General features: G+C 51.6%; 2 protein-coding genes across 2 annotated transcripts; both read left to right on the plus strand.

Annotated features, from left to right (window-relative positions):
• Positions 1 to 5,523: 5,523 nt before the first annotated feature.
• OAF (out at first homolog) lies at positions 5,524 to 15,981 on the plus strand (the record flags this gene model as incomplete). The annotated part of the gene is made up of 4 exons (XM_084301390.1): positions 5,524 to 5,754; positions 13,266 to 13,400; positions 13,922 to 14,102; positions 14,576 to 15,981. 4 exons carry the CDS (start codon positions 5,524 to 5,526, stop codon positions 14,848 to 14,850), a joined length of 822 nt encoding a protein of 273 aa, XP_084157516.1. The 3' UTR covers positions 14,851 to 15,981.
• A 3,979-nt stretch (positions 15,982 to 19,960) lies between these two features.
• POU2F3 (POU class 2 homeobox 3) lies at positions 19,961 to 59,852 on the plus strand (the record flags this gene model as incomplete). The annotated part of the gene is made up of 14 exons (XM_084301452.1): positions 19,961 to 20,168; positions 24,003 to 24,056; positions 24,784 to 24,852; positions 35,849 to 35,883; positions 49,044 to 49,148; positions 50,677 to 50,779; positions 53,659 to 53,741; positions 53,861 to 54,043; positions 54,395 to 54,536; positions 55,366 to 55,502; positions 56,724 to 56,885; positions 58,279 to 58,345; positions 58,832 to 58,964; positions 59,813 to 59,852. The coding sequence occupies 14 exons, from the start codon at positions 19,961 to 19,963 to the stop codon at positions 59,850 to 59,852; spliced, it is 1,521 nt and encodes a 506-aa protein (XP_084157578.1).
• Positions 59,853 to 60,948: the final 1,096 nt, after the last annotated feature.

The following is a 60,948-nucleotide window of genomic DNA, read 5'->3' on the forward strand; positions in this document are numbered from 1 at the left end:
AAAACAGGATAGAAGATGCTGGGTATTGTTTTAAGACAGTAAAGCTGTTTATAAACACCACGGAGAAGCTAGCTTTATGTAATTGCCGAGAAAAGGAGGGCATTAAGGGGGGGCAGCAGGGAACACCCCAAAGGGAGGCTGAGGAGCTCTTAATTAACAAAAAATGACTCGGAGCCTGATTCACCTCTGTAACAGTAAGATCCCCACTGAACACTACCGCTACAAACCCTTTCCCGGAGCTTCAAACCAAGCCATAGGCCTGTAGGAGTAGTCCCAGTTGTAGCTGGGATTTAGTCAAAAATTTGGCTGAATTTAGGGGATTGGGAGGGTAAAAAAAATCCAGCTAACTCTCCCTGAGGTCTGTTAGTGCTGTGGTGCTGGGAACAACAGAATAAAGCTGACTTTTATGTGTTCACATCCCCAAAAAGAGTTGCCCTGATTGAACACTTCAAAAAGCACTGATGATTCTTTCATGTATCTTTAAAAGTAAGAGTTTGGCATGGAAATGAAAACGAAGGATGGAAGATTAAATAGATCAAGGCAGAGCGTTTGGGTCGGATCCCTGACCTCAGTTACACCGCTTTTAGTTGAAATTAACACCAGCACGCGGAGGATGAGAAACTCGGGGACTGAACAGGCAGCAAAAGCTCGTGCTTGGTTGGTTTTCATTTGGAAAGCTGAGATCTCCCAGGCTCTTCTGGAGCACGGCTGGGTGGGTTTTCGGAGCACAACCACGAGCCTGTTCTTCCTCCCTTGCCTTTTTGCTCTCCTGATCCCTGTCTGTGCAAGCAGCCAGCCAGAGCGCTGCAAGAAAAACTCTGCCTGGCTCTCAGTGTGTGCGCAGAGCTCGGTCCAGCAAGGGAAATAAACCTGATGAGGCCAGGGCAGGGGATGGAAAGCCTGGTAAGCCACAGGCAGGCTGCCTGGCGGAGGCTGGGAGAGGCTGGTGGCTGTCGGGATGTGCTCGCAGGGTTAGCAGCCTGCTGAGGGCTGCAGCACCAGGATGTTTCACGGGCTTCTGCTGAGCTTTGCAGGCACACAGATGAGCTAACTCTGCAGTGTTTTCCCTGCTGAAAGCGCTGCAGGGAGGACTGCAGGGCTGGGAGAAGCTCCCAGAGAAGTGCGTGGCCCCAGGACCACGGGGAAGGCTGTGCAGAGGTGTGTGCAGCAGCTTTGATGCCGGCTCCATCCATCTCCTCCACCAGAGCAATGCACAGTTCCTTACACACAGCCAAATAAATCACATCAGTGCTTTGTTTGAGCTCTGGATTGGAAAGGACTCCGGGCAGCATGGCCCCTGAGCACTCCAGCAGGCATTAATTGCCCTAACGAGCTTCCCCCAGGCCTTGCCCCATGCTTCCCACTGCCCCCCCAGCTCCATTTAAGCTCAGACCCAGGTTCCCTGCCCTTTTCTGAGCAGCTGGAGTGGGACAAGGCAGCATCTCCCCCCTGCATGGTGATGTGAGCAGAACAAGCTCAGCAGGGACAGCTGGCACAGCCCCGTGTCACCAGGTGAGGCAGGGAAGATGAGGCAGGGCTAGGGGATGCTGAGGACACTGGTCAATATATCAGATGTAGGAGGGACAGGCGTGGTTGGACCTGCTGTGGAGCTCAGGTAGGGGCTGGGGAATGGGGTCTGAGCTCTAGCAGGGCTCTGGAGGCAGGGCAGAGGTCCCAGCAGCGAGGTATGGCCTGGACCTTCTGTGGGTGCTGCAGCTGGAGCGGTTCCTTCCCCCAGCTGCTTCCTTGCCCATGAGCTTCTGCTCCACACCGTGCATGGTACTAGAGGCAAAGATAACCTTGAAAGGTGAAGAAGAAGCCTTCTGAAGAGGCAGGGAGGTTATGTGGAGGAGGGAAGGCTTCCTGGGAACTGCTGTGGCTGCTGATTCAGCAGGCTGAGGGGAACCCCGCGGGCAGTGACCAGGCTTGTTTCCCAGCAGCAGGGAGCTGGGGGACCTGCAGGAGGCTCAGTGCTGTATCTGCACCAGCCCCTTGCACCCCTCCTGGCACAGGCAGAGCCCCTTTTCCCCTGCCAGCCTGTAGATGAGGACAGGAGGCCACAGCTCTGCCTCTCGCCCCTCTGAAGGTGATGGATGCGGAGGCTGCAGTCCCTGGCGAGCTGTTCTTCCCAGTGCCCAGCTCCCCGCTGCCTTCCCGAGGTTGTTTCTCAGAATAAGTGGCTCATTCACAACAAACATCCCCGCTCTTTGATGTATTGCTGGTGCTGTTGTTGTGGTGCGTTAAGTATCTTGGTTTCGTGCTTGTAATAAGGAAACTGGCCGCAGAGCCTTACTGTAAGCTGATGAGAAAGTAGCAATAATTATTGCTCTCTCCTCCATGGGAGGGTGAACTTCTGATGCTAATGGGCTCTGGAGTACTGGCTGCTTACTCATGTTGGGGTGAAACAGCAAGGACCTTCATTCTCCTTGGTCTTAAATGCTCCTGTTTTGGGGAACAGGGCAAGAAATACCCTGAAGTGTGCAGGAGGTGGTTGCAGCAGCCTGATTTTGGGCTAAGGGAGGGGAAATTGTGTTGTGTGTGGGGCGAGGGACAGGGCAGGTGTATTCCTGGAACGGGAGAGGATGCTGCGGGTGTTTATACCTCATCCAGCTCAGCACCAAGTGGGTGGCAAGTGGTGAAGACAGGGTGGCAGCAAACACTTTCATTCACCTGGTAAATTTGCATGGGGTGCAGGCAGGGCTCTCGCAAGCAGCTTGCCCACAGAGCCCGAGGTGGGATGCTGGAGGACTTCTCACACTTTCTGCTTCTATTTTCCCCCCTGCCTGCTGAGGTTCACAGCTTCTGCAGTCCAGCTCTCAGTGGGCACGACTCCCTCCCTGGTTTTCCACGGTGCTGGCGTGACGCTGGGCTGTAAATGAAGTTTTGAGGTGAGGAAGAGGGAACGAAGATTTGCAGCCTGGCCAGATATTAGTGGTTTTCCACAGGGATGACAAAGGGATGCATCCAAGGCAGTGAGGCGAGCCCCGTGTCGAGCTAATCCCCTGCTCCCACGCACTGCCCTGCTGGAGCTTCACAACAAAGTGCAGCGGAGAACATTTTCTTTTACCAGCATATTTTTCCTTAACCTCGTTCTCAAGCATGGCTGAGGTATTTTAATGGAAATTTCCTCCCAGTAAAAAGGGCGGCAGCACACGCACGCATACCAGCGACGAGATCATTAACATTCAGTAAAACTATATGCAGCTCAGCAACTGCTCCTGCCGTGGGGGCATTGAACCAGCAGGCAGTTTCCTTCCCGATAGCTGGGAGAAGAGATTGAAGAGCTGCTCCATATTAGCAGATGTATAAACAGCAAAAGTAGAAGAAGCTGACACCAGTGAAGAATTGATTTGGTCACTCAGACTTGTCCCAAAGCTGTGCTTCCTCTTCTCCAGCTGCCCTTCATGGCCAGTAATTCTCCAGCCCCCGCTAATGTGCCCAAACATCCCTTCCTGGGATGTGACCCAAGGTGTCTGTCCCTTCAACAGCAGTTTTTAATCCCAGCAGAGCAGTATTTCTCCTCTCCTCTGTTCCTTGGTAAATTTTCTGCTCTCTGCTCTGACTTTCTAATGCCAGTGTTTTGGTTCCCCATCCCCTGGTATTTCTTGTCTCTGCCCATTCATTTTGGGGCTGGGATTGGATCTTCATTCCAAGAGTCAAGGATCAGTTGTGCCTTGGTCAAATTGCGATCTGCAGGGCTAGGGTTTCTGGTGAAGTGCTGAGCCTTGGAAAGAGGCAGTCCCCTTTCTGATTTCTTTCCCTCTGGGAGGTACCAGGAGATAAAAATGATACCCTTCACTCCAATTCAGGCAAGGATGGCCCTAAATTACTTATTGTACCCCAGGGTCCTGGTATGCAGTGGGCACCGCTGATGCCTGCAGCCAGGAGCGTGTTCCTGTGGCTGTGCAGGGAGCAGAGGCTGTAGCCCCACTCACCTCCCTTTGTCCTCCAAAACAGACCCAGGACCACGCTGTGCTCCAGTTCTGGGGGCTCAGTGGTGAGGTGCTGGACCCGGGGTAACCCCATGGCGATGGGGAAGCTGATCCCAGATTTGAGCTGGGCGAGGAGTGCAGCCCTTTGGCTGGAAGCTCTCCAAGGGTTATTTGTGCGCGCTAACCTCGTGGCACTCTTCCTTCCAGCCCCTGCTGGGGTCCTCCTGTCTTTTTGCATAATCTCCTCTGAATAAATAGACCGTGAGTGGGGCCTTCTCGGCGGCTTTTGTCAGGAGGAGCTGGTGGGTGTACGTTTCTACCTTGTGGGCCCTCCCTCTCTTTTTGTGGCAGAGCCGAACCATTTCTTTCCTCCTGTTTGCACCTCTTAACTTTCTCTCCTTGCCTGCTCTGATTTCTTGGCCCTGCTATTGTCCTGAAAAGCATTTGGAGGATAGAGTTTGTGAGACAGCCCTTCCATTTTTCTTACATTTTCAGTCTAAAACTTAACTTGTGCGAGGTCCCACAAAATACATTACTTGGACAAAAGTGATCTCTTCTCCTGGAAGCGTGGATTTAAATGGTTGCTCCTAGACATTTCCGTGCTTCTCCTTGCAAAGCTTTTTCTCTGAGGCCCTAATCCTGCTGCCACAGTGACCTTTGTGTTTGCAGGGAGACCTTTTGAAATCAAAGGGGCCCTTCACGAGCATCTGCCCATCTGGAAGCGATTGCAGGAGTGGGCGGGTGAAGGGCAAATCTGGAGCCTTGTGGCTGGGCTGCGGAGTCTGAAGTGCCCCAGGTCTGCGTGGCTGGGAGAGAGGGGCCAGGGAGAGCCCGAAGTGGCTTGCACGACATCCTCGGGGGCAGGAATACCTCTGGTGTGCCTGAGAGCAGCCCTGTGAGTCTCCTGTGTGCAGCGTGAGCCCGAGCAATCATGTAAATGTTGTTTGATTCCCAACAACCACATGTTTAGAGGACTCTGATTTGTGTGTGTTTGTGCAAACAGGAGCGCTGGGCTTTGTTATTAACGCTGACCTCTCCTTTCCAACTGCACTTTGGGGATAATTATTTATCCCATGGAGTAGAAAACAATAATAAAAAAAAAAAGTGCAGGAGAGCCCAAAAGCTGCCCGGCTCCTGCTGGAGCAGCCCCCCCTCCATCCTCCTGCCACCCAGAGCAGCGGGGCTCAACGCAGGGCGGCTGCTTGGGCCAGCTTATTTTTTTTCTCGCCCTCGGGCGAGCTCTGCCTCTCTCCTTTTTTTTTTTTTTTTTTTTTCCCATTATTATTCCTCGCTCCCCTCCTCCCCTCCGCAGCTGGGGAGCAGCTGCGGGCCCGGCCTGGCCCTTTAAAGGCGGGGCGGCGCGCCGCTGCCTCTTTAGGGCCGGTCCCTGCCTTTGGGGGAAGGAAGTGTGGGCCGGGGGGGGGCCCGAAAAGCGGCGGCCGAGGGCTCTGCATGGCCGGGGGGGGCGCGGCGGGGCGCTTTTCCCACGCTGCGCTCCGCGCCCCCCGCCCCATGCGGGCCGGGGGCTGCCCCGAGCCGTGCGCGCCCCGCCGGGGGTAACGGTGCGGGGCTCCGGGGAGCAAAGGGGGGGATGCTCGCCCCCCGGCTACCTGCGCTGCCAGCCCTGCTGTGGCTAGCGTTAGCCCCGCTGCCCGGCTCTCCCGGCCCCGCGGCTAAGGCTGAGCTGCGGGTGCGGGTGCGGCTGCCCGGCGGGCAGGTGGCGGAGGAGAGCCTGCAAGCCGACAGCGGCTCCGACTGCATCAGCCTGGAGCTCCGCAAGGCCGACGGCGCCCTCATCACCCTCACGGCCGATTTCAGACAGGTGAGGCTCCGGGGGAAAGCCGGAGGGCGGCCCCGGGATGCTGCGCTCGCCCCGCGGTGGAGCGGAGCGCCCCGAGCATCCCCTGGGTCCCGGGGAGCCCCCGCTGGGGTTTGGTGCTGGGGGGGTCTCCGGTGGGTCCCGGCTGGGCCCTTCGAGCCTTGGAGTGGTCAGGAAGAGGCTTGGGGCAGGACCCTGGTGCTCGCTTGGGGGGGTGATGCTGTGCGGGAGGGTTTTGGGGAGCTGAGATCTGCCTGGAGCCTGGGGAAACCCTGCTGGGGGGTTTGGGAGCCCGAGCTGTGGCTGAGGATGGGGTCCTTCAGAAGTCCTTCCACCGATGAGCAGTGTTGGGGTCTTTGTGGTGCACCCCGCAGGCAGCTCCCGGGCATTTGGGCAGATTCCTGGCCCCCTGTGGCACTGCTGCAAGCTGGGCTGCCCAGCGGTGAGCGTGGTGGGGAAGGATTTTGGCAGGATGGGTGGCAAAGCCTTCTCCGTGCCCAGCTGAGCACAGCAGGTCTGTGTGTCCTCACTGAGCCGAGAGGAGACACGGGTTTGGGTGGCAGACAGCAACGGGGCCAGGGCAGGAGTCCCCACGAGCTGAGGCTCAGGGTCATAGGGCTCTGCTGTGTCTCCAGGACATCTCGCTCCAAGTGATGGCTTTGGGGAGCACGTGCATTTGGGGTGTGGGCACTGTTTGAGTGGCAGCTCGCTCTGGGACTGGCAGATACCCAGGGGTCCTCCTGGCCCCCTCCCAGGCCCCTCTGCAGGGAGGTGATGCTGAGACCCCATGCTTCTCAGCAGGAGATGGGAGCTTTTGGGGCCAGCGTGGCGTCCTTCAGAGCACCCCCAGCCTGGCTGGATGTGATGAGTTTTCATTTCTCTTGCTTGGGGATGAGCTGTGAGCTGCTGCGTGGGTGGCACGGCCACGTTATCTCGTTCCAGCCCTCTGCTCAGGCTGTTTGCTGGGTGGACTTTGGTTCATGGCAGGAGGAAGCTCAGCCCCATGAGGAAGGACCGTGGTGTGCCCCGTCCTGCTGTGAACCTTGGAGCCCTCTCCCAGGCGTGTTCTGCTGGCTCTTCCCCTTCCCGCTGCGAGTTTTGGTCCTGGTTTCCTCGTGAGGCTCTCGGATCGCCCTTGGCCACCTGGAGGGAGCAGGGCCTGAGATGCTTTGAGATGCTCGCAGAAGCCGTGGCATTTTGGGGTGTGATGGTGTGCTCTGTGCCAGCACGCACGCAGGGAACCGGTGCCACGGCTCCTGAGGGAGAACGGGGCTCCGAGGAAGACACCGCACACCAGGAGGCTTTTAAACCTCAGGAGTGCAAAGCTGCACGGTGTGTTCCCGAGCAAGGGAAATCCCAGCTCTGTGCAGACCTTCTGGGTGAGCCCTTTGGGATGTGACGTGGGGAATTTAGGTGTCCTGTTCATCCCTCCAACTTTTTTTCCCCGCTAATTTCAGCTCTCACGCGGGGTTGCTCTCAAATCTCCTCCCCAAACCCAACAGCGTGTGGTAGCTCTTGTCCTGCTCTCATCCTGCTTTCAGCTGAGCTGCTTCTGGGCAGGTTCTCTGAAGGTTTCTGTCTCATATTTTGAATGCTGAGCTCCATGCAAGCCCTCAGCTCCTGGGAGCACACAGGAGACAGTCCCTGGAAGGCTTGCAAGCATCAGCCTCCCAAAATCTGCTCCTAACCTTCGGTTTTCCAGCAGTTGGGTGCTGCCTGTCTGCTCATGGCTTTGCTGGAGCAGAGCTGAAGAAAGCCAGAGACAGAAGGGACCGAGGAGATGGATTTGTGGTGCAGTGAGTAATGATGTGAGCAAGCAGCTGCCTGGCCAGGCTTCCCCCTCTGACCTGTTCTCCTGGCTGCACGCAGGCATTTCCCTGCCCTGCTGCTCGGCTCCCCAACGTTACACAACTTCTCCCCTCCAGAGAGAAGGTCTGGAGGCTCTTAGCCTTTGTGAAAGCAGCTGGGGTTGTTGATCTGGGTTTCCCAAGCAAGATTGTGTGGTCATGCTGTGGCCAGGATGCTGGCTTTCTGCACAAATGATTTTTCCACTCCTCTGGCTTAAACTGCAGGGGGTTAGTCCAAAGGCAGATCTTTTTTTTTTTTTTTAATTCTTTGCTGACAAAGAGTTGCTGTTAGACCGTGGGGCTGGAGAGGAGAGGAGTTACAGTGAGCTCATGGCTCAGTTCTCCCTTTTGACCCTGGTGGAAGCTGAGCAGTGCTCCAGGGGCGCAGTTCTCCTTTCTCCTCCATCCCTGCCTCCCATCCAGAGCTGAACCCGGAGGAGCAGTGTCCTCAGAGCACCCCAGCCTTTATTTCATTCCCTAGAGCACCGCAGACTGGCCTTTGGGACTCCAAACTGGGCCTTGCTGTTTTCTGGGGTTTTGAACTATTTCTTCCCAGGCGATCCGAATGGGCGCAATGAAAACCCTTCTTTGTCGACGTGGCACCGTCGGGGACAAAACTTACTGTAAAAAGGATCGAGGGGGTGGATCGACCCTAAACGTTGAGTCTGATTCCAATAACGTGATCTCGCCAGTTGTTAAACAGCGGCCTGAGAACAAAGTGGGCGGTTCTAGCCCAAGGTCAGCACACAGATAGAGAAAAGTTTCTTTTTTCCTTCTGGTTGCTGGAAAAAAAAAAAAGTGTTGGAAGTGGCTGATGGTGTTGTAATGCTTGCATCGCCAGTCCTTTTGGGGTCCTTTGTTAATAAAGCTGGAGTTCTGTGATAGTCAGGGGGTGTGGAGGCTTTCCTCGTGCCAGGGATTAATTGTGTTAAGTGCTAAATGACCGGGGGGCATAGGGAAGCACGTGGAGGAGATGGTGGCTGTAAAATACAGGAGGCTGAGCTCTGCCTGCTGCCAGGGCTGCCCCGTGCTCATGCCATGGCTTTGGGCAGGTCGCTCATGGGGCAGGACCCGGTTTGGGAAGCAGCTCTGGGATTTACTCGTTGGCATCCCTCAATTTATAGGTGCTGGGCGTGAGGATGCTTCACGAAGGGATGTTCTTCCAGGCGCTGGTAGGAATGAGGCTTTCTGGTAGGAGAGGGGTTAAAAAGCATAATCCCCTCCGAGTGCGGGTAAGTCAGCCGGCTGGCCCCCCAGCGAGGATGCAATAACACATGCTCTGTGCTGTACAAGCAAAACAACTTCCCAGCCAGCTCCAGCTGCTCCCCGGGGGAGTGCAGGCAGGGCCACGGCCACAGCAGAGGCTGCTGGCACGGCTGGGACCTGGCTCTGGGGGTCCCCAATGTCCCCAGCTTCCCTTTCCTTGTACCCCCCCATCCTGCTCAGACATGGACAGCAAAGACAAAAGCAGGTCCCACGGCAGCGCTGAGCTCCTCGGGGGGAGAGAAGTTTGGCAGGAATGCTGCCTGGGTCGGAGGGAGGGAGGCACCGAAATAATTTATTTCCCTGGGAACGGGTTCGCTCCACGCCGCATGAAGCCGAGGCGCCGGGCTCAGCTCTGGACCACACAGGCTTGTAGGGCTGCATGGGATCCAGCCCCGAGATGGAGGCTGGGTTGTTTCTGCACCCCAGACGGCAGCCCCCGGGGGGCTGGCTGAGAATGGGGAGAGAAAACTGATTTCTCCATGCCTCCACGCAGCCTGGTTCTGTGCTGGAGTTTCATACAGGCAACCCGGGCTGGTGGGAGCTGGCTGCACGGATTTCCTTTCTCCTCATGCCCCAGGAGCCAAGGCTGTGGTTCCCTCCCATGGCACGGCAAGGATACGGCCCCAGAACTGCCTGTTCCCTGCCCCGCCAGCGCCGTGGCCAGCCCCAGACCTGAGCTGTAACCGTACCCGGCACAGCAGCGCGGGTCAGGGCCAAGGATTCTCACCGCCCCCGGGATGAGTTCATCCGGAGAGTCCCCGCGTTGCAAGGCGATGCTCTGTCAGGGCTTGTTCCCTGCTGGGAAATTTTGCAGAAACCCAGAATTGGAGGTGCGTTTCGCTGCCTTGGCACCGGCTGATCCCGCTCTTCCTGGTGGGAACCGGTGAGGTGCCTGGGGAGGGCAGGGCGGTCTCCAAGCACAAAAAAACTTCGGTGGCTCTTTCCAGGTGAGAAGCGTGGCATGTTTTTGGTGTGATGAGCTTCGATTCTTGCTCCAACTGGTGTTGTGTAGCCAGGGAAGAGAGAGCAGGGACGCTGGGCACGGGTTTGAGAGAGGGAGGTGAGGCAGGACCTGGGGAGAAGTTGGGGCTGACCTCTTGGTCAGGAGAAAGTGGCCCCTGCAGGGCACGAGACTCCCAGAATATGGTTAGCTTTGCTCAGGGATCCACAGGGAGGATCAGTTTGGGTTTGCTTGGAGCCGGGTAAAGGTGGGATTTCTCTCATCAGAACAACACGTGCCTTAGGAGCCGGCTCCTTGAATAAAGCAGCCTGATTAAAGCTGGTTGGTGGCTTGCTGACCACTGGAAAAGCACACCAAAGTGGCATCAACAAAGATACCTGCAGTCCCTGACCCTACAGCACCCCACACCCTGAGTTAAGGCAGCACCGCAGCCCTCTGTGTGCCAGAGCTGCCTCCTTTGGATGCTGTGGGGTGAGACCCACATCTCCATGTGGCTCCAGCTCCTTTGCAGGGGAGCTCAGATTTGCTGTTCAGATGCAGTGATGCGCTTTCGAGGTACGTTGCATCCCTTCCTGACTTTATAGAGACCCCAAAAATGACGGGAATAAAGGGACTGAAGGTGTCCAGCGAGCTCAGCTCAACCCCAGGAGCCCTCGCAGGGTTGCTGTGTTCCTAGGGAGCCCTTTGAACAGAGCTGCTGGAGGACAGAGGTGGCCAAAAGCCCTGGGGACATGGGGAGGAGAAGAAATGCCCCCTCCCTGGGGTCCTGAGCCTGGCGTGCGTGGGGTTGCAGCTTTGATGGTGGCGGCTCGGGGCAGCAGGGTTCGTGTAGATAAGGATCTGGCCTTGCTGTTTGACCTAGGGGCAGCCAGGCGCAGAGCCGCCCTGTTTTTGGCACCAAGGGGCGAGCCTGCTGCCTGGGGGGAGGAAAGGATGGGTCAGGGGCACCGCTCCCCCTCCGGTTCCTGTTGATCTTTGACATTTTACACCCTGCTCCCTTCTCCTCCAGCTGTACCCCACCGCAGGACCACCTTTCCCTTTCTCTCCCTCCTCCCCTCCCTTACCAAGGGGCTCTTTCAGGGCAGTTTTTGCAGGGATCTTTACCCGAGGTTCCGTGGACCCGCTGGCCCATAAATCAGTAAGCACACACAGACAGGCAGATAAATATTTAGAATAGCTGAGCGGCAGCCCTGGGCTGCTCGCTGGCTGGGGCTGGAGGCACTGTGGTGCTGTGCGGGTGCTTGTGCTGCTTCCACCCTGCTCCTGCTGCCTGCCTGGGGCTGGAGAAGGGAGCAGAGGCTTGTATTGATGCCTGAGAGCTCCTCGTTTGCTCCACGGGTGGGCTGTTGTGGTCCTGAGCTTGGTCCTGCCTCCCTCGTGAGCTCGGGATCCTGAAAACAAAGCACCACTCTCCAAATTCAGCGCTTAGTAAAGCTGCTGAATTAGGAGCTGCTAAGCTGGGAAGCGCTGCGCTGTTGTTAATCTCCTGCATCTCCTTGAGGTTTGCCGTCCCAGCGCAGAGCATGGCTGTCCCCGTTTGCTTTTTCCAGACGGGTTTCTGGGTGTTCAGAGTGAATTGAGATGAAATCCACATGTGGAGGAGGTGCCAGGGTGAGCTGCTGGTTTCGGTCTTCTTGGCCCAGGCAGGAGCTCGCAGCAGAGCTCAGCTGGGAGGCAGCTGGACTGAGCACAGATGGGAACGTGGCTTCTTCAGTGGTGCCAGGGGCTCAGTGGGAACTGTCCCCATTAAAGCAGGCAAGAATCACGATTGAGTCATAACATCACATGCGTTTCTGTGGAAACATCGTCCTGGATTTTTCTTGGTTGGTGGGAAGTTTGGGAAATGTTGCTTTCTTCTCTGTCCCCCTGCTGTTGTACTGCTCCAGCCGTAACCCTAGCCATTTGAAAAAGCTTAGCTTCTCTTTTCTCATATTATTTTTGTTTTCCTTTGTGTTTTTTATAAATGCCTTCAGATGCTCTTTTAAGACCCTGGAGAACGCAGCAGCTTTGAGCTGCTGGTGATGCCTCCCAGGCGATGCTGCACTTTCGGATGTTTCCCATGTCTACACAGAGGTGCCAGTCAAACCAGAGCACTAAAGGCAGTGATTAAGAAACCCTCAAGTTTGAGGGCAAAAGCAACTGGTAGCCCTTTTTCCAAATCCCCTTCATGTCCTGTTTTTGTGCTTGAGTTTTCGGTGCATACAACAAAGGCACCCAGCAAAATCCTTTCCCCTGTCCTGCGACCATCCCAGATCGCAACTATCCAGATGTGCACCGAGTTGTGCATCCTTTTCTTGTGTGGACAGGGAGTAATTCCTCCTCCAGGACACCAAATTGCTCAGAAGCAGGTGAGGGAAGGCAGCAGAGGCAGGTTGGGACTGCTCGCCCCCAGTAATGCATGGAGATAACAGCTATGTGATATTCATTTAACCAAAAGAGGTGTAGGTTTGGGCTGTGCGCAATCTCAGCTTGTTATTAGCTCGTCGGTGAAAGGAGGACCTTTGCTGTAATGAAGACTCGGGATATTTTTAGTTGGTGGCAGCAGATGGAAGCTGTGACCAGCTGCCCCCAGGGGGCTTCAGTTACAGCTCGAAAAGATTGCGACCTGGGGGGAAAAAATGGGCCTCCCTCGGTGCGTGGCGTGATGGGGATATGGTTACGGAGATTCGGGTCCCTGTCACGCTGCTGTAGGAGAAAATCCTCCAGCCACCCAGTCCCAGTAGTCCTGGCGCTGTTGTTCAGTGGGATTTTTGGACTGTTTCTTGTCCTTTCACCCATTTCATGCTCACCCCCGTGCCTTCCTGCCCACGCTTGTGCTTCCTCTCGCCCTTTCCCCTTTGCCTTCTGCTCGCACACCAGTGGCCCCTAGCAGGAGAGGCCACGTTGCAGAAACTGGAAGCAGCAATCAGCTTGTTTAACTCCAGCAGTAGCCCTGCCTAGGGGGTTGGGGAGAGCCTTCAGGGCTTTTCCAGGCTGAAGGGCAAAAGAAATAGCCTTGAGCGGAGTGTGGCTATGTGGTATCCTCTCTTGATAGCGGGAGAACCCCAAGCAGTCAGTCTGAAGGTGAGCATCTCCTCCTGGGAGAGGACAAGACTCCTGGGAGGCTCACCTCTCCTTGTGTTCAAGGACAAAAGCCTTGAAAAAGCCTCAGCCTGCTGGCTGAAGGAGGCAGGGATGTGGGATGGGAGCTGGCAGCGACCTGTCCCTGCCCCGGTGGGATTGCGAAAACCCTTAAAGCAGTTGTTGTGCTGCAGGCTGGGGTGGGATGGGACCTGGGAGAAGCCACCTGTGCTCAGAGAGCAGAAATATGAGACCTTTGACTTTGTTCTTTTGGCTGGAGCCTTTCTGCAAGACCCTGACTTCTCAATTCTCCAAATGATGCCAAAGGCCTGGGACTAATGGCGATTTTTTTTTTTTTTTTTTAATTCTCTCTCTGCCAGGAGGTGAAGATCTTCCGTGCCTTAATCCTAGGGGAGCTGGAGAGGGGCCAGAGCCAGTTCCAAGCACTTTGCTTTGTCACCCGACTTCACCGCAACGAGATCATCCCCAGCGAGTCCATGGCGAAGCTGCGGCAGGTAGGAGGCAGCCCTGTACCCCAAACCCACCGGGGTTTTTTTGGAGCTGCCTGGAAAACCTTCCCATGCAGCTGCCTCACGGCTTGCCTGGCTATTAGACCTGCCTTTGACCTCCCCTCCTGCTTGAGGAGCTCGGCATTAAACTAATTTCAGTAATAGTATTGATCCTGATCTGCTAATAAACATGAAGGGAGCATGATTGAGTTCAGCCTGAATCAAAGGGCAAGCAGATGCTTAGAGTAATCACCAGGCAAGCTCCTGCCCGACATTGTCCAGTGAATTAATTGCTGGCACCATCCATCACGACAGAGCATTGATAAATGATCCCAGGCAAATGGGAGCAGCAATAAACCATCACGTCCAACATCACCCAGAGGTTTTGTACACCTCCCATCCAGATGGGATGCGGGTACACTCAGAGGGAGCATCCACTTGCACATCTGATGTCGGTGTGAAATCCTGACGTGCTCCAAGGGCTGATTTGTGATTTTTTTTTTTTTTATTATTATTTTCCTTTGCAGAAAAACCCCAGGACGGTGAGGCAGGCTGAGGAGGTGCGGGGCCTGGAGCACCTCAGCATGGATGTAGCCGTCAACTTCAGCAAAGGGGCGCAGCTCAGCTCCCACATCCACAACGTCTGCGCAGAGGCCAAAGAAGCGATTTACACGCGAGAGGACGACGTCAAATTTTGGCTGGAGAAAGGTAAAAGTTTCCTGTGGTTCGGGTAGAATTGCTTGGGTCAGCAAGCTGGGGTGCTGCTGTGCTCTCCCTGCTGGCCCCTGGTGACCTGCAGGGAACATTTCAGCTTTTTGTTTGCTGTCTGTGCCGTGGGCAAGGCGTGGGCACTGCTTGCTGGCGTGCCATGCCGTGGTCATCGGTTCTTCAGCTTATATCTGACCTCATCGGTGTCACCCTCCTCCTGAACCTACCTAGGCAGTATTTCCAAGGCAACCTTTCACCCGGTCCCTCACCCAAAAGAATGAATTCTTTGCATTCTTGATACCTCCTGGCCTGTTTCCCCTAATGCCCTTTCCTCTCCCAGCGTCCCTACCCAGCCGCGTGCCCCACCACCCCCTGCAAACATTTTTGGGCTGGTTGCACCAAGCACGGCGCTGGCTCTGCACCTCCCCTCTCCTTCCAGCACCTCCCTGAGCAGGATTTGCTTCTTCCCACAGGGGTGGACGGCTCCATGTTCGAGGTCCTGCCGCAGACATCCGACCTGCCGGACCTGCAGCGCTGCAGGCTGTGCACGGACCGCTGGAAACCCTGCATCTGCAGCTACTCGCTGAGCATCGAGTGGTACCCCTGCATGCTCAAGTACTGCAGGAGCCGCGACGCCACGGGCAAGGTCTCTTCCTACAAATGCGGCATCCGCAGCTGCCAGAAGGGCTACACCTTCGATTACTACGTGCCGCAGAAGCAGCTCTGCCTCTGGGACGAGGAGACCTAGCAGAGCCAGGCTCAGCTGCCTCCTGCCACCGCTCGCGATGCTGAGGGCCTCCCGCAGCATCCTGCTGCGAAGAAGGAACGTGGTTCACAGCGGTGCCTTGTGCCAGGATTGCTCTGTGTGTGTGCCTTTCCTTCTGCCCCCCCCCCCGTGGCTCCCTCCTGACCCCATACCTTGTACTGGGATAAGCGGGCTCGGCTTGCTGCGTGGTGAAGCCGCAAGCAGGAGCCGCGGGTTTTGGGGCTGAAGCACCAGAAGGGCTCTGTTCTTCCCTGCTCTGGGGGTGGGGGGTGTGAAGGGGGGCACTTCTGGCCAGTTTTCAGCCTCCAGCATCCTGAAGGGTGGCCAGGGCAGGGAGAGGAGCAGTCCTTGGGGTGTCAGACATCACCACGGACTTCACCACCTCCTGGTGACACGACAGCATTTCCCGATGGGAATGTGGCTGAGTTATGGGACCACATCCCCTGAACAAGGAAGGTACGAATCCCACCCAAAACCAGAGCCTGCCTGTAGCTTTTTTTTTTAGTGTCCGCCTAGCTGGTGTATCCTTCCCGTGGCTACGAGATGCTCTGGGGGGATATAGCCCAGCAATTACTTCTGCCCCAAAGGGCTGCTAATTAGGGCTCGAACTTATCCCTATTTAGACTAGTGAAGGCCAACTTTTTGTGTTGGTTCTGGGACTCTCCTGCTAGGAAAGAGACATCTGGAGATTTGTGACTGCCATCGTAACCTTGTGGTTGCAAGGGGGGGTGATCCCAGATGGGCATTGCAACCGTCGTTTGGAGGAAGATAACGTCCTGCACCTACATCCACTTTTACGTCCTACTCTGCCAGCTATTCACAAGAAGCTCTTAGTTAACTGGACTGCTTTGCTGTGCCTTGGTTTCCCCTAAATGTAAAGCAGGGACGACCTTGAAGCTGACCCCGGCCCTGGTGTGTACCTGGAGGACATCAGACAAAAAGTGCTGTAGGAGTGCTGCCTGCTTCCCGAGCCGTCTTCCACTCAAGTTTAGAATAAGCAGAGAGGGGAAAGAGGCTGTTGGGGTCATTGCGAGCCCCCGTTCCTCCTGATGAAAAGCCTTCACAATGTGCCTTTTTGCCTAGAATCCAGGAATTTTTGACAAAAATGAATTTGGTCACGATTATTTTTGTATTGATCAGTTAAGGGGGGGGGGGGAGAAGGGAAAGGTATTTTAATATTGCAACATGAAGTAAAACACACTTGAATGATTTTTTTAAAAAAAAACAAATTATTTATCATTTGTAAGGTAAAAATAAACTTTTTTTTTTTTTTTCTTTCTTAAAAGCATGCCTGGTCTAAAAGCCTCTCTCATAATCTCTGGGATTGGGAATTGCTCTCTGCTGGGTGCCAAGCTTGTGCCTTGGGTGGTGGAGACCTTGGGGCTGGAGGGGGCGCATCCTGCATGAGCACTGCTCAGCATGGTCCTGGATTGCAAGGGTACCAGCCATCCAGTCCCTCATGTAACTGGGAGCTCTGGGGAAGCAAAAGAGCAGTGATGGGGACAGAAACTGCTGCAAGGGTCAGGCAGGCTGGGGTCAGTGGGGTCCCAGGGGTGTGTGTTGTATGGCTGGGGAGTTTTCTGGGACCAGCAGCATCAAATAATCTCTGTTTATTCCTCTGCAGCTGAGGGGAGATGAGGGTGGCAGAGCCTGGGGCTGGTTCAGAGCTCCCAGCTCAGTGGCGGATCGCAGGAGAAGCGTGGAGTGCTGATTCCCCCTAGTGTGGTGAATGTGGACACAGGATGAGGGCGTCTGCAACCTCGGCCCTTCTGCACTGGAGCAGCTTACTGGGATTGCTGCTGCTTTGATTACGTGGTCAACATTTATAGGGGTTTGGTGCTGGCAGGCTGTCCCTGCTTGCTGGAGTTAAATCCAGTTGTGGGGAAAAAATGGAGAGGATAGCAGGAGGGAGAGGATTGCAACCTGCTCAAGCCCCGTTACCACCTGTACCTCCTGCACAGGGCTGCTAGGAGTGGGCATGAGCTCTGTCTGGGAGCCTCTTGGTCACATCCCGGAGAGCTGACTGATTATTTCGTAACAGTGAGGCTCTGGGGTGCTGGGATCATGCACAGGGTGGCTGCTGGATACTCAGAATGGAGGAGGAAAGGCAGAGACATCTCAGCTATTCTCCACCTCTTTTGGCCAGGGCACCTCAGGAAGGCACTGCCAGCCCAGATCCTCTGTCTGTAGGGTGACTGAGGAGCCTGATATGAGCCAGACCCGTGCTCAGCAGTGCAGGTTGTTGGGCGTTTCTGGGGCCAGTGCTGTGTCATGGGAGCTCTTACCCAGGCCAAGTAAGTGAAGGACGTGAACTCTACAACAACAGACAGTACGTGCAGAGCAAAACTCGCTTGCTGCTGCTGGATTTGTGCTCTGGGTCTGAGGGGAGCTGAGAAACCAGGGCACTTCCCTAAAACCTGGGGGCTTCACACCCCAAATTGCAGTCTTGGTCCCTGTGAGAGCTTGCTATCTCCCCGTCCTGCAAGAAGAGAACTGCAGTGCAGTGCAATTGCCTTTCCAAAGAAAAATTCTTCTTCTTGATATAAATAACACCCCTGAAGAGCAGCTGCTGCAGGTGGAGACAGGAGAAGTGCCTGGCACAGAGAAGTCGCAGTTGGCCAGGAGCACTGCTATAAATCCTCGCTATTAGGAAAAGCAGGAGAGGATTTTGTAACATCTTTCTGCAGTCTGTGCTTTCAGAGCCATCCACGCTGCAGAAATCAATTGCTATCTGCAGACCCTGCCTTCCTCCAAGAGAGGAATGAACACTGGCAGCACGAGTGGAGGAGCACATACACGTGCTTAGGGTGAGAGCAGATGGGTCAGTCATTGATGACCATGGGGAAAATAATCAAAAGAGCAGTTGATTTCTAGCAGCAGCATATCTGCTGGCTTCCAGGAATAATAATTTCAGGACAAAGTTAAAATAAAGCTGCCTTTGCCTGGGGAAGGTGGTCTTATTCCCTCAGCAGACAGGCCTGATGGCGCTGTGGTCCTGCCTCTCTTTTGCCCCTCTGCTCACTGCAGAGCTGTCTCAGGTAGTTTAATGAGAAAAGCATTTTTTTATTATATATATTTTTAATTTTTCTTTTTCTCTGACCGCAGAATAAAAGCCAGAAGCAGCTGGAGGGTTCCTGGCTGCAGCCGGCGGTGTCTGTAGGGCCAGGAGAGGGCACTGCGGGCCTGCCTATGGCCGGGATAGCATCTTAGGATGCACAGTGACACCTGCCAGCACCCCAAAGGGGACACCCTGGGGCTCGGGGACGTGTTGCTGGGGTCTGGGGAAAATAATAATACGGATAATAATACAATAAAGCAACAGGGAGCAGAGGGAAAAGAGCTGCAGCAAGGGGAGCCGCCAGCTGGTGTGCGAGATGTGCTTTATTGGGGGTGGAAGGAGCATGCTCATGGCCCCCCAGAAGCCCTTACAGAGCCTTTCTCCTACCCCTTGGAGGCCCTTCAAGCTGGCGAGGTGCCACCAGTAAATCCACGTCTGACGCAGTGCGGCCACCCGAGCGCGTCAGCCCTCGCCGCGGGGAAAACCCAGCCATGGGGGTCAGGCTGGCAGCAGGGGAAAAAGGAGCAGCAGCGGCCCAGGAACGCCCTGGGGAGCGGGTCTGAATGGCTGGGGCTCTGCCACGGAGCGGTGGCAGCAGTCCAGCCCCTCCAGCAGCTGGGGACAGGACGAGGTGTCTTGCGCCAGCCACCCCGTGTCACCTCCCTGCTTCCTGGAGCCGCTCTGAGCGCAGCCCGTAGCGCTCCCCCTTTAGTTCCTCCATCCTCAGACCCGGGAGCCTCCTTTTTGCTTCCTCCTTTCCCCAAATTTCCCTTTTTTTTTTTTTTTTTTCTTTTTTTAACACATCCTTGCTGCCTGCTCCCCTCTCCCGAGGGCTCCCGTGGGCTCCTCTCCGGCCCTGCAGCACCAGGCTGGGTTGGAGCTGAAGCCCGGGGAGCCTGCCTGCCCGCCCACCCATCTCCTCAGAGAAACCTGTCTTTCCAGGGAGGGAGAGCAGCATGTGGGAAAGCCGAGAGCCCTGGAACGTGAATTAGCCAGGGAGAGATGAATGTGCGATAGCTTGTACCTGGCAGCTACCAATTGAGTGTGTTAACACTTTCAGGAGGGGGTTGAGCAGGGCTGCAGGAGCTTCGCGCAATGCTCCCCACCACCCTGGGCATGGTGGAGGGGCACCTAGGCGGCAAATATGGCACCCAGACCCGTCAGGGTGACCGCTGGTCCCTGTCACAGCACGGGGAGCAGGCCGAGGGCCTGGCCTGCCCGCAGCACGAGGCAGCTGTAGGGGATTTTGCTCCCTGCTTTCCCTGGAAGTGGGCTGGATCCTGCAGCTTCAACCAAGATGGCGGAGGAGGAGGAGGAGGAGGAGGAGGAGGAGGAGGAGGAGGAGGAGGAGGAGGAGGAGGAGGCTGTTTGCCCCTCCATTACTTTTCTGAGGTGCTGTCTTGGCACAGCTCAGGCAAAAGGAGTCCCTGGGTGCTGACCCTGTGCCTTCAGCAGCAGCAGGGCACCTCTCTGCCCCGTGCTGAGCGCTTCATATGGCATCCCTCATGTTCAGCCCAGCCCCACAGCAGCCAAAGACCACACCGTGCAGGCCACACTCATGAGCTCAACCCAAGCAGAGCCCAAAATTTATCAGAAAAAAACATGAAGGGGCTGCCTCGCGGGGGGCTGCTCTGCCACCTTCCCCGCTGGGTGCTGCCCAGCGTGGCTTCATGCCTCTCCCAGCTGCAAAAGACGGAGCCAGCAGCCTCCTTCCCCTCACCAGACGGCTTTGGGGCTGGTGTCAGAGCCCCTACAAAGCCCCACGAAGCCCCCACGAAGCCCCCACGAAGCCCCTCTCCGCCAGCCCGGCGGGCAGGTGCTGCGGGGCGCATCCGAGGCAGTGCGGGCGGGCGAAGCGCCTCCTTCCTCCCTCCTTCCCACCCCACCCCACACCCTGGTAGCGCTGCAGGGACTCATCCATTCCCGAGTTACTAATATGCAAATGGGTGCTTTTGCATGGGCCGGGCGCCAGGCTGCTGGGTGTCAGGGCACCCGAGGGAGCCGGAGGTGGGGCGAGGCGTGGCGCGGCGCCGCATGCTCACCTGGCCCTGCATGGCAACAGGCAATGGAGCTCTAGGTCCCTTGGGGAGCGGACCCACGGCCGGTTTGAGAGGCAGCGGGTGGCAGAGGAGGGAGGGCAAACTGGCAGCCCCTGGCAACCTGGGGCTGACGGCAGGAGGCTGGGCGCACCGTGGATTTCCCTCCACCAGCAGGATGGTGAACCTGGAGTCTGTGCACGCAGGTAAAGGGCGCTGGAGGAAGGATCGGGCTGGGGCTCACCACGCAGATGAAACGTGGGCTCGGGCAGGAAATGGGGTTGCTCCGGTTCCCGTGACCTTTCCTCCCTCCTTTCCCTCCTCTTCTCTCCTGCTGGAGTCGGTGACGGCAGCCAGTGCCCGGTTAAGAGCCAGCTGGGGGATGGATGCTGCCCTGGCCCTATTTAGGGGGCTGCCGAGCTGTGCCCACAGCCTGAGAGCGCTGCTCAGGCTGCCAGCCCCAACGTGGGTTGTGGGGCAGAGCACAAATATCTCTTGGGCAGCTGGAAAATGGGCAGGTAGTGCCTGACCGGTGTCCTGAGTCACTGGGATAAAGCCAGGAGGAGTGAGAGGGGGGTAAAGTCCCCGAGGGATGCAGAATGGGTGGCAGAGGGTGGGTGAGTGTGAGCGAGGGATGGGACTGGGCTGGAAGGAGGAAGGTTAATGACAAAGAGGGAAAAATGAGCCAGGGAAGAGCTGTGGGAGGGTGAGGTGAGCGAGGAATGAATGAATGGGGACACTGAGGAGGAGTATCCACGCCTTGCAGGGCTTTGACACGGAGGCACAGCCTCACGTCTCTGCAAGCAGCAGGGGAAGCAGAGCCACGGCTGCCAAACGCCTCGGCGCTGCATGGAGCTGGGGCTCATCCTACAGAGCCACTTCAGCTCCTGCCCTCTTCTTGAGCCCCCGTGCTGGAGGAGAGGGAACATCCCGAGCACGTGGGGCTGAGGGCAGTGCTGGCACGAGAGCTGAGCAGGGCTACGGCACGGGATGGATCCCGACAGCCCCTTCTGTGGCATGGGGGGTGCTGTGGGCAGGGGGCCACGTGCAGGCCGAGCAGGGTGGCAGGAGGCTGGTGGTGCCGGCACGGCGTGCGAGCCCGACTCGTCCGAGCACCTGCAATGGGCGTGCGTGCGTGAGCGGTGCCTCTCGGGGCCGCATCCCCCGCAGGCTCCCCTCCGCCCATCTGCTTTGCTTGTGGGCGACTCTTTCTTCATGAGAAGATTCCCCAAATCGATACTGTGCCCCCTGTCGGCACCGCTCCCAGGGTGGATTTGGCCGGGACCTGCGCACGCTGGGTGCGCGCTGAGCCCACCTGCCCCCACAGCATCCCACCCCGCTGCCCTCCGAAGGGTCCGAGCTTCACGCCGTGGTTTTGCAGGGAGGGAGATGAACCTGGGCCCAGCTGCTTTCACGTGCCAGAGCCCAGGGAGCTTGTTCCCACTGCTGCAAAGGTGCTGGCGTGCTCAAGCTGGGGGTGCCGAGCCCTTTTTCATCCCCACTGCACAAAGGGACTGGGGGCTCTGCTCGCCCCCTTCCCACGCAGAGGCTCCCCCCAGCAGAACCTCCTCCTATCCTCCTTTCCTCCTCCTCCTCCCCAGGTGTTTGGGTGTTTTCAGCTTCCTGCAGCCTCCGCGGGGGCTCGGGCACAGAAAATGCAGCAAAATTCACCAGGCTCCAGGTGCTGGCCCCAGCCAACCCAACTTCTCCCCGCTACCACCACTGGCTTTCGTTTTTTCCTCCTAAAGCCACCAGGCTGGTTTATTCTGGTGCCCATGTCAGGACAACTACTAGGAATAAGGGCTTGGGAAAGCTTTATTTGCTGACACCATTTGTTTCAGCCAAAATATAGATGCAGATATATCCCCAGAGAACTGTCTGCACTGGTAGAGTTTCTTTGGTCTGGGTAAACAGACCAGACTGCCTCTTCTCCAGGGATGTTTGCTAACTGAGGTAGAGCAGCACATTTTTAATATGGCCCAGGCCACAGTGGCGGCTCCTAATAGGTCTGTGGTTAAGTGTTAGGCAGTCCCAAGTTGCATTATTTTTCCCAGAGTTTTTTTTTTTTTTTTTTTTTTTTTTTACTAGCCTGCCTGTATATTTTTACTAGCCTGGGTGTATTGCAAAGCGGTGTGGTAGGAGCCTACATATTTTTTTAGCCTCAAAGCCTCGCAGCCCGTTTAGTCTTTAGAAATTTTGCCATACGTGGGGGTTCAAATCCAGCTGAGCTGTGTCTCTCTCTCCCTGGTTTAATGCGGAGGACAAAGAGGAGGAGTTTCCATCATCCTGGCTGCACTTGTGTGGGTCACCCCTCTGCGTCTGCTCCCTGTTCTCAAGGAGCCCTTGGAGGATGGCTGCTGCAGCAAGGTTATCATAGGTGTTTGAAAGGTGGGCAGCCCCAAACGACTCCTATCAAGCAGGATTTGATCAAAAGGATCAAATTTTCTTCCTTTTTCTTCCTGTTTTGTTGTTGGCTTATTTTTTTCCCCCACAATGTATTTAAACTATAATAACTTTTGCAGGTTTATGAGTGGAAATTGACTCTTTGTGACACTAAAACTCTTCTGCTCTGCGTGAGAGCATCACGGGTACCTCGTTATCTCCTGACTGCAGGAGGAGGGGATTTCTCTGATGGCCTACAGCTGGTGTGTAAGCACTGGCAGCTGCAGGGTTATTGCTGCTGGGGGCTGAGGGTGGCTGCTGGCAGCCTAGGGCCTCACCTGGCGTGAAAAGAGACAGGGCTCCGAGCACCAGCCAGCTTATTTTACTGCCCATGCACAGTACAAAGTGCATGGGCTGTGGGAATTGGCTCCCTTGGGTCACTGAGGCTCCTGCAAAGCACCAGGAGGGTGCTTAGGTCCATGCAGAGGGGCAAGGCACAACTGCTGCTCATCCCTCCCTCTGCCCCCGTGGTCCTGGGGATGAGATAATTTTCTTCTACTAAGGCACGTTTGTAAATTGTGTGCCCACAAGGAAGCTTGCAGTAGGGTTTTTTTGTTGTTATTTCTGTTTTTTTTTTTTTTTTTCAAACGTGCAGCCGTTCTTGCCAAACTTCTATACGGGTAAAGGTTTTCCCTATTTTCTGAAAACTTGGCTTTTCTTAAAGCTTCTTCTTGGCAGCAAGCAAAACTTTGTGCTTTGTAGACTGCCTAAGTTAGGGTCCCTTGGCAGTGTTACAAGACAAGAAGATGTTTATAACTGAAGATAATTACTCTTCCCGCAGTAGCAATGCTTAGAAGCCCCACTAAATGTTCACGTCTTAATTGCAGAGGGATTGTTTGAAAAGCAACGCTTTTCTCTCTCCTTTTCCTCCCTTGCTGCTTAGACAATTTCAGGGAAGGAACTTTCTGAAGTGTGTGGATGTTGCTACACTCCTGTGGCGTAAAATCTTACCTTTTTTTGCTTCTTTTAGTCATTTACTGAGGGAAAAAGTTCCAAGCTTTAGCCTAAATAAAGTTATTCCGTTTGGGCCAAAAAGCAGAGAGTTTGCCATTTGCACATGGGAAGTTTCAATAGAGGGGGAATAAATAAATGAAAACTCTGCCCGCTTCATCGTGAGTAGTAGAGGGAAAGTGGAATAAAAACTTATGGGTCTCTCTTCACCCTTTTGGCCACTTGGAAATAACGCAAGGCACACATAGGAAAGAGGAAAAGGTTTGCATGATGCCTTTAAGAAGGCTTCCACCTGCCTTTTCTACCCCAGCAAAACCACAGCAAACACTCGCCCCGCTTCCACGCTGTTGTTATTCCCCGATGCAAATCGGATGCCTCCTGTGGCCGGGATTGGCTGCAGGAAGCACATGCAAATCACTCGGTCGGCTCTTTATAAAAATGTATTCTTATCTTTTTCTCCCCCCCCCCCAACCAACCAGCCTGGAAAGAGTTAAAATTCCCATGCAAAGGGGAGAAGAGGGTGAGGGGGTGTCCGACTGAATTTGAATAGATATTCTTCCTTCTCTCACCCAGTGTGTACTTTGCCTCTTTTAAGGAGGCAGGAGCAGTCCAGTGCAAAGTTGACTATTCCCACCCTTTTCTTTCAGCTGTCCCCGAAGGAGAACGTGGCCCCGGGTGTGGTGGCAGCCATCACTTCAAGGGTAAATGACAAATTTATTGGCCTTGGAAAGGATGGAGGGAAGCGTGGTGGCAGTGTTCTCCTTGGGGACATTGCTTTGTGGTCTGAGAGGGCTGTGAGCACGTGCGTGCGGGGCAGCACTTTGCCAAGAGGTGTTCTGGGGAGAGCAAGCCGAGTTTGAGAGGAGGTGAGAGAAGAGAAGAGAGCTTGCTTCCCTCCCTGAGCATCCTGCTCTGCTTCTGCATCTCCAAAGCCGGCCCTGGCCGATTGCGCCCTGCACAGCACCAAGCTCTGGCCCGGCTGCACCATCCCCAAATAAAAAAAAAAAAAAAAAAAAAAAAAAGGAAGGGATGTGGGAGAGGGGGAGAAAGCTGGGAGGGATCCCCTGCAGGTGTGGCAGTGTCACTGGCTGCTCTGGGAAGCTTGCATAAAGCTCAGGGGAGAGGCCAGCGGGGCAGGGAGGGCTCCCGGTGCTTCCCGAGCCCCTTGCAGAGCAGGAGGTGAGAGGCACAGCAGCGAATTGAGGAGGGGGGAAAGGAGCGAGGGGGGATGCAAAGAGCAACAGGAGGGAAAGTGCATCCTCAGAGCTGATGAATATTCTAGTGCCTGTATGTTGAGGAATCAGAAATTTGAAAGTCTGATGGTTTATTATAATTACACATTCATTTGTGCTGTTTAGTGGAAGCCACATGTGCCTGTTGCCTGGGACTGTGACCTGTTATTAAAATCAGTTGTGCCATCTTTTCCAGAGATCAAGATGAGCGGCGATGCGGCGGATTCCACAGACACTCGGCACGAGCCCGACCAGGTGGAGCCAGGTAAGGAGGGTCTGGGACACGGGGGGGGGGCACCGAGGGAGGGAAAGGGATCGGGAGGGCTCAGGTGCTGGAACTTTCTGCCGGTGCTTTGCTCCTGTTGCTGCTGCCTTGCGTCCTTCCAGCCAGTCGGGGAGTTGATCAAGAATGCACTCTGGGCTAGGATTGCATCGGTATCTCGATCAGCATGCAAGATCCTTCTGGGAGAGCACTGAATCGGTGCGTGGCCCTGAGGTTTGAGCATGGAAACACGCTCCCTTCTCTCACCAAATGAATAATGGCACCGAAATGGTCCCGGTCCGCTCAGCTCAGCACAAACAGCTCTCCGTTGTGCGCAGGGTTCGTGTCAGGAACGTTTCCCCAGACAAAACTCCCAGGGACGAAGCCTGTTTTGGCCACGTATATGTAGAAGAATGGGAGGGACTTCTGGTATAGTCAAATCCAGCTTGGTAGCTCCAGCCAAAATGTATTGGTCTTCTTCTTGAGGCGTGATTGGGTTTCTCATCCCCACTACTCCCACCTGATGCTCAGCCTCTCCCTGCTCTGTGGCTAGAAGCCTCAGCTCTCCTTGCAGATGGAAAGCTGAAGAACTGGGCGATCCCATGAAGATAACAGCACTGGCACTACTGCTGATTTCTGCCAGTTTGCCTACCAATTCCTGCACCGTCACAGGGTGTGAGAAACCCCCCAAAAAAATCCGTGTCATGTTTTCCAGCATCGCTTCTGACTGCCACTGCCCGCAGTGGGTTGAGTGCAGGATCTTGAGGATGTGGCTTATGGTCAGCCTCCTTTCTAGGCAAATAAATAGCAATAAGAAAGGCATTAAGCACCCACTGGTTATAGTTGTAATATAAGGAAGGTTATTAGAAACAGTGAGACTCATCTATAGACTTGGAAATAAACACTCTTCAAAACCAAAACTCATAGAGGCAATGCAGAATTGTTCTCTGAGTCATGAAGAGCCCTAAGCTTGGGGTGGGGGCATGTGTAACAATAGCTTAAAACTTCACATGGGATGATTTTGCTTCTCCTTTTATTGATTAAGAGGATTTAGGAAAAAAAAAAATATATGAGAGAGAGAGATATCTTGGTAAAGACAGAGAAGCCTAGGCATGTTTTAATAGGACTAAAACTGCCCCTTTATTTACACCGTACATTGAGGTCTAGAAATCCTCCGAGCCCTTAAGTTGGGTTATTTGACATAATCTAAGGCAGAGATAAAATCTGGTTCTATTCATGTCCGTGAACTCCACTTGACTTTGGTCAGGTCAGCCTCTGCTCATGGCTTTCAGCTGCCCCCGAGCTGGTTTTCTGAGATAAATCATCCAACGCCGCCCGGCAGCAAGCGTGTCCCGAGCCCTTCCAAAACTCCCCGCTCACATTTTGGGGGCATTTCCAAGGGGGAGGCAGTGGCTCCCCAAGCACCCTGTGCCCCAGCAGGGGCTGCTGGCCGGGTGCAATGCGGTTTTTGGTGTAAGCTTCCCAGACAGCCATTAGTGTGAGCTGTAGCACCTCTTTCTAGTGGTAATTGAGAGGAGAATGCGGAGAAGTGGAGGCAATTTGTTTTAAAATAACAAAAATGTTCAGCACTGCTCCGGGAGCCTTCAAATCAGGCAGGGAAATCAGAACAAGTAAATCTCCCTCATTTACAAAAGAGTGACACTTCCCTGCGGACTGATGCAAGCAACTTGTCTCAATCAGGCTCTCCTCCAAGGCTTTCCTCCACCAGGACTGGTGGAGACCTTACAAGAACACACGTTGGGGCTCTGGGATGAGAGGCTGCAGGTGGTGGGACCCTACAGGAGATTTGGGGCCAGAGCAGCCCCATGCCCTGCTGCCACCGGTGTCTTTCAGGGCCTCATCCAGCCCTACCAGGACTCAAAACCAGCCAAGCCCACCGAGGGCTGCCTCGATGCTGCCCCAAAGCTTTTCTGCCCCTTTGTTGGGTTTTTCCCCTCTTCCCGAGCATCCCGTTTACAAACAACAGAGGGCTTTGTGCCGAACTTCCCTGAACGTTTTTATTTTCCCCGATACACGTTGTTAGAGGGATATTTACTGCAAGAGTGTTTTGTTTACCAGTTTCATGTGGGAAAACCTATTTTCCAATTTCTGATTAACTGAAGACCCATTTCCCAGTGAATTGCACCAATGCACTGCTCCCCAGGAAATTTGTTCCCCCCTGGAAGGAGAGGGCAGTTACCACAACTACCAATATTACAGTTTATAAGGGCTGGAAATCTTTCTAGGTGCAGATCTACAAAGGCCTTTTATCACCAAAAGATGTAGACTGGCTCCAAAAAGAATTTAAAATAATAATAATATTAAAGAAAAAAAAAAAAAAAGGAGAGTTGGGTGCCAAAATGCTTTTGTAAACCAAGCCCTTGATCTAAAACTGATGCCTAAAGATCTGATGGGAAGTGGCAGTAGCAGAAGCATAATCTCATCCTTTCATATCTCCGCCAGTTCTAGGCTCAGAGGGGAAAAAAAAGGGTAATTTGGGGCATTATTTTACTTTGGAAGTGTTTAAAATAATTGTGGGACTTTTTTTGAGAAAAAATTTCAAAATTTTTCCTTTTTCATAGGAGGCTAGGAAAGCTTTCTCTTTCCTTTCTTTTCTTTCTTCTTCTTTTCTTTCTTTCTTTCTTTCTTTCTTTCTTTCTTTCTTTCTTTTTCTTTCTTTCTTTTTCTTTCTTTCTTTTTCTTTCTTTCTTTCTTTTCTTTCTTTCTTCTTCCTTCTTCTTCCTTCCTTCCTTCCTTCCTTCCTTCCTTCCTTCCTTCCTTCCTTCCTTCCTTCCTTCCTTCCTTCCTTCTTCCTTCCTTCCTTCCTTCCTTCCGTTCCTTCCTTCCTTCCTTCCTTCCTTCCTTTTCTTTCTTTCTTTCTTTCTTTCTTTTCTTTCTTTCTTTCTTTCTTTCTTTCTTTCTTTCTTTCTTCTTCTTTCTTCCTTCTTTCTCTTTCTTTTTTCTTCCTTTCTTTCTTCCTTTCTTTCTTCCTTTCTTTCTTCCTTTCTTTCTTCCTTTCTTTCTTCCTTTCTTTCTTCCTTTCTTTCTTCTTCTTTCTTTCTTTCTTTCTTTCTTTCTTTCCTTTCTTTCTTTCTTTCTTTCTTTCTTTCTTTCTTTCTTTCTTTCTTTCTTTCTTTCTTTCTTTCTTATCTTCTTTCTTTCTTTCTTTCTTTTTCTTTCTTCCTTTCTTTCTTTCTCTTTCCTTTCTTTTTTATTTTTCCTTATCCACATCCAATTTCATAAAAAAACAAAACAAAAAAAAAAAACACTTCAAGCTTTTAGTAAGTGTCTCACCAAAATTCTACATTTCTTTGTATTCCTTTTATCCCCCTGTCTGCTGGTCGCAGCGAGGTTCTGCCATGGTAGAAAAAGCCACGACCTCAATAATAATTAAAAAAAATAGATAAAATAGGATATCCCCTACCCACTCCTGCAAATCCTAAGCCCTCCCTTGCTTCACCCCTGCGTTTCCTATCGCGGCACGTGTGTGAGATGCTAAGGTTATGCCCGTGGAGCCGTGCCATGCCGTGCCATGCCGTGCCATGCCATCCTCTCTGCCCTTTCCTGCATGCTGCCAGCTCAGGCTGTGGCTGGGCTCGCCGGCAGCCCCGCGGACTCCATGGGGGGTAATGACAAGCGCGAGTTTTGCGCTTGGCTGCGAGCTCTTTTCATCTTTTTAAACTGATGAAAGCCATGCCAGCAAGTTCTGGGTTGAGTTTTTTTTATGGGAACTGTGGGGGCTTGGCACTGCCGAGTGTCGCCCCTGGTCTTCCAGCCGAGAGGCAGAGATCTCCCCCTTCTTGTGGTTTATCTAAGCCCTCTGTATCTGATGCAACAAAATGCTGAGGTGGGACTTGCCTCTGTCTGTCTGTTTGTTTGTGTCAGACACTTGTTCCCCGTTTATCTGCTTGATCAAAACAGGTTACACCAAGCAAAGCTACTTCCCTTTGATTTCATCTGTTGAGGCTATGGGGGGGAAGCCAAAGCCTTAACAAAAGGGCGATAGGGAAGCTCTTCAAACACAACCATCGGTAACTGAATAGCTGCGGGCGCTCCGAACATCTTCCCTCCCCACCCTGCAACACGGGGAGCTGGACAGGCTGCCAGGAGCCCAGGGCAGGGTGCGCGATGGGCATCCCGGTGCACGGGGAAGGGAGCGGGGCTGCAGGCAGCATGGGATGGCCCTACAGTGGTCCCACGGCCCTAAAACAGCTGGTGTCGCTGCCTGGGATGGTGGCGTGGCAGTGTGCACAGACGAGTTGAGGAGTGGGGTTGTGTGGGGAGGGCACGTGGAGGTGGACAAGGGGCAACAGCACTGTGGTTGTCTCGGCCTTGCAGCCTGGGAAGCGTTTCTTGGTGGGTTAGGAAGCTGTAGAGCAGATATCCTTCCTTCTGAAGGTCAGGAGGAGCCTTTCCTCTGAACCCCAAGGCAGGCCAAGTGGTAAGGAGCTATGATGCATCTGCTCTTGCAGGGGGGATGCTCCTTTGGGTGTCGTTCCTCTCCCCCAGCTCAACTCCAGCCAGCTTGTGGCAGTGGAAGGGTGGCAGCAAGAGGTAAAAGCCCACCTCCAAACGCTGCCACCAGGCCCCAGGCCCCTCCAGGCACCCCATCTCTTGATGTCTGTCCATGCTTTCTGCATCAAACCCACACGGTAGAAGACCAGAGCCCTCGTTTCAGTCTCTCTGCCACCTGTTCCCTGTGCAAATGGGATTTTCAGCCCCAAAGTGGGGGTCCCCAGCTCGTCCCCCCCCTTTTGGCCGGGTGTAAGCTCCCTGCTGCAGGCACAGCTGTCCCAGGGGCTGGGGTCACCGGTGTTTGTCGTATGGCTGTGGTAGGGCTCTGGGCTTGCTGGGAAGGCTTTCTTTTAAACTTCACGGCTTATGCTCAAATAGGATACGGAGGCTTTCACCTCGGCATCTGCTTCCAGCTCAGGTGGAAGGAAACATGCCCAAACCACGCCAGCAGTGTGAAATGGGTCGGGGGGTGCTCAGGCTTTGCTCTGCTCACAGATACCCACCAGAAAGGGGAGCCCAGGGATGCCCAGGCTGAGCCTTCCCCTTTCTTCTGCTGTTACCTTCACAGACAGGGCTGGAAATGGGCAAAGACTTTTGAGGAAACTTGGCCTTCCCCAGCCCCACGCCGAGCCCTGTCCTTGGCCGTGCCTCTGCTCGCCAAGGCCAGCTCTCCCCGGTGAACCTTCCCTCCGAGCCTCCAGGATTTCTCTCCTCTCTTTCCCCTGCAGCCACGAACAGCCCCAGGACAAGTCCCAAATAAATAAAAGCAGCAGCAGCAGCAGCCGGGCTGGAAACAGCTGGTTGCTATGGCAATTGGGCCTGCTCGGGATTTGCATAAGGCTGATGATTTTCATAGCACAGCCACATTTAAGGCAAGCAGGAGAAATTTCCATATTCCCAGCTCCGAGTCAGTTGGGGCGTGGGGGAGGCCAGGAGGGGGATATTTGAAATTCAAATGAAGGTGATTAGGGTTTGAGGTTGGGTTATTTTATTTTTTTTTTCTTAAACATCCCATTATGGAAGAGGATAAAAAAGGATGGGGAGGGGAAAGGGGAACAAAAGGCTGGTTTGACTTGAATTAGAGGGGCAAAGGAAGAGCTGGTCTGATCTGCCTCTTGCCTCTGGTCTAAGAGAAGAGACTTGCCCTCTCCCAACACCTGCAGGTGAAATGTTTTCCGTGGGAACAACTGCTGCCCTCGGGTTTCCTTCTGGAAGCTGCCCGAGTCTCCCACACTCGCTGTCCTGCGTTCCCCCCGCGCCCTGCCCCACACGAAGGGTACATCGCGCCCGGAGCTGCGGTGGCACCAGGAGGTGGGAGTTGCGTGAGGCTCACAAAGGAAAGGCAATTTCATGTCCCAGAGGGTTTCCACCCAAATGAAACGCTCGAGCCTTCGGCGAAAGCTTCCCCTGCAGCCGTGCAGCCCTCTCTCTGAGTCAGCCAGCACACATTCACTTTTCCTGCTAACCAGCCCTGACTTTCCCATGGAGATGCCCCGATGCCCCGGTTTGGTCTGTTTGTGTTGTTAGTGCAAACAGCAGGAAAGCTGCAGCCCGATTTGGCTGCCTTGAGAACTTCCCATCCCGCTCAGACTTTCCCTTGCTCCTTTTAAGTAAAACTTCTGGAGCAAACCTTGGGAACAGGGAGCATCCCAGCAGGGCAGGTAAGGGTGCAGGGAACCAAGTGGTGTCTGCTCAGCTGCGCTTTCTGCTCCCCATTACCACTGGGCACAGGTGGGGGAATCAGGGCCAGCCACTCGAGTGATGACAAGGTGATTTAAGAGAGCTTGTCCCAGCCAGGGCTTGTGCTGCTAGTTCTGCAGAAGTGGCTGGTCTGGCTGCTGGGAATGGCAGAGAGGTTGCTGATGGTGTTTGCTCGAGTATCCAAAGCGAGTTAAATTACTGAGGAGCTGAATATTTTTGGCTTAATAGAACCCCATCCATCTCAGTGCAGGTGAATGTTTTGCTTCATTTACGGTGTGTGGTTCGAGTGTTGTTCATAGCTATAATGAGTGTCGCTGCTCTTCTCTTTAACTGCTCTTGGATGTTGTTTTAACTTTACGCTGTGTTTTTGGTGAGGGACTGGATTCTTGCACCAGTCAACGTGAACGAGTTAATTCCTTAGCCTCTAGAAAACGTGTACTGAAAGGTGCTCTGCGTCTGGCCTGCTTTGTCAATCTCTAACGGCATTGTGCTTTATCAGCTGGGGTGCCAGAATACTTCAGGATAGGTGAGATTAATCTTAATTTGAGATATTCAGCACTCTGAGGCTGAAGCCTGACCTCCTCACCCCGGGCGCCTTGTGGAGTCAGCGATGAAAATAGGCATCAGCAGAAGGTGATTCATCTCTCTGCCCTCTGTCTTGGGGGCGAGGTGAGTTGCCCTCTGGAAGCGCCGGCTTCCTCTCCGTGGCTGTAAAGGCAGCCTAGAGCAATTGGCTGGGAATTAGACACCTAAAAGTTAGACATCTGAGCCTGAATCCCCTGCCCGGTGTCTGCCTGGCACTGTTCCCCCATCGCCGTTCAGCTGTTCTGAATTTCCCTCCCAAATGCACGGGCAGAAAACTGATTCCCTGTGGGAATTCCCCAACACCTGCTGCAGATTGAAATCGCCTCCTCATTCCCTGTCCCTTCTGCGAGATCAAACTGCGGGGCACATCAAGCGTGTGGCTGGGTGGGAAGGGGAATGAAGCCTTCTGCTTGCAGCCCTGCTTTGTCGCCAGGCAAAAAGCCACGGGCGGCTGTCACAGCCTGCGGGTGACATCTGCATGTTCCTGCATGTGTTGGCCTCACCAAGGCGAAGCCGAGCTGCGATCTTGATTTTTTTTTTCCTTTCTGCCATGGTTGGGGCTTTTATCCTCAAGAGCCGGACTGGCTGGGCAGCTTCCAGTGGGAATCGGGGCGGCTGCGACGGGGCGCGGGGGCTCGGTTTTCACAGCACGCGAAGCCTTCCAGACAGGGGGGGAACAACAGGGGTGGGGGGAAAAGCCGTCCGGAACTGAGTTGCTGCTCCCATCCCCAGAGAAACCTCCCCAGGCAAACTCGCACCAGATCTGATGCCAGTGTTATGCAAAACAGCTGCCAGGTGAACCAAGGAGAGCAGCGCGGCCCTCGGCTGCCGTGCTGTGGGGAGCCGGTGGAGCTTATCGCTGCCTCTCCCCCTCCGTCCAGGACACCCACGGAGAGGGCAATGGATGGGGAAGCTCCTGGGAAAGGTAGAGCGAGGAGCTCAAAGCAGCCCTGCTCCCTTTAAATCCCAGAGCTTCCCAAATTTGCTGCAGCCGAAGGAAAGGAGGGCCGTGGTGCCTGGCTGGCGTAGCTGGAGCACGTTGTTGGCTGGTGCGGAGCTCCACCAAAACGAGCGGCGTTCTGGCAGTTTGCAGCAGTTGAGAATCTGCCGCCACTTACACTTTTCTTTCTTTTTATCTCCTGGAGCTAGGAGAGATTAAATCTTAAGTGCAGATCCGTGCTGTTTGAACAGCCCGTTCCTTTAAGGAGAGGAATGACTCCTTCAGCGTGGGTCCTGATGTTGATAGAAACGGGGAGGAAAGCAGCCTGTTTTTTAAAATATTTGTAGGAAAGTCAGCGATTTAGCTGGAACAAGAGAGTTGTTATCCCTATCACACCCAAACCTTGGCTTGCAGATGAAGTCATTTTAATTTCACTCGCCACACAAGCTTTTGCTGAAACAGAAAAAGATGAGATTTGTTTGCAAATAAATCTGCGCGCAAACACTCACTGATCCTGCTGAAAAGCTGCAGAGATTTGTGTATCCAGCCCCCATTTACATAACCACTGGGAGCAGAAATCACCTCGCCCAGTTTTAAATATCACACTATTGGACATCTAAGCCTGAACTAGTTGCCCCTGGGTCCCTTTGTAGTCAATAAAAAGAAATTGTCATCTCCAGAGGGCCATTCATCTCGACTTAGATAGGCGTCTAAGATAGGTCAGATGAATGGCCTCTGGAGGTGCCTATTTCTCCTCGTTGTCTACCAAGACAGCCTGGGGCACTTATCTCAGACTTAAGACACCCAAGCTACAAATGGGTTCCTGTTGATCTCCATGCATATTTCCAGCATGTTCCACTGTCACGGAAAATGAGGTATTCCCGAGCACCTGCCCTCATCTGGGGCGGGATGTGTAGGGTGCTGAGGCTGGAAGGAGGAGAGGAAGGGAAAAAGAAGTCTGAGGGCTGAGCTTGCTGGTGCAGGGAGGGAAAAGGGAAAGGTGGGAGGCTTGGAAGAGGAGGAAGGGATGTGCTGGAGAGCTTGAGCTTGGGCGCTTTGAACCTGCTGTGTGTTTTGGCAGCCTCGTTTGGAGAGTTTGGCTCGTGGTGGTAGGGATGCAGCACGAAGCTGTGCTCCAGCTGCGCATCCTGGGTTCCAGGAGGGATGTACGGTGGTGACTCAGAGCCCTCAGCACTGGGACCCAGGGATTTCCCTCCAGGTCTTTGAATCTTGCCTCATCAACATGCTGCACTTGAACGTGAGCGAAAGCCTCGCATCCAAGAAAGCAGAAGATTACCTTTTCCTTCCTGTTCTATTTTAGCAACTGGGAACTGCGTTTCCTTCTCTCCTTCTTGCCTTTCTCCCCTTCAGCTACTGCCCTCAGATTGCATCAACCCCCCGTGGGTTGCAAAGGTAGAAACTGCAGGCCTTGAAGATCATCACGCAGCCCCGCTCAGGTGTGTGGATGCTGATTGCGATCATCTATTAGCGCTATCAGCATTCCCATCGCTTAGTTGAGCAGTCGTTGGCTCTCGGGGCTTGGAGCTGGAGCGCGATGAATGAACAAATTCCTGGGGCGGGAGCAGCCGGGGAGAGGTGGTCAGGGGGCAAGTGGCCACGGCCGGGGGGCTCACGAGTGCCTGGTGGGTCAGGGGTGGCAGCAAGAGCAGGGAACTGCGGGGAAGAAGAGAAAGACCTGAGATTGGGAAGAGAAAGAAAGCTTTGAAAAGCAGGTCGGGAGGAAGCCAGGAGGGGAGGGCAGGTTGCAGCACAGCAGAAATGCAGACAGGCTGGCGGAAAAAGGAGCAGACCTGGATTGGGGTTGAGTTGCAGGTGGTGAGAGGATAGAGATTTTGGAGTGGGGGGCAACGGCGTGCTCTGGTTGTGTCTGATAACGAAGACCTGCAGCTCAGCCTAACGAGAGCAACAAAGGCAGCTCAGTTTCCAACGCTGCTGCTGTTAACGTGCTGCAGATAAAATCTGCAGAGCAGTTTCTAGATAGCAGAGAACAGGGTGCCATGAAATGGTTCGAGTCGGCTCTAAAAGCATTCTGCCATCCGTGAGTAATTGTACCAAGAACACTCCCCCTGAGGATCTCAGAGCCCTGGTGATTCACCTGGGAATAGTACGAGCATGGCACGAGCTGAAGGACTGCCTGCTAGCTCGGGGTAGAGGCTTGCTTGGTTGAAAGCAAGCAAGTCAACGGGAGAGCTGGGTTTGCACTCCTGGGTTTGCACTCCTGCCTGCACAGCCTCCCCAAACTGCTTTCCAACTTCTTGCAAGAGCCACGAACTCCCGAAAAACACGATGTGTTGAAGCTTGATCAGATCACAGGGCATGGGCTACGCTTCATGGGGAACGTTATACTGGAAAAAAAATAAAATAAAATAAAAAAACAGGAGCAAAAGGCCCCCAGGGGCTTGTGGTGGTGGGATGTGAACAATTTCAGAGTATTTATCACAAATTCAATTGGGCTGGAAGAGAATGACTTAGGGGATGGGTTGCAAAGGGAAAGGGAAGGGGTTTCTTGGGGTTGCCTTTGCAACTAAAGAGGCTTCGTGGAATCCCTTAAAGCATTCATATCTGTGGAGCGCACAGCCTTTCCTCTGTGATGTTCTTGATGAATTTGGCAGGTGTGATGGGGGGGGGGGGGATGTTTATCATCAAAGGGGAATGAGTGAGGGCCTGTGCGGTACCTTCAGGCTGAAACCTGTCTGATTTTCCCCCTGTGCCTGCCAATCTCTTTTGGAATCAAGGAGACGCCTCTTGCGCACAACCCCACGGCACCCTCTGTTCCTTTAGATATCCCGTAATTACTTGGTACCACACAGGTTCCTAAAGATCCCTGGTTAACAGCCTCGGCCACCTGTTTGCTAGCCTCTCCCACAGTTAGCTCTTGCTTTATGCACGCTCCTGGCTCCCGGATTTCCCTGGAGATTTGCAATATCCTCCAGTTCACCCCCGCTGGAAGCTCCCTTTGTCGGTGAGCTCTCCCCCACTGGTGCTGCCTGCCCGGGTGTCTCCCAAGCAGAAAAACTCCAGCAAAGGCTGGTACCACCAAATGCTGCAAAAGCTGCCCTCATGTTTCCCTGGCTGCTTTCGCATCGACTCCACCTCCCCGCTCCTCTCCTTGCTCTGATACTAAAGTGTGCTGGGCAAGCAGTGCGTCTTTGGTTACGTGGTCATGAGTTGTGGGAGGTTTAGATGGATGCTCTCTGCCATTAATACTGAGACCTTTTTCTGTTTGTTTCGTTGTAGGAAGTGAGCAGAATGGGCTGGACTTTAACAGGCAGGTAAGATGCTCCCCGGATTCTCCGGCTTTCTTGAATTACAGTTCATTAACTGCTCATCTTGCTGAGTCCCAGGCAGCTACTGCTAGGAGATACAAACTCTTAGGTCACAAGCTGCTATTAAACAGGCCACAAAAGTCCTTCCTGATTCCCCTTGTGGGACAGCGTGGCAGATAAAACTTCTGGTTTCCAGGCCTTGCCATTTCATAGAAGTTCAGTTAATTATAGAGTTTCTTAAAGTCACCCTTTGCTTGAGGCTTTTGCTGGCTTTTTAATTTTTTTCTGATGCCATTTAGAAACAAAAGAGACCTCGGTTACACTGGCGAACGTGCAAATCCCGCCCCAAAGCTCCATGCATTTGCACCGTGTGTGACACTGGTGCTGAAAGCACTGCGGTATGCAAGTCTAGGAGCATGGGCTGACTCACAGGAGTATCAGCAAGGACTGCAGATGAGGTGGTTTGAGGTCTTGGAGTGCCTGGGTCAAGACCAGGCCTGCCTACAACGGCAGATTCCTCTTTGCAAGACGGTGGGGAAAGGGACAGCAGATAAATGCAAGCGTGTCTGATAGCAGCAGCCCTGGCTGCAGCACGTGAGGCTCTGGCGAGCTGTTGTCTTTGCTGTTAGATGTTATCTTCTGGCTTCATGCAGCTGAAAACAACCCCTGTCTCATGGAGTGCCTGAGACTTCCACACCTGGCTCTCTGAAATCCCTGAACCTCAAAGCAGAACTGCAAGGGGAGGCAGGTGACAGCCCTCCCCAGATCCCAAATCTGTGCAGAGACGTGAGAAAACGTGCCGAGTCCAGAGCCAAGGACTGCTGTGGCCGTCAGTGGGGCTGGGCTCAGAGCTCGCAAACAAAAAGAGGAGGTCTGGAGAGCAAAGGCACCCACCTGCTGCAGCGCCCTGGGGAGCTGGAGCGAGGAAAGCCAGCAGGGCTGCAGCTCCGCGGACAATTACTAGCGTTTGAAGCAGATGTTGGCACTCCTAGCAATCCAGCAGCCTGCCTGCTTCCAGCTTTGCCTTCCCCGAGTTCAAGGGTTGCGATCCTTTGCAAAGGCTTCCTGCTAGCAGCAGGTGGGCAGCTGATGCCTCTCCCGTGACTTCTCTGTCCTCCGAGCTTGTTTCGGTGGCTCTGGTCCGACAGATGTCAGCAAGCTGCTGTTTGTTTGTTTGGTTTGGCTGCTCCGGCTCTGGGTGGGTTGTAACTTCCTATCAAAGGTGTCTTAACACGTTCAGCCATCTTCCAGGTTTTTGGAAAACCCAGCTGAAAACAAAAAGTCTTGTGTCTCCAGCTCTGTGGATTGCAGAGCCCAAAGCACAGGCTTTCTACAAGCCAAGAGAAGAATCCAATCTGCTTATAACGAGTGATAAAAGAAAATTCCCTCAAGATAGAAATAAGCTCTGAAAGTACAAGATCGTTACATGTTGCAAACTTTTCCTATGGCAACACCACAAAGATGTTAGAACTGGATCCTGGGCTGAGGTTAATCGAGGAGACGTTAGTGATGGTGGTAAAGCAGCGCTGGTTCACACCCGCTGGTGATTGGACTCATTATCTTCAAGGTCCCTGTCCCTTGCATGCCACTGAATGAGAGCTGCTGGTAAAGGAGGCAGGTAGCCTCATAGTCACTAGGATTTGGGCCAGAGTCTGCTCGATTTGAACGTCCTGCCCCCAAAATGAGGTTGTGGTTGCATGGCACCACAAAGTCCCGTTCATTCGTGCCAGCACACCTGTGTCACCAAGCAGCAAACCAGATGGGGAACTGATGAAGGCTAAAAAAGCAAAAAGCTCCGAATAAGCTCATTTTGGTGGCGTTTTTTAGCTGCTTTATAAATCCAGGCTGTAGCAGTGTGGGTGAGTGGACGCAGCGGGTGCAGGACCTGCAGGCAGTGTGGCTCTCTGTCTCCCTCTCTTGGCCCTCTCCAGGGCGAGTTGAGCCATTCTTGGTATTATTTTAAACCAGACTGAGCCCAAACGCACACCGGTTGTACACTCACGTTTCGGGTTGACCTCAGCTATTGGTGAATTTATCTTCAATTCAGCAAATAGATGCCGAGCGATGAGAAAAAGGAAGAGGGGAGATACGGGAATATCAAAGTGTTTTCATGTAAAACCAGATGCCGAGCTCTTTCATTACGGGTGGAGGTTGGTGGGTTTTTAATTTTGGTTTGGGGTTTGGGTGTATTTTTTTTTTTTTTTTTTTTGTTACCTTGCAATTCAGGTTTTCAAACCGAAGCCAGAGCAGCATGGTTTGAAACCCAACTCCAAGCTGAACGCGAGAGCTGCCGAGCTCTCTTTGACTTTATTTGGAGTGCTGGGCGCTAATCACTTTGAAGATCATAAATCTCACATCGTTTAAGCCTCTCCCCCAGTCTTTGTAGATGGCCTACATTTCAGGTCTGTTTCCCTCCCCTGTTATGCTCCAGGCAGGAAGGGAAGGGTGGAGTGACCTGGTTAGACCCCTTACTTGCCTACCCGTTCCCTGCTGCGGCTGCTCTCACCCAGCGAACGGGGAGGAGGGAAACTCTTGCGGAGTTTGAGGTTTTCTCGCAGTTTGTGGGTCAGCCCTGTGCCTTATGAGAAAGCTGCCTTCTGATCCCTCAACCTATTTGGCAAATGTTCACTCCCCCCCCTCCCCGCTTAAACTCTCCTCCCACCTGGATGCAACAGTAATTTGTATGTGAATGAGAGGGGAAAGGGTGTGTATGGAAAAAAGAAGCATCTTCTGCCTTGCCTATCTGGTTTGGCTTTTTATTTAGGGAGTCTAATGCTTGTTGTTTCCTGTTTATATCAAGGGAAATGCAAAGAGAGCGTAATAAACTTTCACCTTCAGTGCTGGCAACCTGGATAGGGACATCTGCTTCTTAATGGGTTGGGATCGTGTCCAGAGTGTGTCAAGGAGAGGAGCGAGGAACTTGGCGGTGGTGGCTTCAGAGTCTTCAGACCGGGAAAGGTCCGGCTGAAAGTGTTGGAGTCAGAGCTTTTCTTCTGTCTTGTGGTGATCCTCACCAGGTGGTGACGGTCTGGTTTGTTTTATTTCCCCCCTTGCTAAACGCAGTGGTCACACTTTGGGGAAATACTGCACTGTTTGTTTTCTCTGTTGTTCTGCAGGGAGCTGTTCTGGAGAGCCGTGTAACTTGACCTTTCCCTGGAGTTATAACTCCATTGCCTTCTGCAATCTGCACAAGGAGTCAGGGCTGATGGTTTGGGGAAAAAACAGGTCTTGTGTGTATGGTGTGCGCGTTGGCACCCAGTGCCGTGCATCAACCCATAGCTAGGGAAGAACAGATTTAGGATCACTGGTTTCTTTTCCACCAGGGAAGTGATGTGTAGGATTGTGGCACTTGCTGGCCCTTGCGGCAACATGAGGACTGAAGGCTCACATCTCCTTCCAGAGGAGGGAACGAGATGTCCCCTCCAAGCCCCTCATGCTCTCAAGCACAGCGCTGAGCTACAGAGTGAAATAAAGCTGAAAGGTTGTGCCTCACCAGGGCAGGAAAGGATCTGCGTGTGCTCTGCGTCCAAATACGTCTTGCAGTTTCGTTCCAGCAGAAGGCTAACCCTCGCAGACAGGCTGTCATTTCATTAACGATAATGACAGGTTTGATATTTGCACCAATACAGAGGTGATCCTGCCGTGAGACTTCCCAATATTGCAGGCACTCATGTGCCTGAGTAGCCCAGGGCTCAGCATAGCTTGAATTTTCCTCTTGGTTCTTTATTACTTTATTTTCTTTGTTTGACACCCATTAGGGGATGTAATGTGGATACAGTCCTTTCCTACAGGCCTCCTAGAAATAGGATTTTGGGAAGGATTTACCTGAGAAAAGGAGGGAACTGGGAGATGTAGTGGTGGTGCAGGAGAGATCTTCAGAGCACAAAGGGAAGCGTCCAGAGTAAATTCAGGAGGCACGATACACGACTGAAGTGGGCTGGTATTTCACGTGCACATTAGCTCTATGCTTAAATTCCCACATCGGGTTGTACTCGGTGCCAGTTTGACTGTTCCTTATGATGGTAAGGGACAGATTTCACACCCCTTCTCTTCCAGTGACCAGTCAGCATCAAACAACTGAGCTGCTTAAGATTCCCAGTCAGAGGTACTCAAGCAGATTTTGGGGGGGGTCAGCTGAATGTGCCTGCTGGTATACCCCAAAAGAGCAGTGAGGAACTGGGCTGTTGGAAAAATTCTTCCCTTCCAAAAGGATCTTCCTCCCAGCCCAGGATCTGCTTCTCTAACCTCACCTCCCTGCCCTGTCCGTATCTGGCTGGGTCATTTTCTGATGGACCTTGAATTTCTGAGGTTTGGGGGGTTTCCAACAGGTTTTTAGAGGTAAGAGACTGAGTTGTCTCAGGCCTTCGCAGCTGATGACCTGTAGATTCGTGATGTGAGAAAGGAAAGCGGGCAAACTGCATCTGCGATGTGGAATCACAGGTGGCCCTTCCTCAGAGCCATTAACGCCCTGACCTTGCTGGGTATTTTCCGCCCACACGTCTGAAGGTTCTTTGCTAATGAATTTAGCATCCTCCAGAAGGTAGGGAGGTGTTTAACCCTGTCCTGCAGATGAGGCAGACAGAGGCTGACTCCCTGGCTTTTCCCAAAGATGCTGAGCACTGTGATTGCTGCCGAAATCAGTGGATGCTTTACGGGAGAGTTGCCTGTGGACATTGAGGCTTATTGTAATCCAGGGCCTTGCTCCCTGGCGGAGCTGGGATACGGACTCCGATTCTCTGATTCATAGTCTTGTGCTCAACCACAGACAAGTTCTTCCTCCCCTCCATCCTTTTGAAGGTGGAAAGAAGGGCCCAACTTGCTAGGTAGTTTGTTATTAATATCTGGGATGCAAAACTCCCTGCAGATTTAATTTTGCTCAATCAGGGCTTCCCTCCCCCCGGCGATCTCTCTCATAGTTTTTCATTCCACTTTGAGTTCCCACCTCCCCCCTAATCTCGTGTGTTCCCTATATGTCATTTCTGTTCCTGCTTGGCTCTTCCCTGTGGGTAGTTCAGGTTTCAGTCTGCCCTCCAGATTTCCATCCCAGTCCTGTTTTGCCCTCCTCTCAAGGGGAGGTTCACATCCTGCTTCCTTCTCCCCTCTGGGGATCAATTCAGATTTCACTCTCTCTTCTTCTCCGCATTGCCCCAGGGTGTCAGCCTAAGTCTTGCATCTGCTTTTCATCTCTTGAGCCTTCCCGAGTTGGAAGTGGGCCCAGCTGTCCATATCTGCCTTGACTGACACTGGATCTAAGCTGAGCGCTGCCTTGGCCTTTCCCTTTTGAAGTTCCCTTGCTCCGTCCTAGGGATAGACTGATTGCATAAATTTGTATGTGTGCTGGTTCTTCATTGAAATGCAGCCCTTTGGGAAAGCATCAGAGAAAGCCCTGGCTGGAGGGAAAGTCCTCTGTTTCTATATATGGCCCTGTTTTGCTTAGGACAGATATGTAGAGGAACCTCTTCTGCAGGCTAGTTTTGTTTTGGAGCCTTGCAGATGAGATTGCTGGGAACAAACTCCAAAACGTGCCGGTGACTCTCTTGCAAAGTTTGTAGGGGAGAAAAGAGAGAGAAGTAGGAGGAAAGGTTCTGAACCCCACACCCTCCGCTCCCAAGGGATGGATTGAAGTCACCAGATTTGTTTGCTTAGCCAATAACTGCTGACAACAGCCCAGCATCACTCCTGAGTTGGCAGGATTGTGCCTGGTTCTCAGATCCAGCCACAGCCCGTTCACAAACTCCTGCTTTCCTGCTCCAGGCTCCCAAAGAGCAACCTGTATTTAGAAGGTATTGCCCACACTTGTTGCCTTGGTCCACTGGCAATATATCTTGTGCTGCTGTTTCCAAGCTCTCTTAGAGTTGAAGCAGAGACACACTGGTCTTCTCTTTGTCCAAATTCCCTGCTCAGCTGGGCTATCGTCTTTTAGTGAATATTTTCTAAGCTTGCAGGCAACAAGCCCTGGTTTCATGGACTCAAAGGACCTATTGATTGTTTCCACAATAGAAACTGAGCTCAGGGCATGGATGTCACTGTCAAGGCGCTTTTTAGGTTGCTTGGCACCTTTTTAAGTGGTGAGCTGCATGAACTACCGTGCATGGTTATGACTCTCCTGCCTGCTGGAGAATGGCTCATCGGTAATAAGGAGAAGACTCCAAATTCTTGAAGGCCTTTCATCTGGTGAGCTCCAAGAATTCAATCAAAAGCCTGCACCACCCAGCAAGGGTGGGGCCCTGCACCCATTTTGCAGAAGGGCAAGTCATAGCATAAAAAGGTGAAGGTGATGGGGTTTCAAGCAAGGCCTCTAATTTTGGAAGCCTGACATCAGAGTGCACTTTCTCCTGGCCCAGAGGTGCTGATGTGCCAGCACTCCATGTGAAATCAGTGGGTGAGCCGGAGCTGCTCGGCCCCTTGGGAGGCAGATGCTGGGTTTTCTCTTGCAGGACACCCTCTCGCCTGCTTCCCCGGCACGTGGAGGATGCCAGAGCCCCCGAGCTGGGAGCAGAGAACCGGCTCCCTCTTCCCTCAACCTCCAGCCTCCTTCCTTCCACCCCAACCGAAAAATTATGCGATACTCTCCAGCGAAGTTGATCTTTCTCACTCTCCCTTTCTTTTTTAATTATATGACTTGTGTGCGCTTAATGCAATTCCTCTAGCTGCTCTCCTTGTGTCCCAGTTCCCCGGGGCGCAGCGGCGGGTGCCAAAACTCCCCCGAACCAATCAGAGAAACCTGCGGAGCTGGGATGGAGCCAGCCCCAGTCACGGGAGCCGGCTGGTTCCAAGTTCATTCCTTTTCCAATGTGGGATGGGGCGGAAAGCGAAGGCTCCCTGCGCCACGACTCCCGCGTCTCGCCCTGCCCTGCGCGCGGATGACTGAGCCGGGGACATCGGTGCTGTGCAGCAGGGAGGCAGTGCCAGGTATTTAGGTGGTTTCTGACTGGTTGGCAGCCAGAGGGCACAGAGAGTACAGGATCAGCACGGTCTGCTCCCCCCTAGGCAAGGGATTCACGGGAAAGGGGAAATTTTTCACGTAGGGAATTGGTTAAAGGTCTGGTTCTGGCCCCCGTAAAAGACCAAGAAGGCAATTTTGCTGCTGACTTCAACAGGAACATGACGAGGCTCCAGGGAACCTGTGTAAGCATGCAGGAGGGCATGGGAGAAGCAACGAAGCCTGGCATGTGTGAAATCGGATTGATAAGGAAAGGGGCAGGGATGCAGCCCAGGGTGGGAGCGGGGAAGATAAGCGCAAAGGTGTAGGCAGAGGTGGAGTTCTGGAGAGCTTTGGAAGTTGGGCAAGTGGAATCGGGAGATGCAGGAGCAGTGCTGCAATGCTCGGCGAGGCTGGGGCAGCAGCGATGGCAGCACCTCCGGGCTCAGGGCTGGGGAGGAGAGTCCTGGAGCGGAGCCGTAGGAGAAATCGCAGCCTTTATGGATAAAACAGTTTTCCATGTTCTGTTTGGAGGTTCTCACCATTCTGACCAAGAAAATGGCATCTTCCCCTCCCCCCCTTTTTTTTAAAATACTTCCAATTTGGCACATCCACAGGCCTTGGCAGGGAAGGCACCACATGCCTGAGTACCAACAGCAAGAGCGAAGATGCTCCAAGCTGTTGCTTTCCAGCATCCTTTTGCCAGCTCGGTGCTCTCCGGCCACAGGTCACCACTCCAAGCCCTCGCTGTGCTCCTGGGGCTCGTGCAGAGGCAGCACAGATGTGAGCACAGCCTCTTGGGTCAGGTGCTCACCCCACCTCTGCCTTCAGTTCTCCTTTCCCGTGCCTGGTGGCTGCTCTGGAAGCCTGCTGTGCTGCACGTGATCGTTTGGAGGCTTATCGCCTGGCGTGGAGCGGAGGGATGGCTTCTTTCTTTTTCCTCTTCTCTGCTTCAAAGCAGAAACGCTTGGGAAATGCTGCATCAGAAGGCTTGTGAACGCAAAGCCGAGCGTGGTTCTGTTTGTTTCCCTTTGTGAAGCGTGTAGCTCAGTTACACTTAGTTTTGATTTCCCACCCCCACTTTTACTACGGCTCTGGCACAGCCATTCACGTCCTGAGCTGCAGCTCAGAGGGTGAAGCGTATCAGATCAGACCTCAATTAACAGACTCAAACGCCTCAAAGCTCTGATGCAGGTGTGTTGAGGTTAGGGATTACATTCTAATTTTTCAGTGTGTTGCCATTACTGAGTTTTAGGATATTGTCTGCTAAGCATTCAGCGTGGGATTAATTCTGCTTTTGTCATGCTGACAGCTTCTGAAAATCCCACTCTTCAACGTGAAAGGATACCGAATTTTATAGGGCGAATATTGTCCTATTAACAGGAGGGCTTTCTGCTTTCTTCCTGAGTGTCTGTTAAGCCTCAGTGCATGTGCAGGATAGTACATGTGGAAATAGTAATTGCAAGCCCATTATTATTATTATTGCTATAATTCATTATTAGTGTGTGTTTTATTTTATGGTGCCCACGTGTGCAGGTAATTCACAGAAGTACACTTACGCCATTGGAAGGTGGGAAGGCTTAGCTGCAATAGCCTTGGATCCAGTTTTGATACCTGTTTCCATCGTAAGACTTCCTCCCTTCACTTCAGGCAACCCAGTTGTGTGAAATAATGCTTTGGGAGTGATTCAGCCCAGGAAGAAACGTGCTGCTCTCCTTCACTGAGGGGCAATCGGCTCCAAAGCCTCTGCGCAGCCGATCCTCTTCCCAACAGCCGGAGCCCTTTGCAGCTGCAGGGGGAGGGATGTGAGCAAGTCCAAGTCTTAAACAGTTGTGAATTGCTGACTCTCAGATAAGCCAGATACGAGGGCAGATAAATACCTGTTTCAAAGAGGTTGCCGTCTAAATAGAAACTGCACAACAAATCCGATTGTCTCCGGTTTTACAATGACGACCGCAGCTGCTGCTGGAGGAGGCTGGCGTGGCTTTCACTGCCTCTCTCGGGCAGGGTAGGGGCACCCCTTATCTGGGTTTGGGGAGAGCATCCCAGACGGGTGCAGAATCAGCCTGTCCCACCTTAGCACTGCTCTGCCATCCTCTTCACTAATGTCACCCGTGAAGTGCTCCCAGCCAGCAGCAGATGCTTGCTGGCCTGGGGACCACGGCTGGTTGCTTGGTGCTCGTTAGCTGAATTGCTAATTGATCCTGTAAGCACAGGAATGCCGTGAAGCATCCCAAGCCACCTTGGCAGCGGCGCTGGGTTACCCCAGGAGGCTGCAGCCTGAGCCCTGTGCAACGGATGGCATCCTGCTGTTGCCTCATCGGATCAGGTGTGGGTCAGTCCGTCCGCCTGTCTGTCTGTCTGTCGGAGGGGTACGGCCTTCCACACACTGAGATTGGAGCTGCTAACGTGAATCTTTCCAACTTCCTCGTGTAAGGCTGGCTTTTTACAGCTTTGCAATATGTCTGCAGGATGTTTTCATGAGCCGAACGTTTGCCAAAAGTTCACAGATCAGTTACAAAACAGATGTACTCTTTTTTTTCTTTTTTTTTTCCTCCCCTTCTTCCTACTGGTAAGGAAGAGTTTGTGCAGTAATTGCAGGCAGGTTGGGAGATGTTTTCTTCATAATTCTCCTTCTTATGAAATGTTTATGAAACACCTTCCACAAATCAGTTGCGCAAGCAAGCTGAAGAGCTTTGATCATTTTCCATCGCCCTCAATATGTTTCTTAGTTTGTTTTGCTTTTTGTTTTTGTTTTCAGGCTAGAGATAGGTAAGAACCAATCCATCATTGGCCGTGCCCAGCAGACGCGCTAGCCAACTAAGGAAGGGACTCCTTCCATCCAGTCACCCTTCCTGTGTTTTTCACAGGGATTGCTTGGGGGCAGCTGACCCTATTTTAAGGCTGTGAAAACATCCACTGGAGATTTGCAAGTGTGATTTCTCTCCCCAGCCCTCAGGAGCTCGGCGTGCGGGTGCCGCCACCTGCCGTTACCTGCTGCCCAGGGGCCCCAGCCCTGAGACTGCCCAGGTGCCTCCGAGCACTGCCTTTTTTCCCCCTCCTCTCTTCCAAGTTCGTTTTTTTTTCCTTCATAGCATTATTTTCCCAAACCCCATAGGATAGGAAGAAACTGAGGTTTATTCTCAATGCCTTCTTGTTCTTGCCCTGACCATGATGTAAAAGCAAAGGACTGGGGAGCCACAGCAAAACCTGTCCCTGATTTTAACCCAATCACTCTTTTTTTTCGTGCACAGTCATCTAGCACGGATCTCAGCAAACACCTACACGAGCTGATTTTGTTTCAACCTTCTTTGGTTCCTTAAGGAAAACTCTCACATTTGCAGAAAACAACAGCAAACGTGTGTCAGACGCACTGGGAAAGGAGAAAGGCAACTCCTCCCCTTGTTTTATTAGTTTGAAATTTACATTATTTTAAGGGAGTCTCATGATATTGAGTGGCCTCGCCCACAATGTGTGTGGTTTTTTGGGGTTTTTGGTTTGGTTTCTTTCTAACGTACGGTTGGTAACAGTGCCGGTTTAGCTGGGGAAAAAATGAAGGTGCAGGATTTGCATAAACCATCCCCAAAGTTTTGGATATGCCCCGAACTCTTGCTAATGAACAATTAGCCAGCTGCAGGCCTGGTGGGGAGAGGAAGAGGAGGGAGAAGTAAAATTGAGCCTAAAACCAATGAAAAAAGGTGCAGGGGAGAAGGATTTGTCAAGAACACCCAGGTTCCCGCCCACTGCGCAGGAGAGAGCCAGAGAATTCCAGGGCCGGGGGAAGGAGCAGTGGGAGATGTTGTTGTTTTTAAATGGGGAACCGGTCCTTTGCCAAACCCACCTCCCGTTCTCATATTGTGCGATGCCGGGATGCAGCTACACACCCCTTTCGGCCTGGAACGCTTCCAGATCATTCCGCTTGGCAGCTGTAAAAATTGATTTCAGTTTGGAAATGGCTTGCGCTTCTTCAACACTCCGCTGCTATCGGGATCGTAACCCAGGCGGGATCAAGTGCCTCGTCCTCTAACACGCGGATATCTTTTCTTTTTGGGACTGTTCAGCCTTGGATGACTGCATTGTACGAGGCAGACACGCATGAATTGCAAGCAGGAGTAGCATTTATTTATTTATTTTCACTTTTTGGCTCGGATTATATATACCTGTATTTTTTTTTTTTAATTTTTTTTTAAATGCACCTTCAGGAAAAGAAAGTGCATAAAACCATTTCCCTGCGGTGACTGGATGGCTCAAGGGTAACGGTGCATTCTCCCGAGCCCTTTGCCTAACATTTAGTAACTTAAACCCTATCCGCGTTGATAGTGATCAAGAAGCTCTTTCCATCTGATTTTTTCGCCAGGCTAAGCGGGATGATCATGCCGACCTGAAAGGTAGGAAAGAACTGGAATTCACAGCATGTATAAGCCTTGTTGCAAGGAGCTGGTCTTATTGCAAAACTAGTTTCGGCAGGATCCAGAGCTATAGTTTAATTGAAGGAGATGTTGTAACTCTCTTCCCTCTGCACAGCACCTTCCAAAACGCAGAGGTTAATGTTTATCGGGTCGGCTCCCTGTGATCGCACTTTCTCTTTCTCTTTGGGGCACGGAGGGGTTGTGTAGTTGTTTGCTTTACTCAAACTGAAATAAAAGATCCTTCAGCCAAGAAAACCCACATGGACCATTGTTTTTAACGGGGCATTTCTTGTCCCCCTCTGCTGGTAGAAGGCTGCACAAAACGCCGGCAAACACAACCCCGCTCAAATTCTGGGCGATGTTGGGCTTGGGGGTTAATTTATGAGAGATTGCAATGTTCAGTCCTAGCAGTAAGAGTGAATCTGAGATGCTGAGTCTGTGGACAAGGTTTTCAAGACCTTTCCTATCTGTTTTCATCCTGTTCTTTCCAGTTTGTGGGAACTGGAGCTTCTTCTTGCACTGGAAAGGCTTAAATTAGGAGGGGACTGCCGATGTGAGCCTTCTTGTAGGCATGTTCATGCTGGGGGAAAAACTTGAGCCTGTCTGGGAACTCTTTGAGTGCATCTTTTACTAGAGAAAATGTGTTATAAGAGATCTCTATGACTTTTCTCATGCGTCTGCACAGCATCTGCACACAGACGCTCCTCAACTTTCAGGAATTATTCTAAAAACTTCTAAGATCTCCCCAGCCAGGTTGCTTCCTCTGAAGCTTTGTCTGCCGAAAAAAATAATAAAATAAATAAAAAATTTAAAAAATATCAGCTAGTACAAAATGATGTAATTTTATTATTACTTTTAAATGTAGTAGCAATGTTAAAAATTAATACTGTGACTACCGTGTAAACCAAATGTAAGGATTCAGTTCTGGTCCCTGGGTAAATTCTTAAAAACCCATATAAGAATGTGGACTCAGAAATAATGGTTTCTGTAGACTGGAATCTTTCTTGAACATTAAAATAGGCAAAAATGACCACCGGACAAAGGGCTGACACCTGTGAAGTTTTTCATTTTTTTTCCTCAAAAAAAACTTCCTTTGTGGAAGCAAATTTTTTCCTTGCCAGATTTTTTTCCTCACCAGTACAGCAGGACTTCCCCATTTCTTGTTGCTTTCTCATAGTTCGCTGCATGTGGTGCCCAGGGTGGTGTATTTTCAAGTCTGGAAGGGTATACTGCTTTTTAAGGTCTTTTACTTCATGATCTTTCCTCTTCTTTTCCCTGGTATCACTCTCTGCTACCTGCACAACAATGTGTGAGGCCATCTACAGACACTCACTATCAGGTTATGAGTGGTGATCTATGAAGGGGAATTTCATCGTGTCTTCCTAACAACACCACAAAACATCTTAGGGTTTTGTCCGAGGAAAGCACTCGCATGTTTTAAAGCCTGTGAAGTGACTGGAAACTTTCTCAAGTGTTTTAATTAATGGAATTTAATTGAGCAAACTGCAAGCTTCCCCTTGGTTTAGCAGAGCAGGAAGATTATTCTCCTGTTATAATCGTAGAATCATTCGGGTTGGAAATGATCTCTAAGACCATCTAGTCCAACCTTTAACCTAGTACTGACATAAGAACACATAAACTGGAGAGCAGGAGTGGGGAACAACCCCTACCTTTCTGCAAAGCCAGAAAGGAGCAATAGGTCCTGATTTCTCCCCCTAATCTGAAAGCAATCCCTTCCCCGTCCCTTCCAGCCTCTCTAACTTCTAACCATCCCAGGCATCCCGTGGCCCATGTCTGTTCCCCAAGGCTACATCTGCTTTGCTCTTTTTTTTCAGATTAAAACCGAAGACCTCAGTGATTCCTTGCAGTCTACGATCCCCCCCAGGTCAGGACACCTTGTTCAGGGATCATCAATGATGCCTGGAAGTCAAATCGCAGGGGTAAGTGCCTTTGGGGCATCAGGGGCTGAGTTAACGAATCTCCAGGGGAAAGGCTGGTTTCAAGAGACACTTGCCAAATTAGATGCACCTTTTGGCAGTGACAAATGAAGACTTGAGGACATGATGGACAGTAAATTGGCAAAGTCTCCTCCCCAGCCTCTTTTTGCAGCAGCCAGGAGACCTGTGTAATGCCTTGCCAAAGGATGCAGAAAGTTTACATGGGTTCAAAGGCAGACTGGACACGTACTTGGAAGAGATTTCCTTTGAGGGTTTTCTAAGCAGGCAAAACCACACCATGCTCAGGAAATCCCTTTGAGCTGAAAATAATTGGAGACTGAGACAATACCAAGGGGAAGTGTTGGATATGCTTGTCCTGGTCTTCCTCTTTCCTGAATGCCTGGTTAATGTCGTTGCTGGAGATACAATCCCAGGTTAGATTAACTCCTAATCTTAGCCATCCTTGAATATGTTGGCTCCAACTGATTTACATCAGAGAATAAATTGATTACTTGAGTTTGTTTTTTTTTTTTTTTCCACTAAGGTAGAAAAATTGGAGTTTAACACTTAACAATTGTTAAATTCTAATAAAGTTAGATGCTGGAAGGCCACATGGCTGCTCAGTAATCTCTTCCCCCATTCTTTCATGGGGTAATCAGACCTCTTACATGACACAGCCTTGTTGAAGTTCCCCAAGACTTCATAAGAGTTCTTGGGAAGCTTAAAGAGCTCATCTTATAGAGCAATGAACTCCTTCAAGAACACACCTCTCAGGAAAGTTGGTTTTATTGCAGCATTTTTCTCTCTACCCCAAACAAATGCAAACTCTTATCCCTAATCCCTACAAAAGATGTGGGACCCCAGGGATGTGAAGGAGCTCTGGGATGCACTCCCTGCCTCTCAGTACCTGTTGCCTCCTCTGCTCGGTGCAGGGTGGGGAGTCCCCATGGCAAAGATCAGAAAATATTTTGGATCAGGTGGCTGTGTCCTTGCAGTGCATTTTCTGGTGGTGCAGAGAATTGGGCACTTGCTGGGCTTTGCTTCTTTCCCATCCCAGCACACGGCTGGTGGGGAAGTCAGCCTTCTGTGCCCAGCAGGCTCAGAGCTGGGAGATGGGACAGCCCACTGCACCTTTTCTGTATTATTTTAGGGAGTTCATTCTCTGAAAAGAAAATATCTGTAAGAAACTGAGATCCAAGGGCTTTTGTTGTTGCTTCTTAATAAGGAGATTTTGATTTCCAGTCCCTCAAAAATGTTGTTTTTCAAGCATTAACTTTTTCAGTTAAAAGTAGACATTCTCCCCGTGGATGTCTGTGTGCACAGCATTTTTCTTATAAAGCTGAAAAACTTCATATCCTTGAGTAGCTCTGGATCTGCAGCTCTCCTGTGCATGCATGTGATGTGTTGGCAGCTAAATGAAAAACGAGAAAGGGGTCAGGGACAGTGCAAAAGACCAGGGACGGGGGGAGATGATGCTGTGTGAAGAGCAGACGTCTCTGAGCGTTGCTGTTCCCTTTTCTTTTTCCCATAGGATATGAGCTCTCTTCATACCCTGCAGCAGCTGGTATTGCTCCCTGGTCACATGCAGTCAGTTCCCCAGTTTCTTCTCTCTCAGTCCCAGGCAGGGCAACAAGGTAAGAGCAACCAAAGCCGAAAGGGGCGTTGTAATATGTGGGCGCGTATCCAGGGAGAGCCTCCCTTCTCCTGACTCTTGCTTTCAAGCTGCCCTGTTCGATTTCCCCATCTTGACGGTGCCTGGCCCCTTCTGCTGCCAGCACCCACAGCTCCTGCATCCCACGAGTGCCCCCTTGCTCTGGTGGAAGGACAGTGCTGGCACCAGAGCAAAGAGGTCCAATCCAGCCAGGAACATCGTGGGGCTGGGAGCGAGCTCCAAAGTGGGGCTGCCACTGCTTGTTCCCAACCTTGCTCCAAGGCATGGGGCGGGAGAGGACAGGAGAGATAACTACTTCTGAATCAGCATCATGAAAGGACAGTGCTTATTTAACGCAGTGCTTAAGAAAGACCTCGTGTTTCTATTTTTATCCCCGATATTTTCATGGCATTTCTCTAGCCTCTGGGACACAGACATGCCATTGATGAAGCTTCATGCTGCCTGTGGACAAACACAGACGTCGATCCATAACCTGGCAGATGCAAAGGGACTTGGGTCCTTCACTCATTTTCAGCACAGAAGTCCCTCTATAGGAGCCCAAATTCAGCATTAGAACCATAACGTCTCTGCAGCTCAAATGCAATTGTACACATGCTCTGAAAGAGAAATATCACACTGTAGGCAATTGGGAAGCCTATTTCTCATTGACAGTACGTGCACTCTTCTCTCTGCCAAACGATGCTGAGCGATGCATCAAGAAACCGCTTGATGTATACTTAACAGTAGTCTAGAATTTAGTTTGTTTGAGCTGTCAGGGTTGGGATAATCTATTGCTCGCTGCCTGATTTAATTCCTGTATACAAAACGCACTATGCTGGAAAATAGCATTTTGCTTCCTTTTATAGAACTACAATTTCTTCTGTTTAGTGACTTCCTTTGGCAGCTGCAGCCCTTCCAACAGATGGCCACTTGTTTGGCCATGACCCCTTTTTGGTTCCAGACTTGCTGCAGACTGGGTACTCTGGCCCACAGCCAACTTTTTGAGCAAGATCTCTTCCATTTGAATGGACAATTGTCAAGTTTTAATGATCCTCCGCTGTGTGCGTGCACTGAAGGACCGAAAGTGAAGGCACAGCTGGGTTTTGTGGCACGAGTGGTTTGGTAGAGATGCAGGTGAAGCGCTCTTCATGCCGGTGAGGTGCGTGGAGTATTCCTGAAGCCATCCCTGGGGCCACCCCTCAGGAATATAGGAACATCTTCAACCCTTCCTGAGCTCTGACTGATGGATACATCCGTTCACGGATTTCACAGCCAAAGGGACTTGGTTGTGGGTTTAACCTTTCCAAGAGGCCACAAGTCTGGGTTTGATTTCAGTGTTTTAATGTTCTTTTTAAGCCAGATAAGTTCCCAGGCCTGATTCATTATGCGCTGATCTGATTCACTGTGCAGCCCTTCAGACAGCTCATGCTGGCACGCTTGGATGAGAGGGTGAGAGCTCAGTGCTGCAAAGGTGGAAACAGGCAGCCAGGGAGATGCTGGGAATACTCTCAGCCAAAATATTGCTGCTGAGGACTTCATCTCACGAAAACACAGCCTCCATCTCATCAGCTGTCAAACCGGTGATTCCTGAATCCAGTCCATAATTTTCATTTGAGCTAGAGCTTAGCTTTTGCAAAGGTGTTCAATCATGTTTTTAAAGACTCCAAATGACAGAGCATCCGCCATGTCCCTAGGCAAGCCATTCCAGTGATTAATTACCTTCACTGTTAAAAATGTGCACCTCATTACCAGCCTGCATTTGAAATTCAAAGTTGTTCCAGCATTAGAGAAGGCTTATTGAAACACCAATCTAAATAAATAAATGGGATCCTGCACATTCAGATCTAAATTAAAAAAGAAAAGACGGAGAGGGAGAGAAAGATATTTTGGAGATGATCTTTTTTCCATTTTCAGCAGAAGTCCATAAATGTCTATAGATTTCCCTATAATTGTCAGTTCCAATCAATTGAATATATTGCCTGTTTCAGGAAAGGTTATAAATCCTCTCTAAATTCTATAAGCTTCAACCACAACAGACTTGAAGAACCTAACTAAATTTATATGGAACTACATTGCTTTGGTCTCTACTAAATCCTTTAGGACATTCCCTGTAAGACATATGGGCTTGCGCTCAGCAGCTTGTCAACTGAACAATTACACAGTGTCCATAAATACTACTTTTTGTTAGTTTTATAGATTTCCCTTCTTTTTTTTTTTTCCTTTCATCATTTTGTGTCAGTGTATAAATTCCAAAAGAAATTCAATTTGTTTGAAATACAGTAGGGTAGAATAGAAAGGGTCAGATGGCTTTGAAATGACACTTCAAAATGAAATGCATAGTAGAGAGCAGATTGGGTAGGCTCATGAGATTAACTGTAGGATCAGGACATTTTTAACATGATAAAGTGCCTGAAAGTTGGAGTCAGCAAAGCTCATATTGGAAATAAGATGCACATTTTCAATAGTTACAGTGATTAAGTACTGGGAGAAATCACCGCTAAGGATGTGATAAATTCTCAGCTACTTGACATCTGAAATCAAAGTTAGATGTCTATATCAAACGTCTGTGTCCTAGTTCAACCTCACGCAGGGATCAATGGCTGAAATATTTTACCTCCATCATCACTCTAGAAATCTCTTTCAGGTTAAAAGGCCATGGAAAGAAAGAGAAATAAACCCTTGTCATTCTCATAACCCAGCTCAGAGCCATCCACACTTGCGATGGCCAAAATTCTCGTATTTTGAACAAGAACGAGCTGACGTTTTCCATTCAGAGCTTCTTGAGGCTGTGCAGGGCGATGCTCAGCTGCCTAGGTGCTGATGAAGGAGCTGATCTGATCAGATATCTCTTTCTCTCCCCAGCTTTGCAGCCAAACCTCCTCTCCTTCCCTCAGCAGCAGGGCAGCCTTCTCCTCTCCCAGCCAGGACCCAGCCTGGCATCACAGGTAACTCACCCACCCCGAGGAACTTAAAGCACTGCTTCACCAAAGGTGAATGGCAGTGAAAACCATGTGTTTTTTTCTGTCATTGTGACTCCCTGCATTTGTTGCTGCTGTTTTAACAGGCTGTGGGCCGTTCTGGGCTCCCTGGCTCATCAGTTGAACCTCACCTGGATGTACCCCAGCATTTGCAAGTGGCGAAGCACCTAACTCCGTCGGGAGCATCTGAGGAGCCCAGTGACCTGGAGGAGCTGGAGAAGTTTGCCAAGACTTTCAAACAGAGGCGAATCAAGTTAGGGTTCACACAGGTGAGTGGCCTCATCCGTAGGAACGTCGGTGTCACACGTGGTGGGTTGGGGGACTCTGTGGCAGAGGAGTGGATGGAGGGTGGGCTGGATTAGAAATAAATATCCCCTTCCAAACACAGAGAGACAAACCCTTCCTAGTATTTCAATACCACGACCTCATCCCAAACCTTCAATATACAAAGGCTCAGGAGCATGGGGAAGACTCTGGTGGGAGGAGAGGTCCTTTTCTGTGGAGGGTGGGCATGGACACTCGGTGACATCTCTTCTGGACAAGAGGTGGTGACAGCAGGGAGCTGTGAGTTTTGTGTTTTTTTTCTGACTTCATGTTATGATTTGGGTCTTCTCTGGCAGGGAGACGTTGGACTTGCCATGGGGAAGCTCTATGGCAATGATTTCAGCCAGACCACCATTTCCCGCTTCGAGGCTCTCAACCTAAGCTTTAAGAATATGTGCAAGCTCAAACCCCTGCTGGAGAAGTGGCTGAGTGACGCAGGTGGGTGACGTTAGATGCAGAAACACCGCTGATTTTGACCAGCACAGGCGAGGATCCATCCAGGAGCCTCCCACAAAAGCCAGAAAAATTTAAGACCTCTGACAACAGACTTCTCACTTCTGTTGATCACAGCCTAGACAGCAAAGCACATCTGCTTTTTTGCTTTAGCTGTGTGGGCTTCCCGTTGCCACTTGGTGTCTGGGGCAATCCTCTCCTGCAGCCTCTGTTGCATGGCCTGGGGCAAATCTCTGGGCTAGTCCGTCCTGTCCCTCCCTGGGCAAACTGGCAAGAGTAGGCAGGGAGTGCTGTGACAGAGATTAGCCCATCAGCCCGTGAGCAGTGCCTAGAAAAGGAGGATATCACTGTGAGGGGAATCCCCAGTGGCAGCAGTACGGGGCTGGTGTCCTCTGCTGGCTGCAAACCAGCGCAGGAGTGGCACTGGTCTCGTGTGCCCGTCAGGAGCTGCGTGTTTGACCAATTTACCACGTCAGGAGGTGTCTCAGCTACATGAGGCCTGACCCTGAGGAGGTAAATCAACATCCTTAACTGTGTGACGTTAAAACGTCAGAAAATCTGTGGTCCGCATCAGAGCATGATGGAAATTAAGATGGAAGAAGAAAAAACGGTGTTTTTATTAACATTTTTATCACTTATATTTCTTTATTGATTGATGGATCTGGAAGTGCTGAAGCAATTTTAAGAGGAATTATGCATAATGTAGGAGCACTTCACTTATTTAGGGAGGTGCTGTAGTCCCCAGAAAGGATCTGGGAATGCAAATAACCTGTGATCTTCTTCAGTATCTCTTTTCCCCTTTCTCCTTCCCCAGAATCTGCTCCTTTGGATTCTTCCATGAGCACTCCCAATTCCTACCCCTCAGTGAACGAGATGTTTGGACGGAAAAGGAAGAAGCGGACCAGCATTGAGACTAACATTCGCTCCACGCTGGAGAAAAGATTTCAAGATGTGAGGGGAAAATGTTCCAATGTGTTGTGAACTGTCCCTGGGTTTGCCATTTGCTAGGTCATAGTAGCAGCACTAAATAGTCAAAAATAAATAAATATATAAATTGTTTTGACAGCAGGTTAGAAAATGCTCAAAGGAGTTCAAGGGAAAAGTCAAAGCAAAGAAATTAGGCCCAATTATTTCCTTGGTGGATGTTTTGAAAGCAATTATGATTTCATCACCTGTTCTCTTGCACTAATCAGTGCCCTGGCCAAAGCTGACCTCCTACACCCACCTCTTGGCAATTGGGGTCACCCCTTGGCAATTGGGGTCAGCTGCTGGCCCCAGCACTGCAGAGAGGTGGGTGCCTGGCTGAGCAACTCCTGCAAGTGCAGCAAGGAGCAGAGCATCGCTCCTGAGGGTGCTGCTGAATCCTTTCAGAAGCAGAGCCTATCACCAGGACCGCATCACCCATTGAGAATATTTCCTCAGAACTGTTTTTGACCAGCCCTCGTTTATTCCTGTTTTCTCCCTCATATCTGATCATATCAAATTTTCCTCCTAAGACTGTTGATGAGAACAAAAGGCAGTCATTTTCAGATTGTTATGGGCAGCTCATTTTTTAGCTAGTTACGAAGCTCTCTTTGTAACAGGAAAACTGTCTTGGCATCTCCGTGCTGGGTATTATTTTTCCCTTGAAGTCTCCAACTCAGATCAAAAACCACAGAGCTAAATGCTGTCAAATGCACCAGAAAATAAGTGAGTCAGAAAAAAAAAAAGGATGGGTACAATTATTTCAGTTTATAAATGAGGGATGGAGAAGGACAAAGATGAAGTGGTTGGTGTGAGATGGTGCAGGCAGGTGTACAACCAGCACTCAGAGCTCGTGTGTCCTGTGTGGTGATAAGAAGACCACCAGTCATTAGCTTTCCCTCAAGCAATGATTTAGGGTGCTGTTAAGATCAAAGAGCTCGGTGCTTTATGCAATAGCAGGGCCAGGTACTGACTCATCCCCGCTGATTCCATGAGATCTGATGTTGAATCAGAGGCTCTTTCTGGTTCACAGAACATAATCTCTCACCCAAATGTTTACCCTTTGCCTTAGAAGCAAATATTCTCCCCTCTCCAGTTTACTTCCAACCCCACCCTCGTCCTCTGCCTTTCCAGCAGCAGAAGCAGGCAGTGATGCTGCAAGTTACAGACCTTCGAGGCTTTCTTTAACCTCCTGCCCTTTCTTAGCAGAACCCCAAGCCCAGTTCAGAGGAGATCTCCTTAATAGCAGAGCAGCTCTCCATGGAAAAGGAGGTGGTTCGGGTCTGGTTCTGCAATCGGCGCCAGAAGGAAAAACGGATCAGCTGCCCGATGCCGTCCCCCATCAAATCACCCATCTACAACTCCAGACTGGTGAGAGACTTTGGGCTAAGGAGCTGCATGTGCTGCTCATGGAAGGGAAAAGGGGATACAGAACTGCATTTATAGAACAACATTTTGCATTCTTTTAATGAAAACACTGGTAAGAAATCACAAGAAAAAAAATGCACGTTTCCCAGAAAGTATAAGTTGGTCTAACTGCAGGATAATTTATCCAAATAGGGGTGCTATCCCCAAAATTCTCACTCTAAGACTGGCAAACAAAGCCTTCCCAGAGTTAATGGAGGAGGAATTCAGCATTCCACGGAAATAGAATTACATCCAGTCATGTCAATTTGGTTGAGTCTGAAACCTGATAGTAATGACTTACTTCGCAGTGTGGTGTTTTCCATCTGTTTAGAAATGCAGAACGCACTTCAGCAGCGCTATTTGTCCTTCCCCCTCATTGTACATTCACATTTTGACAAGTGTATTTTCATTGCCAGGAAGGATGAGAGAAAGAAGCTGCTGTGAGAGTTAGTGAAAGCATGTCCCTGTAATCAGAGCGGCTGCTCTGGATAACAAGCTGCTATTGCATTTCTGCTACTTAATAGTTGTTTAGTTGCTTCCATGTAGAAAAGTGGCAGGAACCTCCCTACGGTGTTGTTGGTGCTGCAGCACATGTGAGTGGGAGGAAGAGTACACACGCACAAGCAACATTTTATCTTGAAATCTTCTGGGTTTTAGAATTATCCATTAGAAGGCAGAAAAACATCAGAAGAAGCTTGGTCACTTGTTGCACAACACGTTTGGGCTGCAGTCGCAAACACAAAGCGCTGCTTGCAAGCCGTGAATTTTGGAAGCAGCAGCTTTGGTGACTGGCTTCCCCGTGAGCGTGTCGCACAAAGTATGGCTTTGCTCATCAGTCTTGCCTGTAGTTAAAGTATCACGGCTGAACACCAGATGCCCCAGGCTCGCTTTGATTACAGCCACCAAATTAGTAATTGTCACATGAGGATTCTCACCCATCGAGAGCTCCTCAAAGGAAAAAGGATGATTTGTGCCCGAGACCAGAACGAGCCGGGGTGTTTCTGCATGAGAACATCCAGTCTGAAGCATCCAAAGGGCAGGGGCTCCTCCTGGCTGGAGCTCAGAGCTTTCAGGAAGCGCAGCAATTTCAGGCTTTTCCACAGCTGATCCATAAACGTAGAGCTGTGTGGGGAGTATCAGGCACACATCATACTCATCCTGGTTTCTTTGCCCGACCCTAGAGATGGGAACTGTGCTGGCAGAATAGAGCGTGAATAGAAGCATTGGTGGGAGGCTCAGATGTAGATAAGTCTGCCTGGGAGCCAGCACACTCCAAAGGGAGCACGAAGGAGTGGCGTGTTGTGGTCTGCACCGTCGGAGTGCCAGCTGCTGACTGTCTGCTTCTGTTCCTCCCCAGGTCTCTACCTCAGGGTCCTTGGGGCCCCTCTCTGTCAACCCGGTGCACAGCACCATGCCTGGGACAGGTAAGCCGTGACAAACTGTCTCCACCCTGTTCCTTCCCTCCTTCCTCTGCTCTTGCTCTCTTGCTGCTTGGCTTTCAGGCCACCTCTGCAGGCCCCTCTTGAACAGACCTTTGGTTTTGGGCAGGGAAATTAGCCTCATGTAGTGGGTGGATGGGGGATGAGAAGAGCTGAGTCTTTCTCTTGGCTGGGACAAAGACAAGGAAAGCATCCTGGGCATGGTAACACTCCCAGGATAATCCTAGCCAAATGTGACTGGGGTGGTGAGGTTTGGGAGCCAGGCACGCACCTGGAAGCCAACTAAGAGGGTGCTCAGGGGGCAGGTAACTGCATTTCTTCAGAGGAGCAGTGGCAGAGGTGTGGTTTGCTCCGACAGAAACCAGACAGAGCAGGGTGCAGGACGAACAGGACAGTGGAAGGGCTTGGGCTTGGGCTTTCCTTGGCAGGAGAAGGGGATCCCAGCCTCACTCTGCTCTCTCTGCCGTGCAGTAACATCATCGTGTTCCCCAGGGAACTCCAGCAGGCCCTCGTCCCCTGGCAGTGCACTCCATGCCAGCAGCCCCAGCACAGCCCAGAGCAACTCCAAAGCTGCAATGAACTCATCCGGCTTCAACTCTTCAGGGTAAGGCGGGGGGACGTGGCTCACTCTTTGGGTACTGGGGGGCTTGGGAGGAAAGCAGGGGGGCTTTAGAGAAGAGCATGCAGCCCAAAAACAAACAGTAAATCCAGTTTGCCTGAAATACTGTGCTGGTTAAAAAAGAAAAACAAAACAAAAACAAAAACAAAAAAGAAAAAATTGGATGGAAGCACCGTCCATAAGGACTGTCTTGAATTAATTCTGTGTGTGGAGGAAGCAGAGGAAGGCTTATTTTGCTGCTTCTGCTCTGATAAACTTCTCCACAGCCAGGTTTCTCTCCGGTAGTGCCAACCAGAGAGCTCTGCTGCAGCGTAATGATCCCACACTGGCAGATAAAACAAGAACAGCAATTTTCCTCTGCCCTGCCTTTAGATGCTACAAAAGGATTAAGCCGCACACAAGGGCTCAGAGCCCTTCTAGTTATTTCACTGACTGCTCCCCTGCTGCAGCCTGGGCTGCTGAGCTCTCTCTGTGCTTGTAGTTTCCGCGGCTCCTTGCACGTGGCACCAAGGCTGCTACGTTAGCAGGAAGGCAACCAAGAGCAGAGGGCATTACGTGTAGCTTCTGGGCTTTCTGAGTCACGGAGCATCCCGTGCCATGAATCAGACCTGCTCTCACCCAGAGGAAGTCCAGCAGCGTGTGAAATCCTGAGCTCCGTGCAAGCTGCTGCTTAGAAAGACGGGGGCTTTGCTCCGAGCTTCCTACGGGAAAAAGGATCGCTTGCTGGCTGCCAGGTCTAAAAAGGGTCACAAACAGAATAGGAATGATTGATATTTCAAGGGAAAAAGTTAACAGCATGCAATTGTAGCTCTTACTCCCTGTGTCGCAAACAGATCTTGGTACCGATGGAATCAGCCTACCTACCTCCACTGAGATGACTCCTCCATCGTGTGTAACAGGAGCTCTGACTTCTAGCTATGGACCAACTTCTCTAGGAACAATGCTTGGGGCAACATCTGGCGTTCCAGTGCCTTCAAACTGCTGCCAAATGAAGGTCTTGGTTAGGGGAGCCCAGAGCAGCAGAACTCTCCAGGGACTCAAACTGCAGCTGACCTTCCCCAAGGATTCTCACCACCACCAGTGACATTTTAGTACTCTGCCATGCATTCACTTCGAGAACGAGCCCTTGCTTAGCACTATTAGCATGAAACACTGCCCTCTGCTTGCAAATCTCTGCATTCACACTGGATTGCCTGGCAATCCCTGATCTGGAAGGATTTCTGTGTCAGGACCCTCTTTTTTTCCCCCCTCACTCATTTCAGAGCTTCCCACAAGAAGGGTCTGCCATGCTGTTACTATCACGCACACGTACCATAACCCCCAAACTGAGCCGAGGTTACCCAGTTCATTTCACCAGAGACCCGTATCTAGACGTGAGCCTTGGTTTTCAATAGACTTCCAAGGTCAATGGCACTGTGCTTTATCCACCACCAAACCTGCTTTGCTTTGAGCCCTTCTGCCCTGTTTCTAAAGTTTGTTTCCTTTTCCTTTTTTTTTTTTTTCTTTTTTTTTTTTTTAAAGTATTTTAGAGCTTTTTTTTTTTTTCCTTTAAAAAAAATTGCCTCCTTTTGCAAAATCTGTGTCCAGGTCTTGTTATTGCTCACAGCTGGCCTCGCTGGAGGATGTCACTGTAGGAAAACACTGGGTGCACTTCTGATCCAACTGAACACAACAGCGGCTTGTGTTGGTTTGATGGGACGAGGATTAGTCTTGGCCGCCCCTTCTTCTTTCTTTTATTCATCCTTTGGGCTTTATCTGGTACCAAACGAAAACAACCTCTCCGGAGCAGAGGGGTGTGTGTGTTGTGGTTTGTCGTGAATTATAAGTGATGTAGCCGGCCTGATCCCTGCAGCGTGCCCTTCGTTCCTGGGGGACAGGTTGTACTGCTCAGGTGTGAATCTCGAGGATTTTGTGTGCAAGGTTTCTTAATATCATGAGACGCCAAAGCGTAGGAAGATTCAACTGTCAC

Source organism: Netta rufina (genome assembly GCF_964035555.1).
Source record: "Netta rufina genome assembly, chromosome: 25".
Classification (NCBI taxonomy): domain Eukaryota; kingdom Metazoa; phylum Chordata; class Aves; order Anseriformes; family Anatidae; genus Netta; species Netta rufina.